General features: G+C 36.7%; 3 protein-coding genes across 14 annotated transcripts in view; all 3 read left to right on the top strand.

Moving 5' to 3' along the window:
* The window catches only part of LOC128854732 (hatching enzyme 1.2-like), an 11,913-nt gene extending 1,403 nt beyond the window's left edge, over positions 1-10,510 (top strand). The window contains exons 1-3 of one of the 2 annotated variants that reach the window (XM_054089055.1): positions 1-104; positions 5,857-6,639; positions 9,088-10,510. The exon at positions 1-104 is cut by the window's left edge and continues 1,403 nt beyond it. In XM_054089055.1, coding sequence (XP_053945030.1) covers positions 1-104; positions 5,857-6,639; positions 9,088-9,101 — 901 coding nt within the window. In that variant the 3' untranslated portion in view covers positions 9,102-10,510. Of the gene's footprint in view, positions 105-5,856; positions 7,013-9,087 lie in introns of those variants that run through there. The other variant, XM_054089054.1, reaches the window with a different exon arrangement.
* A 3,423-nt stretch (positions 10,511-13,933) lies between these two features.
* On the top strand, positions 13,934-64,600 carry LOC128854730 (ATP-dependent RNA helicase p62). 8 transcript variants are annotated; one of them, XM_054089051.1, is made up of 6 exons: positions 13,934-14,028; positions 14,315-14,572; positions 59,104-60,225; positions 60,372-60,610; positions 63,155-63,333; positions 63,461-64,600. In XM_054089051.1, coding segments are annotated over exons 2-6 (1,848 nt in total). In that variant the 5' UTR covers positions 13,934-14,028; positions 14,315-14,570; the 3' UTR covers positions 63,767-64,600. The 8 variants fall into 8 exon arrangements, 6 of the variants coding, with proteins under 6 accessions (XP_053945026.1, XP_053945023.1, XP_053945027.1 ...); XM_054089050.1 differs by lacking the exons at positions 13,934-14,028; positions 14,315-14,572 and adding exons at positions 55,248-55,353; positions 55,640-55,897; XM_054089048.1 differs by lacking the exon at positions 13,934-14,028 and having other exon boundaries at positions 14,093-14,572.
* LOC128854733 (hatching enzyme 1.2) lies at positions 14,483-46,987 on the top strand. 4 transcript variants are annotated; one of them, XM_054089057.1, is made up of 3 exons: positions 14,483-14,572; positions 31,794-31,939; positions 45,659-46,985. In XM_054089057.1, the coding sequence occupies exons 2-3, from the start codon at positions 31,858-31,860 to the stop codon at positions 46,465-46,467; spliced, it is 891 nt and encodes a 296-aa protein (XP_053945032.1). In that variant the 5' UTR covers positions 14,483-14,572; positions 31,794-31,857; the 3' UTR covers positions 46,468-46,985. The 4 variants fall into 4 exon arrangements, 3 of the variants coding, with proteins under 3 accessions (XP_053945032.1, XP_053945033.1, XP_053945031.1); XM_054089058.1 differs by lacking the exons at positions 14,483-14,572; positions 45,659-46,985 and adding exons at positions 34,403-34,616; positions 34,720-35,297 and having other exon boundaries at positions 31,855-31,939; XR_008453642.1 differs by lacking the exons at positions 14,483-14,572; positions 45,659-46,985 and adding an exon at positions 32,679-34,396 and having other exon boundaries at positions 31,851-31,939.
* Positions 64,601-72,089: the final 7,489 nt, after the last annotated feature.

The following is a 72,089-nucleotide window of genomic DNA, read 5'->3' as shown; positions in this document are numbered from 1 at the left end:
AGTCGCCTACAGTGTCATGTGTCAAGGCTTAAGTGCACAAATCAAGTCCAGATACAAGCCTATGGGAGTGGATTTGTTCGACCATGAATTCATGAGTGCTCCAGGTAAATTTTTTAATTTCAATTATACGAATGTTAACCTCAGACTCCAAAAATAACTTTTATTATGTTTATGAAGTGCGACAATTACTATAAGAAAATTACACAGTAAAATACAAGCAAATTATTTTAAGAGCAAAATTTGTTTATCGATGTTCAAAATAATCTCACTTTAACCCGGAATGAAACTTCCAAAGCTGCCCTCATGATTGGTAATCTTCTTAACCCGTTCAACACCGCGTACCCAAATTTCTTAACCCTCTAACGCATGAAATTTTGTTTGGACTCAAAAAATTCTACCAAACCAATTTCACGTTTCTGAACTCGAATCTGCTGGTATTTTTTAATATTCTATTCATTTGCCTAATGCAGGTAAAATGTGTAAAGTCCGCCTAAAGGCGGATCCTTGCACTTGTGCTTCGACAATACTAGACTATTATTTATTTATTATTATTGCAATAAATTACTATTTAGGATTTATTTTAAAAGTTTATTTCTTCTTTGAAAAAGTGTATCTCTTGCTTGTGAAAATACATAAATTAACTCAAGATTTTAAACAAAAAGTGTGGGTTTCTTATTTACAACCAAAATACTTACACATTTTTCCCATTAATTTTTCGATTTTCAATTCGCGGGAATGGCTCATTTTTACAGCTTTTATAGCTGAATCGAAACATATCTAAATAATAAGAAGATTAAATATTAAATCATTCTAGCGTTGAAATGTGAAAATATTCCAATAAAGGTTCTAACATACCTACACATACTTACCTACATGGGTCTGCTTTAGTACCGGTCTGATTAAATCTCACTTATTAACGGTCGATTATTACTTTAAGTAACGCAATTTGAAATGGCTTGACATGTTTTTTCAAGTAACTTTTTTAATAAGAAATTGGTTTGATTTTTGAGCAACTTCAAACTTACTAAAATTGATTGGCATACTCATAGTCTCTGCATAAAATTAAAATTTTGATGATCTTTTTTTGAAAGGTACTCAATTTTTCTGAATTTTGTACAAAGTTTGGAACGATTTTGATATGCAATTAACTATATTTTTATTAAAGTTTACCAAAAACGAATTTGATGAGAAATATTGTGAATATTGCAAAGCGATGAAGTGATTTAATTTTGTGAGTACAAGAATATTTAAATTTACTGCCTTTCGTTCATGTCTTATTTTTCAAAAATGTTAAACGCTTTAAAGATATTTACAAAGCTTACAAACACTTTATTCAAGTTCAAATTTTTTGTTTTATATAGTAAGAAATATAATGTAAATAATATATAAACATATGAAAATGGTTTTTCCCCGAAACATCGACAAAAGTTTTAAGAATGGATGAAAAAGATTCTGCAATAGACATAAAAGTTCGTATTGAGAATAAACATATTCTTTTTCGCATTGACCATATTTAAGCAAAGTAAAAAAAAGGGGCAAATAAACTCCAATTTTTTTTATATCATTAGATACATTGTGGATTTTCGAACTCAGCAACTTATTTTACTTAAGAATTGGATGATCTCAATAAAAATCTTTAAGTCATTTTAACCGGTGTAATTGACAGCATTACTGAGGCATTTCTATGGAATTCGACTGCTTCTACTGAATGATTTAAATGAAGTACACAAAAGCTTTAAATAACAAGCATTTTTGACAATACCAAGGTTGGCTTTGAGGGTAACCGATTTTCGGGGTAAAAGTGATACCGTTGGAAAGCTGCAGTCCCCCGTTTACTTGCACAACCACAAAGACTTTATGTTATTCAAAACTCTTAGCGTCAAATAAGAAAATATGTTTATAAAATAGCTTTAATTTGTATTCCGCTAACTAGCGAAAATTGTTTACAGCAGTACCACATTTATCCCCAAAATCGGTCACCTACATTTCAAAATTTCCCTAAATTTTATTTGGGATAGACGGACGGATTCTTGAGTTACCGTAACATGGGAAGTGGACGTGGTTGTTCACCGATTTTGCCCATTTTCAATGCCAACCTATTCCCCTTGGACAAAGAATAAGGCAGTTAGTAGTTTGTACAAACCTGTTTGCCGATCCAATGTGACTTAAGCACATCTCGCAATCATACGCACTGTACACTAATATAACACTTTGCACCATAATTGCACATTTCCACTTATTTTCACTAATAACTGCTAACTTTTTTTTACTAAGAGTTAATTGCATACAACTTTTTAACAAATAGCACTGGTTTACAGCCAAAATGCACCAGAGACGCCGTTATGTAATTCCTATGTAAAATCACCGTCTGATTCCGAAAATCAAGGTTATTTTTTATTCTAGGGTAACGTTTTTGAGATATTTACGAATTACCGTTATTTAAAAAAAAATAATTCGGCCCACTTAATCATATATATCTCGAAAACGAATTGAGCGATTCCAAAACCGTTTAAAGCTTTTAAAAGGTAATAAAATTTGCTATAAACTGTGTGTGAAACACTTTTTGCTAGGCCCTGCAGATTCAGAGATAACGAACTATCATAACGGATTTTTTAAATTTTTTTTGTAAAAATATAAAAAAAATTGTACGTTGAGAGAAAGGATCTCGAAAACTTTTTATTTTTTCGTATATTTTTTGTTTTCACTCTAAGCTCTGTTTTAAAACAAAAAAAATAAACTTTGATTAAACAAAATCGATGAACTGATACAAAAGTTACAAGCATTCAAGTAAATATACCAATTTAATACTTAAGTACCCTACTGGTAATATGTGTTAGTATTCGCATATCAGTTTGTTACAGGTAGATTTAGGGTTATTAGATACAAAAAATTGTTAGTGTCGTTATCTCATACACAGATACATTTCAAGCAAGATCATATGTTTAAGGCAGGTAGTGTTTTCTATGTATAATATAACTAGGGAACCTTTTTGTATAGGTAGGCTTGCATTTTTAGTTGATCTATGTAAGTATAAATAATAGTACATGTGCCTCGTTCCTTCATAATTTCTGCAAGGATCGCCGGATACTGTTCACTTTATAATTGCAGTTTATAATCCGTCATTTACTTAAAAATATAATATGAATAAAAAGGCGCGAGAGTTTGAGTGTAAAAATGATCCAGATATGTTCTGTTTCATCTGCGGGGAATTTATCGTTAAAAGGATGCGACGTGTGCTTTCAAATCCTTTGAAATTTGCATACCATAAGTGTTATGGAATTGAGCCTAGAAACAATGAAAAACCATGGACACCGAATACTGTGTGCACCACATGTCGAGTCGAATTGATATTTTCGGAAACCGGAACCAAAAGGTACATCGTAAAAATTAGGAGTTTGCTCTCTTTTAATGCATATCTGACTAATTTCTTAAACTATCTATTTAGGCGACATATGAAATTTATTACACCAATGAAGTGGAGGGAACCAACTTGCCATTCAACGGACTGCTATATTTGTACTACAAAAGTATTTGGGGTTGGAAAGTCAAGAAAAGTAACCTGTGCCAGCGTATCTACAGTGTCATTACCAGAACTAAATTCAACGGAAGCTACATTGCCAGAATCAAATTTAACTTTAGTTCCGGCTCCAGTTTCATTGTCAACAGCAGTATCTGATTACGCGGCATCATGTTGTACTGAATTGCAAACGGAAAACGAAAGAAACCCTTTGTCACACGCACAACTCAATGATTGGATAAGGGATTTGGAATTATCAAAAGAAAAGGCCGAACTACACGCCTCTCGTATGCAACAATTTAAATTTGTTTCATCCGATGTTAAGGTAACATATTATAGGACTCGTCACGAACAATTCTCCCAGTACTATACGAAGAAGGACAGTGTTTGTTATTGCAAAAACATTGCTGGTCTATTTAAACAGTTTGGTGAACCATATGATTCAAAAGAGTGGCGATTGTTCATAGACGGCAATCTTTCCACAGATTTCAGAAGCAAAAATAAAGGAAGGGATTTTTGTGGGGCCGCAAATAAGGAAAATAATGGCCAATACCCATTTCAAAGAACTATTGTCACCAGTGGAGGCAGCGGCGTGGGACTCTTTTGAAAAGGTCGTTACTTCTTTTTTTGGCAAACACAAAAGTCCTAACTTCGAGCTGATAGTGAACGATTTAATCAAAAACTATGAGGAAATGGGTAAATAAAAAACACATTTAAGACCATTTTCCCAGTTAACTTTAAAACTAAAAAAAAAATTTGAAAAAAAAATTTTAAATTTACATGAGAATATATAGCCCTTAATCTGAATTTATTGCCCTGCTCCGAACCAACAAGAACGACCAAAATTTGTTCTGATTTGGAAGATTAATCCAGCCTAAGAAAATTATATGCTAATGTGTAACTTATGTATTTATCTAATTCCCCTTTTAATTTTCTTTCAGGAGTAAATATGTCTTTAAAAATTCATTTTCTGCACTCCCATTTAAATTTTTTCCCGCAAAATCTTGGCGACGAAAGTGACGAGCATGGCGAAAGGTTTCACCAGCAAATGAAAATGATTGAAAGTCGGTATCAAGGATTGTGGGATGTCGCTATGATGGGTGACTACTGTTGGTTTCTCATAAGAGAAACCGATTCTTATATAAATAAGCGTCAAAACAAGACACATAACTTTTTCAATTATAAAATAAGATCATAGAGTTAAGACAAAATCATATGTACATACATATGCTATTATTTGTAGGGTACTTAAGTTTTTTTATATGGATATATTTACTTGAATGCTTGTAACTTTTGTATTAGTTCATCGATTTTGTTTAATCAAAGTTTATTTTCTTGTAATAAAACAGAGCTTAGAGTGAAAACAAAAAATATACGAAAAAATAAAAAGTTTTCGAGATCCTTTCTCTCAAAGTACAAATTTTTTTATATTTTTACAAAAAAAATTTAAAAAATCCGATATGATAGTTCGTTATCTTTGAATCTGCAGGGCCTAGTAAAAAGGGTTTTACACACAGTTTATAGCAAATTGTATTACCTTTTAAAAGCTTTAAACGGTTTTGGAATCGCTCAATTCGTTTTCGAGATATATATGATTAAGTAGGCCCAATTTTTTTTTTTTTTTTGAAATAACGGTAATTCGTAAATATCTCAAAAACGTTGCCATAGAATAAAAAACATAGGAATTTCATAACGGCGTCTCTGGTGCAGAAAAAAAGTTGAAATTTGTGATCCAGTGTAGTCAATTGATTCTGCAGAGTAAAGTGTAAAACTAACTGTCAAAGCGTTTAAATGAGCGCGGAACTGTGAATTGGTCGTTTTAGTGTGCCATTCACACCGTACCAACGAACTATCGCGTATTAGCAAAGTACTTCCGTTCGTGGTAGCAATTGAGAGTAGCCAAAAATTTGTTCGCGAACATTCTTTCCGTTTTTCGTTGGTTTAGGAGTGAAACACGTTGACTTGTGTCAAATGCTGAGAATTTGATCAAAATAAATTAAAAATATTCTTTATGTACATTATTTTTACTGAAATGATTCATTCATAAATGATTACAAATAAATGGTTATAAGGTCTTTATTTTTAAATGTATGTACATACATATATAAATATGTTTATAACGTGAATCGGATAGAGCATTATTTTGTTTATGTGGGTAATTTATCTAAATATATGTATTCAAATAAATTGTATATGCATTTCCCTTTAGGTTTTTAATCGCTTACTCGCTTATTTTTTGCTATTTTCTACGCAGTTTTGACTTTATCTCTTTCCGAGCGCATTTATTTTCGAATATTTTTAATAAAAACCCCTTAAATCTATTTTTATAATTTCTACAGACTCATTGAGCTCGAACATAGAGGACTGGAACAATAGTGAAACTGAGATTGATGATCCTGAAACAGTGCCACGCCTCTATCAAGGCGACATTGCCATTGATCCTTATACTTACATATCACTTAGGCTTGGCGTTAATCCCATGAAACATCCGAAACGTGTGTGGCCTAACGCCACTATTCCTTTCGAAATTAGCCACTTATACACAAACAATGAACGTATGGCCATACAACGCGCCCTAAACACATTCAATTCCTTAACTTGTATTAATTTTATACCCTTTGACGGCGAGGAGGAAGATTACGTATTAATTACACCGCCAGTAGATGATGCACCGCCCGGTTGCTGGTCGTTTGTAGGAAAGCGCGGTGGAGAACAAATAGTATCATTGCAGCAACCTGATGAGAATAGCGCACACTGTTTCAGCAGCGAGGGACGCATTATGCATGAACTTATGCATGCGATTGGCATCTATCACGAACAGTCACGAGCGGATAGAGATAATTTTGTTAAAATTCATTGGGAAAATATTGTTCCAAAATATCGGAAAAATTTTAAACTGATTTCTAAAAAGAAAGGCAAACAGACGTTCGATTACGATTACAATTCTGTAATGCATTACGGCGAATTCTACTTTAGCAAAAAGAAAGGGGAGAAGCCGACTATGACACCATTGCAACCGGGTGTACGTATAGGTCAACGGAAAACCATTAGCAAAACAGACTGTCTAAAAATCAACGATTTATATGGTTGTTTAAATGGTAGGCATGCCCGAATGTACAAAAGTTTCTGCAATCTATTGGGACTTTAAATATACGCTTATGGTTATTTAACTACTTTTTAATATTTATGTACACAGTAAAAATAAAATATTGTTATTCACTAATTTTAAGAACTTAAATCATATTGATTTACCAGATGCTAATATAAATAGATGAATAATTGGAATAAAACGATAAACGAAAACAATTTTCCAATTATTTAGTTTAAAAAGTGATTTATCACTGGTTAGTAATTATTTCCCAGTTAACTGCTAACCAACACACAGCTGAAAGTTTTAGCAATGAAAATATTAAGAAATAAAATTTTGTTTACATCATTCAAATCATTTAGATCGAATTTATTGAAAAAGTAGATAGCATAACACTGCAAAGGCAACCCTAATATTTAATTTCTTTGAATTTGCTTATTTTCCTTTTGAATATGTACTTAGAGTTAGTCGTTGAGTCGTTTATAAAAAAGCTTTGCAGTAACACGTTGATTTTTTTCGGCTCTGTTACCCTTCTATATATGCCTGTAAAATAAGTTTGACTACTTCAACCAGCATGATTAATAAAGTATTGCAGGACATGCATGATTAATAAGTACTCCCGCGAAACTGCATCCGTAGCATAACATGATGTGTAAATGGTCTTTCAACAAGTATGATAGGTTATAATATTTGGCCGCCTGAAAGAAAATTGTGAACTAGCCTGCGGTGGGTATGATCATAAAAAAGTCTGAACTACTGTAGAATATGTCTTCATTTGTAAAACTTATAATACGTTGACATATGATCTACTTTTTGAAGTGAAACTTCTTTAGGCGCGTCGGGGGCCCCAAGGCAGATTGAAAATAGGCGAGTGAAACGGTAAGTTCGGAGCGTTACCGAAATCCGTCAAATGGGCGGGGCCAAGGAGCAGCTGCTCCTTCCCACTCTCGCCCATTCGCTCTCTCGCATCGCAAGCGCTGAACGATGTGAGGGAGCCACCGAGACACGCCGTCTCTCCCCTTCTCTCTCGAATGCCTTTCTTTCTCTCCCGTTTGCTCTATAGCAAACTACCGACGCCGTGCTTCAGCCGTTCAGTAAGTGTGAAGCGAGGTTAGGATATTGCGTTGACCTGTGATTCGCACTGAACGAAGCGACAACGGGTATTATAGATAGCCATAGCCCGTGCAAATGAGTGCTGTGTGTGAGTATCAGATAAAGCGCCGATTGAATGTGTGTAAGCGGGAAAGCAATAAGAAACTGCTGTGAAGTAAATAGATGGTAGGTATGGAGGAGACGAAGCGATACAATGAGTGCGTTTTCCAAACGAGTGACGATAGTTGAAGTAGAAGGTTGTAAAATGACATTTCAACCGTTTCGGTGATCAAAGCAAATTGATTAACGCGCCAAAAGTAGGCAAAAAATACCATTGGAAGTGCAAAGAAATGTCAGCGTCAAGTGCAACACTGCACCCAAGTGTCAAATTTGAAGCTAATAAGGACAAAAATAAATAATACAAATTTATGTGGAGTGATATAGAAAAAAAAATATGAAAACCTGAATTTAACACGAGAGAGGGGGGAGAGATCTAAACCGGCGCTCCCATGCATGGAACAACCAACTTAGAAGTTTCACTTCTACCGTGCGTGAGTCTGACAGACCCTAGTTTTTTTGTGCTTAACTCCCAATCCGTAATTAAAAAGCGAGATTTCCCATACAAAATCTCTCTCCCAAAATCTGAGATTATAAAATAATACTAAATAAAACCATACTGTTTAACATACAACCCTGTGTTTTCTGTGTAATAGATCATTGTTTTTACGTGTGTAAAGCTAGCTACACACTCAAGTCTGCAGAAAATTGAATCGATTAAATTTTTCTGCTCGTTGTTGCTACATGTGGGCATGTGTATAGGGCTTAATGCATACCAAAGCTCATGCTTGAGTGAACTTCAACGCAAAAGGTTGTGTGCGCAATGGCTATAATTGATAATCAAGCTTGGCGCGATTTCATTGAAGTCTTTAGGGGCGAAAAAATATTATGGGAAGTAAAAAACGAGAATTACAAAAACAAAGTGAAGCGTGATCAAAGTTGGCAGAAGCTGTTGGAAAATTATTCACAAGCCACAGTCGACATCGTCAAAAAACGAATTAATGGCATGCGGAATTGCTACAGGAGAGAACTATCTTCGAGACCAGGAACTTCAAGCAAGTGGACGCAGTACGTTAGACTAAAACGAAAATAAAAGCGATTTGAGTAATACTTAGCACCATATGTATTTTATTAACGGTATTCATATTTTATTAACGGTATGTACATATACTATATATGTATGCGTGTATGTAGAATATTGTATTAATTTTTATACAATCTCATTTTGCCACGGAACTGATCCAACTGTGTTAAAATACTCTTTGTATTTATTGCGAACGGATTTCGCTGCGTTTTTAGAATTTCCTCCTTGAAGCGGTCTTAGGTTTGAAAGCCCACAATTATTAAGTGTTTCACTTGACCTCCCGTTTTCTGCGTTGACGCTATCATTTGTATATTGTGCTCCATTCTTCCATGTTAAGAAGTTATGAATATAACATCAGGCCAAAACTATTGTAGACACCTTATTAGGGCTCAAGTTTATTCTGTTTGCTAGAACACGGAAGCGCCTGCATAAAATCCCAAACGCATTTTCAACCACGCGTCTAGCTCTCGATAACCTGTAATTAAAAATAATCTCATAGCGGCTTAGTTGGGTACGGGAAAGGGGTCTTATTAAATTCTCCATAAGGGGAAAAGCATCATCTCCAATAAAGACAAATGGTAGCTTCTCCTGACACATTGGAACGCTTGCAGCTTGGGGAATATGTAGTTCATTGTCATCATATTTTTGCTTAAACTTGCTTTGACCGAAGATTCCAGCGTCAGATGCTCTTGCGTTTGCACCAACTTCAACGGCAATGAACTCATACTTCGCATTAACAATTGCCATCATTACAATAGAGTACGATTTCCTATAGTTATAATAATATGAGCCCGTCCCAGGTGGTTTCATTATTTCCACATGTTTGCCATCGATCGCCCCAATGCAGTTGGGAAAGTTCCATAGTGTATTGAAATCATTGGCAATGTATTTCCAGTCGTTTTCAGTTTTTGGAAGCTGAAAAAAGAATACAGCTAATTTTAGTTTCATGTTTATTTACAGGCTGATTCTCAAAGTAATAGGAAGCGAAAGGGGTCTGAAAAAATCTCGGAGTTTCTTCAAAAGGCCATACAGCATCTGGATGAAACTAAAAATAGACGAACGGCACGAGATGATGCTGATGTATTTGCTGAATCTTGGGCAATTTGATTCAGAAAATTATCGCCAGAGCAACAAATATACGCAAAAAGAGGTATTGACGAGATCTTAGTACATGGACAGTTGGAAAATATCAATGTTAACTCCGTTAAGATAAATATTACGCAAAGACTTCCAAGGCCCTACACAATATCTCGCGCGTCGACTCAGTATACGTCATCATCGTCTATTTCAGATCCTTTTACCACAGTTCTGACACAACTACCACATGTATTTCTATCAAAAAACACTATGCCACGAAATGAATGTTCACAGCCAGTGTTCGTGGGATCGCAATAGTACATTGAACCAAACAGCTCCGAAAATTCTGTTTCAGCACAGTCTTTTACCGAATTGTTTACAGACACCCAATATCAGTGAGCTCAGAGCTGGGCCGTAATAATAATTTCACTTCAAAAAAGTGAAATTACGATTATGGTAATCGTAATCGCAGGTGTAATCGCTTGCACGCATTAAGGAGCTCTGAGTGAACTCAAGTTTAACTTTTTGAATTAAATTTTTCTTTTTTTTATGAATTATAATATTGAACTTTTTTTAATAAATTACCTGAATATAATCTTTCAATGTCTTAATTATAGCTTCATAAGTTTCAATTACAATCCGACTTTGGCTATGTGGGGATATTGCAGTCAAAAATTTTAAGTCCTCGAAGCTTTCACCTGATGACAGAAATCTTAGAGTAGCTGAAAGCCGTTCATGGGGCGTAATCGCGTCTCTCATGAAGGTGTCCTTCTTTTTTATTAAAGGCTCTACCATTTTTAGAAGTTCTTGATAATTTTCATTATTCATCCGTACAAAATTTTTAAATTTTTTTTCAGATTTTGTTTCAAGTTCTTTAAGGAGTGGAACGTGTGAATATTTTGCTCGCTCTATATAAAAATGTTCACTCCAAAAAGCGTTGTTTACGTTTTTTCGCTCTTATTGTATTTTCATTTTCAACGCAAACAGAAATTGCCATTAGCGCGATTATTTCTTCGTTTTCCGATGACATGATGTTCACTCGGTCAGCGATCACTGCAACTGATGTCTGTACAACGTGTTGTAATAGTGTATAGATCTCAATATGCGACGGGGTGTGCAGACCAAGTGTGCTCGTGTATAGCTAGCTGAAAGAAAAACGTCAAAGTAAAAACGAAATAAAATGTATGCCGGCAAAGAAAACAGGTTTGTAGACATAATTCTAATAAAATTGTATTAGGTATTATTAATTTGCATTCATATAAGAAAAAAGGGTATTTCCATAAACGCTTTGCTCACCTATTAATTATGAAATGTAATATCGAAATTCGCATGTGTATTGCTGCCACAATTTTTTGAGACATCAGTAAACGTCATTTACGGATTTCCTCCAACTGTTTATTATTAGCAGCCAATTGCGAAATTAAATTTACTAATCCTTCTCCTGCTAAATTAGCTATTGTTAATTATAATTAAACAAACCCAAAGCACCAAATTATTTCATATTGTTTATGCTGCTACAACAACCAAAATATGCCACCAAAATAATTTCTACGAAGAAAAACTTTCATAACAGTATTGACAGCTGATTGTCAATTTTGCTGATAATCTGCCATATGTGAACGGGTTGATTAATTTTGTGGGTTTATTGGTAATTAATGCATATGTGAACGTGCTTTTAATCTGTTTGAATGAGATTGATAGGAAACACTTAATCAAGAATTTTTCTAAAAACCTAAAAATTAAGGCAGAAATTTAATGACTTAAATTTTGATGATTTCTATGATTTTACGATATAGTTTTTGGTCTAATTGAAAAGTCCGTTAGAAACATAATAAATTTTGCTTTAGTAATTATTTTAATATTTTTACAATTTTTCCTGTATTCGTGATAAATGAAAATTGAGTTGTCAAACTTTGAAATGACAGTTGATGTCAGACAGTGGTAGAAAGAAATTCGGCCTCCACTTAACATTTCTGTTTTTGGCGAAACTTGTTTAACATAATCTATAGAAGGTATAATATGGGGTTTTTAGGCGCCTATGCGTCTGCGCTTGAAATTTGTATAAAGCAATTTTATATGCGGATAAAATCAACTTTTTTGTCGACTATAGGCAGTTGCCAATAAACGGGTTTTTCAGTTTAAGCACAAATATATATGAGCGTGAGAAAATCATGATTGGTTAATATTATATAATACTAGCCGGACCACATGCATATCTTACGAAAAAAAAACCTAATTAGGGCTTAAACAAAATGAACAACAGTTTGATGGCAATTGTGTATATGCGCTTGCGCGCCACCTAATTGTCAGCAATGTAATTCACAATAGCTGCATTGTAGAAATTTGCTTTTTCGTGAACTCATGATTGTTATATGCAGATGTATGATGTACATATGTAGAATATAGTACAGAAAGAGATTTCCCTCGCAAACCGTTATTGTATTTTTAGTGAATTTGACAGTTGAATGATCTCAGTAAAGGAAACAAACAATCCTTGGCATGCACATATGTGTATGTGTGAACAAGTTTTATATACGGCTGTCCACTCACTGTCATTAATTCGTCATCTTATTTTTGTTTGTTTATTTTCTGTACAGACGTCACGGCCAATTCAGCGTCATTGGGCAATATAAATCCTACAGCCCTTTAGGTTTTCCAGAAACATGTGCATGTAAAATTTCAGTTACCTCGCAGATTTTAAAAATTTTGTGTTTTCAAAAAATAAGAAAGCTGTGAAAATTACAGAAACCTCCTGCTAGCACGAAAATCTACGGGCCTTATTCTCTATCTCTATTTTTAAAAAATCTTACTTTTAATTAGAAAGTAAGATGTTTGAGTTCACTTGTCATGACTCATATTTGGTGCAATAGCCACGAAAGCAAAAGTTATAAAATGACTAGTGCTGGCAATAAATTAACTGTTGTTTAATTGTTACCGAATTACCATTGTCTTTACTTTTTCATATGGACCTCACTTCAAGACATAACTCTGTACCAAAATTGAAAATACGGTTTGCTTAGCGTTAACGTCACACTATTGGGATATGAAAATGTGACATATGACATATCTTTGACGTTTGACATGTCAATTAAGAATGGCTGTTAGTTTGAAATAATAATAAATGCTTAAACAATTTTATTTTAGTTCTGACAAGAAGTTATATATTACAAAGAACTTATTTATCGCATAAGCAGCATCGACCATATAACCCCACACCTTGTGGGTATTTCATGGCATAATTTTTCATTCGAAACGAAAGAACAAATTATATTAAATGAACAATTAAGAAAAGGTCGATAGATCAATCTATTCGCGGCCTTTGTGAGCTAAACATGTTCGATTTGCTAATGGAATTAGAAAAAAATACTTATTTTTTAAATGTCTCTCCCAAAATGCATCATATCGTATCATATTATTTCATTCTCCATTTGCATTCTATTGCCACTTGCCGATTGTCGCGACAGGAGTTAACATAACTGGCCGTCTTCACCTGCTTGAAAGTCTCGAAGTAAGCTAGAGAAATCGCACTTCCTTCTTTTAGTCGTCCTCACTTGCAACATCTGACATCTCGTTTAGTTAATAAAGTAATCAAGTGTTTGAGGCCAGCAAACGCAATAAATGCGATCATTTGATCTAACATCGGCACCTTGTATAAAGCATGGAAAAAATCTATGTTAAAACAGAAATTACAAGTGGAGACCGGGCATTTTCAATTCTAAAACATATCCGTCTAATCGAATTTCTCGCCGTCACTATTTTAAATTCAACTATCATTTCGTAGTTTAACAACTCAATTTTCATTTTAGTAGAATATAGTACAAATTCATGGAGTAATTGAAACATATTCGATTACCCACTTTTTAGAACTCCATTTACTTATATTTTTTTTATTAAAGTATTCAATAAAAGCACAACCTTATGTTACATGTAAAATTAATATTTCACATATTATATTTTATGTCTAGTTCTTCTTCGTTTCAAAAATAGTTTTCATTAACAATAGTGTATTCTTTTTGCCTGGTGCAACCCTGTGTTAGTGCAACTCTGCAAGGCACAAGTAAAATTTTCCATTGTAATCTTCATATGCGTCATTCCACTTTGGGACGAGGTTAGGTAAGAACCCATTTTATAATTGATTCATTTGCACGAGTTTTGCTGCTTTGTAACCAATAAATGTGATAGTGAAAAATTTATTAAAAGTGCTACCTGTTACTATACAAGTAAAAATGTTTAAAATATTGGTTCAAAGTTTAGCGAAAATCTCGTGTGAAAACCGAGCACCGTCACATGTGGCTGCAGTGGCGTGTGTAAAAAATTTATTGATTTTTCCATCGGCCGTTATAAACACAGCCACGAGTACTATATCACGACGCCATTTTCTTTTTTCTTCAACCAACAGAGGACCGGTGAATTTTGCTTTTTCCAAGTACCAACTATTTACAGGCAGAAAAACTATCGCTCAAGCAGAGTTTAAGAAATCAAGTAATCTCGGTGGAATAACAAGTAGCTCTGATAACTTCTATAGGCATTTTCACAAAACAAGCGAAAATTTGTTGGAAGCAGAAGCGACGCCTGTGGAAAAGCAAAAATTTACGTCAACAAAAAGAGATCAGGACTCATTTACAAAAACATCAATATATATAGATCCAGACGAAATGTAAGTAAAATTTAATTTTAACATCTCATTACTTTCTAAAATGTTGGCATAGGAACAGTACATGATTCAATTATACAAGGTTAAGTAAAGTTTGACAACTGATTTCGAATGCTACTTAATCCATTGATGCAATTTGGAAGCAAGGGGAAAAAAGGGCATAAGTTTATCCCCTTTCTGAAAATGTATATTAGTAAAAAATTCAAAAAGGTCGTTATAAACCATAGAATAATTTTATGCTATTTTATAAGTGGTACTTAATTATTTATATTTTTAACTTAACTATTCCCATGGATTTGTGTCATATATATATGTATTTTGACCATGCATCGGATTGGAGTCTATATGTGCCACTTGTAAACCTACACTGAAGTAATAAATAAAACTTGAGAATAGTGGAAACTCTTAACAATTATCTTATTGAATGCTCATTGTTCTCTTCTTTTGTTTATTGCACCGGTTAAGATTCTTTATTCGAAAGTGCATCCGGCATTTAAAAAAAAATTGTTCAACATCATCGCGTAAACTCACGTTTTCACTTAATGTGAACAATTTTTGTAAAAATGATATCCCACCGTAAAGCTCCCTGCCGTTGAACTGGTTAAACGCTGATTCCAACATTTTAATTTTGTCCAAAAACTCGGTGCTCGGTAAATGTAGGCTCATTGCAGGAACAATCGGTCAACTTTAATTCGCGTATTATGTAACTGGCAATATATTCAATGGCATCTTCGTGTAAGCTATCAAAGTCAGCGTCCTCATTTAATGAATCGTTGGCGAAGAGAGAGTCGTCTGAAACTATCTCATCTTCTGTTAGCAAACTTTGTAAAGTTTCTAAAGAAGTATCATTGAGACGGAGCCAGTTAGTTTCGTCGGCCTCAGCATTGCCACGATCAACTAATATTGTCATACAACCCGCCTTTAGCACGCATCGCCCCGAAAAAATGCTCCAGTATATCCTTATTTAATCGATAAGTCAGAATACACTGAAAGCAGTACTTTTCCTGAACATAACGATATAAGTCCTTGAGGGACTTGTTGCTTAGTTTTCACAGTTTCCACAGAACTTTCAATAGAATTGACAGAGAACGTTAAATATAGAGAAGTCTTAATGACAGGAAAGTGTTCATTTTTGAGGGGTACTCGTCTCGCGAAGACAATTTCACCACAGACACATTTTTCAACAAAAATTAACAGTAAGGGGCTGAATTATGTAAATTTAGCAGCAGTCGATAAGAATTTGTTGGTGATTAGAAGCAAAGAATGCTAGGTAGCTTTTTAATATGACCTATATATTTGAATTTCTCCAAATCATCCAAATTATGTACATATGTTATGTCTGTCTGTCTGGTGTCTGTAAAACTTTGTTGAATCCCTTCCAACTGAATCAAAATCCTCTATAGAAAACGCTTCATTACTAGGCGCACAGGAAGATGGCATATGCAAATGTAAATTTGTGAATTTATATACATTTGCGCATATGTATATGCTGTGTGTATGTATGCTCACCAGCCACAGCACAAGATAAAACGGTAAAACTTCTCAAGAAATCCAGCGCGCATTCATAGGCGCAGCGCACATTCATTGGCACAGCATTGTATGTACAGTAAGCTTGAAATGTTACAGGCATCTTCAAATGCTCTGATTTCAGAGTAAGTTTCTAACTGCAGATATATGTATGCATATGTTTTGTGCACTTTTTATCAATTGAAAAACTACATACGTAAAGTAATCTACTAATTAACTATTTGCCTACTATCAGTTAACATAAAATAATTGTTTCCAAATTTTATCTTAGTATTAAGGTACTTGACCACCTTATAAGTTTCAAAAAATTAAATTTTTTTTTTTTTACATTTTTTCAATCCTTATACTTTTAAAAATCATCACCTGAAACTGTTTTTTTAAATTCGAATTCTAACAAAGTGAAATCAGTGAAAATGTGCAGGCACATCCTGCACTCATTACTTGCTGACTCAGCTGAAAGAAAATAGCAAGTTTTAACTTTAAACGCGTTTTTCCAGAAATTACTTTTTTTTCGAATGGCGGACACTTTATCTCCGAAACTGCTTAGCCGATTTTAATGATTTTGGTCTTGTTTTATTTGTTAAGATGTTTTGTATGCCAATTTACCACATTTTGCAAAAAAGAAAGTTAATAAAGTATTGCTTTTTAAGCATAACATTGTGAAAAACAGGGGTGTTTTCTTAACTTTTTTTCAAACATCCGCCATTTTTTTATTATTTTTTTTTTTTTGTCAGTTTGTGGTAAATTCTCACGCAAGGAACCTTCCTTTTGAAAATTTTGTTTCTCTCTTTTGTTTTAGAATTACCATTTCTAAGATTAACTGTCCGCCGCAAGACATGATTTTCTTCAGGCCTCGACTTTGGCGCCTCCTGGATATATGTTAAAAAAAGAAATTTTAATAAATCAATTTTTTTTTGTATTATATAAGCTCTAAATAAAAATTTAAAAAAAAATTTATTTTAATATATTATACAGAACATGAAAAAAAAAAATTATTGAATATGTTGTACTTTTTAGCTTTCCAAGGTGGTCAAGTACCTTAAAATGTCCGAATCAGACCTTTTTTTTAAGCTACTTGTTTTCTTCTGCAACTTACTGTATGCTCATGCGCGCACTTGACGCACAGCAGCTGCGGCTGTCGAGCATTTAGAAAGACATATTTACATACATATATTTTTGCATACATATGTACGATGCCGCGGGCACTCGACTTGACAAAAATTGAAGATTTATCAAATATTGGCAAATAATTCTACGCGAAATATTCCAATATTGACTATTTTCGAATTGTCGAGAAAATTGGCATATGGGCGGCTCGTTTTATGAATGAAAGTTCTTGCTCTTAGAACTAACTATGAGCTCGAATTTATCAATGAATTTTTTGAAGATGAGTTTTTGTTGCACAGTACAATAGTTGAAACTGTTCGGCGCCGCCGCGACTGTTCAGCGCTATGGCAACTAGAATGATGGCCGCTACGCCTGCGTCTATGACTGCATTTTGTTCTTGTAGTCGCTAGGCATAGAATTTTAGCTTTGAACGACATACGCATTTTGAGGAATAAAGCGAATGCCCTGTGTGTGCGGTTGCATGTACATGCATATGTGTATATTAATAAGCATTGTTTTGCTTGAATTCAATATTTATATTTGCATATGCCATCTTCCTGTGTGCCTGGTAATGAAGCGTTTTGTATACAGAATTTTTTGATTTGTTTGAAGGGATATGGGCACCAAGTGTACATACGCACATATAAATATGTACATGAGTATTCAAAAGAAATTTGTTTTAGCATTTGTGAGGCAGGAATTTGATCATTAGGTTATTTACATGAAATATAAGGCGATGCTCGTGAGGTAGGTCATGTTGCTTCAGTGCACACATATGCGTGCAACATATACATATTTAATAAAGATGCAATTGAATTTAGTTGTCCCATATATGCAAATACGTTTCTTTGAAGTTTTCCTTTATTTATTTTAAAGTTTTATACTATCTAGAAAATGCATACATACAAATGTATGTATATTATTATTCCCTGTAATAAAATGTAAATTGAAAAAGATTTGGTTTGCCAAAGGAACAAATAAATGCATGTTCAAATGCAAATACATATGTATGTCGATATACCAAAACACTTGTATGCTATGAATTAATTTCGACTCAAAAAATTAGTAAAAATTTTCATCAAATTTGTTTAGTTTTAAATTTACGAAAACGCACATACCAAAATGTGAGAGGTCGTTTTATAATGTATTTTTTTAAATTAAATCAAAATATTAAAGTTACTTTGATTTGGCGCATATAATAAATTCAATCATTTTTTCTTCATCACCTTTGTTTGAAAACACAAATTGAATAAATTTTCGTTTACCAAGGGAACATAAAAATGCACAAGCAAATGCCTTGCAAAATGCCGTCGGCATTCGTCAATTTGATTTCATACAGAAACCAAAAACTGAGCAGAGCCAATGTACTTGTACATAATTCACTGTAAGCAGCCCTGTTAAGAACTTCCCCGCTGTCGAGTTAAGCGAGGTGAAATAGTGTTCGCGGTTTCACTTCATTTTTGACAATTCACACTATTCGTAGCTCGTGAGAATTCTCTATATTTAACGTTCTCTGGAATTAAAAGATGCGAAAGTCTAAGCAAAATGGAATAGGCAAAACAGTATTACCTGCTAACTTTTTCAGCAAAAGTTTTAATTTCTACGCTTTTGAGTACTTTTTCTTTAGAATTTGCTCTGAAATAAAAAGTAGCTTTTCCAAGAGGACAACACGGATTTATTAAGTAGCTTCAAGATGGCTAACACAGGGTGAAAACTAGGCTACTTACATCACCTTTAATTATTGCTTCATGGGAACAGTATGAATCATGTAGTCAAATCGTGTCAGATCATGATTCAATTATTAAGGGGAGATATACACCTAGAAGGTCGTGAAAAATCGATTTTTTTTTTGCATTTTTCTTAAAGTTTGAGGGCTCTAGAATATCTAGTGAAAAGGACAAGGTAATATTTCGATAAATAAGCTAGTTACAGCCGAGAACGTGAAACTTGATTTTATGGGCCGGAGCTGACAGGCAGGTAGAGGCGGTTAGCGACCCTTGTACGAAGCTTCTAAACTTACTCCGGCATTCTATTGTGTTGGGTTTTTGGGCATGCTTGGCTCCAGGTATGAGGGTAATAGACACGTTTTGTCAGTACCTTGCCGTTCGTTCAACTAAGCAGTTCAGTGAATTTTCGTTTCCAAATAAATATTGAGAGAAAAATGGATATAAGAAGTAAAGGTTCTCGAAAAGATCATCGAACCGGATTTTTTCGCAAAGATCGAAGCAAAAAGAAAATGCCGCCCAAAAATCGATATTCTGCCGAAAAAATTTCCAACGAAAATATTAGTTCTAGTGCCAAAAAATTAAAGACTGATCGTGAGACATCCGCACCAGAAGATCCAAACATCGGGTATCGAATTTTGAATTTTCTGACTGTGTTTGCTGCCTTGTTGGAATGTGTAAAGTGTAAAAAGTGTAATAGTGATGTTCGATTCTCTATAGAAAGTACTCGAGGACTTGGTTTTAAGATTGTAGTTTCTTGTTTGTCGTGCAAACCGACTTTCATCCCTTCGTGCCCGTACATCAACACAGCTTACGAAATAAATACACGATTTTTTTTTGTCTTGCGTTTATTGGGGATTGGTTTGCGTGGAGCTATGAAATTTTGTGGACTCATGGATTTACCGCCTCCGCTTCAACAATCGACGTATGATATGATTATTAATAACATTCATTCTGCTGCTTCTAATATTGCTCAATTGGTGTTAAAACAAGCTGTAAAAGAAGAACAACAGGAAATAAAAAAAGAAGATTCCAGTGCTGATTTAAGAAAACTGTTCGTTTCAGGAGATGGTACGTGGCGAAAACGTGGTTTTACCTCATTATATGGAGTTGCGGTTCTTATTGGTCAGTTTACAGGAAAAGTCGTTGATTTTCTTGTTAAATCTTCTTATTGTGCTGAATGTAATTATTGGAATAAACACAAAAATACCGAGCAATATGAGGCATGGAAATCCAATCACGATCAAAATTGTCAGATCAATCATGAAGGATCAGCAGGTAAAATGGAAGTAGACGCCATGATAGAATTATTTTCAAGATCTGTTGAAAAGCATGGAGTGATGTACACTAATTACGTGGGGGATGGCGACTCCAAGACGTACACGGGAATAGTAAATGGAAAACCTTATGGTAATCGGGCTGAAATTGTAAAAAAAGAATGCGTAGGACATGTGCAAAAGCGAATGGGCACCCGTCTTCGCGCATGTAAAAAAGACAATCCTGGAATTGGCGGAAGAAATAAATTGACACTAAAACTGATAGATAAACTAAGCGTTTATTATGGTTTAGCTATTCGCAGAAATTGTCACTCCAAAGACGATATGAAAAAAGCGATATGGGCAACATTTTATCATTACAGCTCAACAGATAGAAAGCCGAAACATCACTTCTGTCCCGAGGGCCGCGAATCCTGGTGCAAGTGGCAACAAGCGAAAGCTAAAAATGAATTGAAAAATTTCCTCCACGATTATACTGAATTGCCAAAAATAGTGTTAGATGCCATCAAACCGATCTACAATGATCTCAGCAATGACAAATTGTTGGAACGCTGTGTTGGCGGATTTACGCAAAATTCAAATGAGAGCTTCAACCAATTGATTTGGAAGATAGCTCCAAAAACGATGAACAGCGGGGCCAAAATCGTCAATATTGCTGTATTTCTGGCATCAGCACATTCAATAATGATGTCACCTCATTATTAGAAATTATGAACGTGTTGGGAATATCTGTTGGACCAGGAGCGCACTTGTTCGCTGCGCAAGAAGACGAAACTCGCATAGCGAAAGCCGAGCTGCGATCGCAGGAGACTACAAAAGAAGGTCGTATACGGCGAAGACAAGAAAATTTGGAAGCCCTGGACATTCCGTCCACTGTAGAGGACCTGCACTATGGGCCTGGTATCGATGATTGCATGTAAGTTGACAAATTTTATGATTCATTCATTCCCAAATTTTCAAACGAGTTTTTCTCAAAACCACGTTTTTCAAGTTGGTACCCAAAATTTCTCGAAAAGTAATAAACCGATTGCCTTGAGGCTTTTTGTGGTTATTCTATACAACATTATCTAGTAGATGTCATAGGATTTTTTTTTTCCGTTACATAGTTTTTGTTCTATAGGCAAAATAAGAACTCATTTTTAGCCCAATAATCAATACTTATGTTCAAACGTCCGCCATTTTGTTAAAAATCGATATTTTCAAAATCGGCTACGACAAAGACTAGATTTTAGTATCTGGTTTAATAATCTTTTTGGTTTTCTTATTTCAGATGATTTTTGGAGAAACGCCATTGGGTACCGCGGAGGCTGATTTTTTCAAGGACTTCCAAGGATTCTACATTATCCTTTACAATTCTTATTATTTTAAGCTAAAACAAATTTAACACATTTTTGAATATATGTACTTTTAGATAAATAAAACCCCAATCATACATTTTAAATAGTTTCCTTTGAAAAAAATTCATAAAAATGACCTTTTTTCCGGCTTTTAGGTGTATATCTCCCCTTAAAGGTTTGCTCACTAGTGACATTCGATTTTTGACACTCCCTTACAAAAGGTTGTATTTAAGAAGGAAAAAATTAAATCCTTTTTGGGAGAAATGGTAGCAAAATAGTATTTTGTTACTTAAATGGAAACAAACTGCGAACGGTTTAAAAAATAAATTTTAATTAATATTTGAATGTAAATAATGGTATAGATAGAAGTGATTAGCGGAAATTGCCAAGTCTAATATTAAAACAAGAAATTATTTCACATAATCCAAGATTTTCTTTTGTGAATTAATTTTTAAAATTTAAAACCAATCGCAACGTTTCGCCAATATGAAACTATTTTGTTAAAAATAAATAAATAATTGGCACGTACAATTTCGTACAATTTGTTTCGCCGAGATCCTCCTCTTATTTGTAGCGCGCGTTTCACAATTGGAAGCCGATTCCGGTAGATGGTTTTTTATGAGAAGCTCTTTCATACTGGTACTGTGCTTTTCTAAGCCTCCTGTGGACACTTCATCCATCCATAGGAAGGTGGGCTCATTGGAAACAAGTTCTGCCAACTTTTTTATAATGAGTTCTGCAATGTAATCGATTGCGTCGGGACTATTCAATAATTCTCCCTGCTGTAACTCTTTAGCAAATGCTAGCTCTTTGCAAAACATGAGTTCTGTTTAAATCACCACATCATAAGAAATAAAGCTTTGTAAATTCTCCATCTCGATCTAGGATTGTGTCAAATACTCTATTATGTCCTGACTTAAGCGGTATCTATTTCATGTCATACTACCATAGTCCTGAACATACCGATAAAAACTCTTGAGCGAGTTGTTGCTCGTAAGCAGTCCATTTTGAAAATGAAATGTTTTTTCTACAAATTTTACTTTTCCTCCACTTTTAGTCAAAATTTCTAGAGCTAGCAACCCAGTGTCTTGCTAAGGGAGCCGATTTGTCAAGAGGGAATGAGAAAGCTGCTTACTGAGCAAACCTTTTTATTATTGAATGGTGTCAGATGATGTGTTGTGTGTGTGTTGTTGTTGGATTGACCTCCATTTTGATTTTCACCTACCCGTTTCTGTATCTATACTACACACATTTGTATAGCTACATAACACATCGGTCAATAAGTCCCCGGTCTGACATATAGAGGGCGCCACTAACATAAAATTAGCTTTATGGTTCGAAAGAACATACCCTTTTAGGTATACTGTCAAATTTGTATGTCATTCGGATCATTATTGTGTGAGTTATTGAAGCTTTAGTGACGCTACTTTTGTTATTTTCAGAACAATGGAAAAAAGGGAATTTCGTGTGCTCATTAAACACTGCTTTTTGATGGGAAAAAATACCGTCGAAGCAAAACAGTGGTTGGACGATCATTATGGCACCTCTGCACCAGGCAAATCAACAGTGATCGACTGGTATGCTGATTTTAAACGCGGTCGTACGGACACCAACGATGCACACCGCTCTGGTCGCCCAAATGAGGCAGTTGTTCCCGAAAAAATCAAGCAGGTCCATAAATTGGTTTTGGCCGACCGTAAATTGAAGGTGGATGATATTGCTGACATCGTAAAGATATCAAAGGGAAGTGTTTTCACCATTTTACACGACCATTTGTCGATGCGGAAGCTATGTTCGAAGTGGGTGCCACGTTTGCTGATTGTGGACCAAAAACAGCAACGTCTCGATGATTCCGAGAGCTGTTTGGCCATGTTTCAGAAGAATCGGAAGGATTTTTTGCGTCGGTATGTAACCATGGACGAAACATGGATCCACCACTTCACACCCGAGTCGAATCGGCAGTCAGTTGAGTGGACTGCAGACGGTGAAAGCCGCCCAAAGTGACCAAAAACTCAAACGTCGGCCGACAAGGTTATGGCGTCGGTCTTTTGGGATGCCCATGGTATTCTTTTCGATGACTACCTTCAAAAGGGTGGGCGCATCAATAGCGAATATTACATGGCACTACTGACGCGTTTGAAGGCCGAAATCGTCGCAAAACGACCGCATATGGCGAAGAAAAAAATCATTTTTCACCAGGATAATGCACCGTGTCACAAGTCGATGGCAACGATGGTTAAATTGAACGAGTTGGGCTTCGAGCTGCTCCCCCACCCACCGTATTCGCCAGATTTGGCCCCCAGCGACTATTTCTTATTCGCTGAGCTCAAAAAAATCCTCGCAGGCAAGAAATTTCGATCGGATGAGGAGGTCATCGCCGAAACTAATGCGTATTTTGAGGGTCAGCCAAAATCGTTCTACAAAACTGGCATCGAACGTTTGGAAAGGCGTTGGACTGACTGTATAGCCTTAGAAGGAAACTATATTGATGAATAAACTCGAATTTTGATGTAACTCTTGTGTTTTCTTTGTTAGACCGGGGACTTATTGACCGATGTGTTATTTAAGTATAGAGAAAAAATTTAGATGGAAGTGCACGGGTAATTACTAGTTAGTGGAAGTTTTGCGTGCTCACGTTTAGAATAAGTAATATTGGTTTAAGTCGCCATTGAGAGTGAATAGTGTTTTAGCGGGCTGGAAAAATTAACATGAATATATCACACAGGTTAGTTAAAAAATTAATGTATGAATCTATATATAACCCAATAGAAATAAAATTGAAAATATTCAACTAATGTGTGGTACACATTATCGATCAAGTTAAACGAGAACATATAAAATAGTGAGGAGTCGCACTTTAAAAAATTGTCGTTGAAAGGGTAGCTCATATCTGAACTCTCCACCAACCAGTCGTTTAAACAAATATTTTATTAATCAATTAGTTAAAGTTAAAGAGCTGACCAAATCTCGAATGTCGATTCTGAGTGAAGATAATCACGGCGAACAAACGTGTTGCCAGATAGGAGCAAAATTAACAATTATCTGTTCATGTGTTACAGTGCGATATTTATGTATCGCATAATGTATTGGCATAAACAATATTTTTTGTATTTCTATTTGTTTTTGAATAAATATAAAATATAAATTGAAAATCAGGAAAAAAGAAGATTGTTTTTAAATTTCAAGTCAACGCATATGAATAAACAATCGTCTTTTTTCCTGATCATCCACGGATTTTTCGTTTCAACTTATATGTTTTATTAAGCATTGGAGCTTTTTTAACCATTATCCATTTATATTTTTCAAAAAAAAAAAACGAAAAAAATTTTTTTTTCCACGAACACATAATTTCATTCGGATTTCACATTAAATTCTCAAATTTCGTAAGAAAGTATTCACTGTTCCAAAATCCACTCCAAAAAAATTCACAAACAATTTTTACATGTTGCACTTACGTTTTTTCCTTATGGCATCCAAATCAGAAAGAAATATTGACACATTGTGATTCACACTGTCAATTTGACAGTTCAGTTCCGTCCCAAGCGTTAAAAAAGTAAGCGACATTATGGCTGGTTCAAAAGAACGCTGTACCCGTTGCCAGTGCTCCGAATTACAGCCAAACTTTGCGAAACCCATTTTCAATACTTACTTAACAATGTGCGTAAGTTTGGTTTAATTCGGTGCAAAGACACGGCGGGTCCACGTTTTGGCATATATTTCGAGACCTTAGTCATCAATAGGTATGAAAATTACCCCGTATTAAAGTACTTATCAACAGCTTTCATTTGATACCCATATTGTACATACACAACCAAAAGTTACCCGGGTCCACGTTTTGACCTATATCTCGAGACCCCAGTCACGGAGCGGCAGGAAAAATACTCTGTACTAAAGCATTCACCAACAGCTTTCATTTGATACCCATATTGTACATACCCGTCCGAAGGTTAGCCGAGTCGACGTTTTGACCTATATCTCGAGACCCTATCTACCAATAGGTATTCAAACTATACGGAAATCATCTTCAATATATTGTACATACACACCCAAAGGTTACCCGGGTCCTCGTTTTGACCTATATCTCGAGACCCCACTCACGGAGCGGCATGAAAAATACTCTGGACTAAAGCATTCACCAACAGCTTCCATTTGATACCCATATTGTACATACACATCCGAAGGTTACCCGGGTCCACGTCTTGACCTATATCTCGAGCCCTATTTCCAAAATAAAATTTAATCCATGTTACTCGTGGATGATGTAGCTTTCGAATGGTGAAAGAATTTTTAAAATCGGTCCAGTAGTTTTTGAGCCTATTCATTACAAACAAACAAACAAAGTTTTCCTCTTTATAATATTAGTATACAGGGTTGGCCATATTAAACTGACCCATTGAGTAACCCTATAACTTTTTACTGTAATTTCAGATCAGCTAATGACATACCGTGTTGGAAGCGTCAGTCGAAGGAGATTTATACCATGAAACAGTACACCCCAATAGAACGCGCTGAAATTGTTCAGCTGTACATTCAAAATTCCTTCTCGATTGTAAAAACGCAACGTGCGTGGAGAAAAAAAAATAAAGTGAAAAGTGCGCCGTCAAAGAACGCAATCAAGCAAATGCACAAAAGATTTTTGTCTTCCGGCACTGTGGCTAATACCCGACGTCCAAATAAAAAGCGGCCAAGACGATCTAACGAAAATATCGCGGCCGTACGAGCCAGTATCGAGTCATCGCCGCTAACGTCACGTAATCGTCGTTCTGCTCAGTTGGACATCCCTCGGTCCACTCTACGACGTATCATTCGTTTGGATTTGGGGATATTCCCGTACAAAATACAACTAAATCAACAACTGTTGCCGGCCGATAAGCCTCGTCGCTTGGAATATGCCAATTTTGTCGTCCGAATGGCCCAAACTGATGAGGATTTTTGGCATCAAATCATTATGAGTGATGAGGCCCATTTCTCCTTGAACGGAACCGTAAATAAGCAAAATTGCCGTTTCTACGCCACTGAAAACCCTCAAATTATTGAAGAGGTACCTCTCCACGACCAAAAAGTTACAGTCTGGTGTGGCATTTGCGCTGATATGGTCATTGGGCCGTTCTTCTTTGAAAATGGTCAACACCAACCATTGACCGTCAATCAAGAGCGTTATCGGGCCATGATAACCGATTTTGTGATGCCGATTGTTCGTGAAAATGGTATGGAGCACTTCTGGTTTCAGCAAGATGGCGCACCACCACACACAGCACGAGCCACCGTCAACTTATTGAAGACTTTGTTCCCTGGCCGTTTGATATCAAAAAGCGGCGATTTTGACTGGCCGCCACGATCACCGGATTTGACGCCACCGGACTTTTTTCTTTGGGGCTATTTGAAATCTAAGGTTTACGTCAACAAGCCAAAGACACTAGGCGCACTTAAGGCCAATATCCGACGGGAAATAGCCGCCATATCGGCCGAGACGCTGGCCAAAACTATGGAAAACGCCGAAAAACGGGCACATTACGCTATACGAGCTAAGGGCGACCACTTGCGCGATATCATATTCAAAAAGTGATGTAAACGAATCTCCTTGAACTAAATTAAATGTTTTTCACAATGAAACACAAAAAAATGTTTCTTTTTCCATATTTTTTTAATAATCACATGGGTCAGTTTAATATGGCCAACCCTGTAGATATGTTAATATATATTACCTATGTTTTCTACGGGTGGGGGTTCTCACTTCTAGAATGTGGAAATGCCTATATCCATATCAATACAGTGGCTCAGCTTATTATTTCGTGTGTTAATTTTTTCTTACACCTTATTTCATTAAAGTAAAGATGTCAAATTAATAAAAAATTTATGAAGATTTGAACGAGTTTAGGGTTTTTTTTCCGAGTGTTATTCACTCCACTCTTGTAAGGCCCTTCTAATGCTGAAAGCACTGAACACCGTAAACGCAATCCCGGCTCAGCTGTTCCGATCAAACTAATGAGAACCCCATGTAAATGAAAAGTTCCTTCCTTCCGTATCCTAGTACCGTAGATTTTATTTCACGATTTTTAAAAATATCCCGTAATACCCACTCGGCTGATTGCTCTCTCACCACACAGTGTTGCCAAGCAGTACATTTCGAAATTATTTACAAAATAAACTTAGAAAAATGATAATTTTTGTTAAAATAGCTTAACAATACTGTTGAATAATGTTAATTATGCATAAATGAACTACAGGGTGGCGCACGAATACGAATCGTGCTACAAAAACAAAACGTAATAACTTTTTTTCTGTGTGAGTAATCGGCTTTTTTATTTTTTTTATTTTGCAGATTAGTATTTAGATTTACAAAAAATGGAGGCTTGGGATACCGAAAAGAGGATTTGGATAGTGCAGCGGTACCATGCTTTGCAGTCCACCATTTCCGTCCAAAGGGAATTTAGGTGGGAGTTTGGCGGCACTCCCCCGAGCAGATATACCATTATGAGGCTGGTGAACATGTTTGCTGAATCTGGAAGCATCGCACGCAGAACGTACCATCGAGATCCCCATGTTCGGGTCGAAGCCACAATCGCGGCTGTAGCATCGTCAATTCAGGCAAATCCAAGAGTTTCGACTCGTAACTTGTTGGCGCAAATTGGAGTTAGCAGACGGTCATTGCAGCGGATAGTTCATGATGACTTAAACTTGTTTCCGTACAAAGTTCAAATCACAAGCAAATTAAACCCTCTGGATTTGCCTATTCGCCTGGAATTTTGCCAAAAAATTATTGAAATGGCCGAAGAAGACAACAACTTCGTAAATTGCTTGTTTATGTCTGATGAGGCCCATTTTGATCTAAACGGCAATGTAAACAAGCAAGATTGCCGTATATGGAGTCAATCAAATCCGCAAATACTCCATGAGATGGAACTGCACCCAGAACGAGTCACAGTGTGGTGCGCAGTTTCATCAAGGTGCATTGTCGGGTCATACTTCTTCGAAGAAAACGGTGTAACAGCGACTGTAAATGGGGACCGTTATTTAAACATGTTGAAGGAGTTTTTTTTATCCAGAATTGCGGCGAAGACGTATCGCTTTTATCAGCATTTGGTTCCAGCAAGATGGAGCAACTGCACATATAGCCAGACCGGTTATGGAGGAGCTCCAACGAAAATTTAGAAATAAATTGATATCCAGAAATTCCACTTTCCGCTGGCCCCCAAGGTCACCTGACCTCACTGCACCAGATTTTTTTTTATGGGGTTATCTCAAACAAGACGTGTATAAAACAAAACCAAGTAATTTGACTGAATTGAAGCAGTCCATCACAACAATAATTGAGGCGATCCCGACTTTAACCCTTCTGTGCGCAATGAACAATTTTCTCATCAGGTGTCGCATATGCGTGAATGAGCATGGAGGTCATTTACGTTCTCTTATTTTCAAAACTAATTAGTTACATAAAATAAAATTGAATTATCTATACAATAAAAAAACAAAAAGTTAAATACATTGATTAGAAAAAAAGTTATTAAGTTTTGTTTTTGTAGCACGATTCGTGCGCCACCCTGTATTTGCATTTGTTGGTTTTGGGCTTTGGTTTATTAAACAATGAAAAATTGTAACTGAAAACGCGGACGTGTGAAAAAGTGTGGGAGCAAAAATATCAATGGCAACATTGTGTAGATACAACCAAACACATACACACACAAACCGGTATATTGTGTAATTATGTATGTAATTAAAAGAACTCGGTGGTGAGTTTTTGTGCACGGTAAGGGACTGCGTGCTGTGTTTACTGTTTTCAGTATAAGTCCTGTCGGTTGCTATGTGATGCTGATGATATACAACCCCAAACTATGGGACTTCCACCCTGTTTTACAGTTCCTCGCAGGTTCTTCGACTGCAGCTCCGAAATAAATTGACGCCAGATAAATGTCGCCATCGGAACTAATATGATTGAATTTGTTTTCATCAGCGAAAATAACGTCATTCCGTCGTTTCCTTGACGCTATTTTCGTCCTTTTTGACATGACTTATCAAAATGCATTCTGGACCTTATATTTCTAGTGGAGTTCTTTCGCTGACAATCTTGGTTCTATGTACCTACTGAATTGTTCAGGTGTTAAAGTTAATATTTTGCCGTACACCAAATAAGCTGCAAGGTCATTTTCCGTAGAATATTTTTGTTGTAAATATTTTTATTTTAATTAAAGTTATTTCGAATTTATTTATTGGCGTTAGCAATTTAAGGGGTTATACGCAGTTATGACTTTCAAAAAAATCGATTTTTTTTTATTGCATTTTTGTAATGTACATATATTCAAAAGTATACGCACGAAATTTGAAGTAGATCTAAGCAATACTTTCGGAGTTGTACCTAAATATGTAGAGATGCCTCGGCACGTTTTAAGGTAGGTATTGAAACTTTAAACGTGTTTTTTTCAAAACGGCATTTTTCAAGTCGGTGTACACGACATCTCGAAAACGGCTTGTTTGATCGGTATACCGTTTTAACTCAATCTTTAAAGATACATTTTCTAGTAATTAATCGTTCCTTTTGTAAATCTGATACTTATTTTATATTTATTTTATAATCAATTTACGGCCAAATTTTAACGTAAAAATCGAAATCATTTCTTTTAAAAGCTGCCATTTTGTGAAAATTCACTATTTTGATTAGCCGAACGATTACTAGATAATCTAATATATTAACAAAATTTGTTTGGTTTTTTGATTTCAGATAATCCAATCCTAGTTACGATGTACACCGTAAATCGTCTTTTCCAGAAATCGCCTGCAGCGCGCTCTATAATCAACAAACACTCAACAACGTCAGCAGAAAAAATGTAGGAAATCAACGTAATTTTTGAGCCACTTGAACTCGCCCTTCAAAATTCAAAATTGCACTTACAAAATTCAATGGATTACAAAACTGCATACACGAAAATTTTTGAAAAAAAAATAAATACATTGCCAAAACTTGTCAATATGTGGTGTACAGTTTATTATTTTGGCACTAATTGTATGTGTCATAGAATTTACATTTAAATTTTTTGAAAATGTAATTTAAATAAAAAAATTCACACATAACAAATATTATTAAGATGGATAAAGAGTTTTAAGTGCATTTGGTGTTGGTGGGCATTGCTCCTTAAAAATTCTGAAAATCGCTCTTATTTGCGACTGCGCAATTCCTTTCAACTTTCGTAACTTTATACATTTCTTAGAGCTACACAGCAGCAGCGACATTTTTTTCATTCGTTCTATTCGTGCTTTTATTTTTATTTCATTCACCTTGAATTTTTTTCCTTTTTTTTTACCAAACCGGTTTTTCTTTATTTGCGTGCTCGTTTTCAGCAAAATGGCACGGGTTAATATTTATTGTTTTCTGTGTAAACTAAACCAAGCAATTTTCTTGCGTGTTTTGGTTTTTAGCGAACAGTTGTCCTTTAGTTGTTTGACGATTGGCACCAAAGTAAATTTTTTTTAAGATTTTAGTTGTGCTATTATTAATACAATCAAATTACAATTTGTATTGATTATGAATGTTGTATTTAAGATTGTTATTTGATTGTGCTTTTAGTGCCAATTTACCAAAAACGGGGCGTCTTGCACGATATGTAATATTCGGCACGAAATTACTGGTCACGATACAAGGCGGTCCAATTACACTGTGGAACAAATTCAGGTTAGCAAAAATTAGGTCCATTCTGAGAGTGGCGGGTGAAAATAGAGGCGAAATTAGAAGACCCGTATCGCGCCGTTTGTTTATGTTAGCTCGAATTTTTTTTTAATCGGCCTTCGAAGTTTGCAGTCAAATGCCGATTTTCAGTATATTGTTTATATGGTTGTTTGGCTATAACACGTGGACTAATTGATATTTTTTCAATCTGTAAAAGCCAAATTATTGCTAGAGACCTGTGCAACAATTACAATTTTTGAAAAAATTTATTTCGAAAATTTGTGTGGTACTTATGAAGCAAAATGTTGGAAAAATTATTTTTTTTTTACGTTTTTTGAAAATATTTTCAACAAAACTAAGTCTTTTTTGCATTTTGTGTGGTATTGATTTCTCTTCTATGTGAACTAAAAAAAACATCCAAAAACTTTTTTAAGTGACTTTTTTACCCAGTTGAGTTTTTTTTCCTTGAAAAACCACTTTTTTTTTTTCTACCTTCCCCAAAAATTCGAATTTTACGTGTTTCTCCCAATTTTCTTAGTTCACATCGAAGATAATTACATCAAAATTAATAATCTTTTTGTTTTTTGTTTTCAGATGAAAATTGCAAGTTGTATCTTGTATAGATACTTGGATACTTCAGTGGATTTATGGTGCTAAAATGGAAATATATACACATACGAGGCTTCATACATATGCTTGTTGGCTCAGATTTGCGTATGTGCCTGCGAATTTTGTGTATGGTATGTTGGAATATATATGGAGCCGCGTATATAACAGTACCAATAAAGATAATCAAATCAATTTAGGTTGAATGCATAAATTAGCGCAAAGTTATGGTTATGTTGAGGTGCAAATAAATAGTATATATACAAGGTGAAGTCCAAAATAAACAAGGCTGAGCTAAAATAGAAACGACAGGAGTTTTGTTCTGATAACTTCGAGTTTATTTATTCAAAATAGTTCCCTCTGGCCTCGAATCATTGTTTTGAGGGGTATTCTAGTCTAGAAATTTGAAAAAATCGAAAACTTTTTTTTCAAAATTCGATAGTTTAGGTATTCAAAAATATCTCCCTAAAAGGATTTTTCAAAATTCGAATTATTTTCGAAATTACAACTATTTTAGTGACGCGACAGCTAGACTGGTTTGAGCGGACGGCGAAATTCAAAAGTGTTTTTCTCGAAACTTCTTCGTTCGATACGGTCGGCACGATATCTCAAGTTCTAATCAACCGATTTGCTTGAAATTTGTCATGAATATTCCTTAAATATATCTCTATCGTATGAAGCTCGAAAAACTGGAAATTTCTATTTTTTAATATGTGTAAACAATTCGAGAAAGCTTAAAAATAAGAGAAAAATCGACCTCAATTTTTTGAGTAGCCGCCATTTTATGGAAAATTTTTTTTTTCCGTTTTTTCTGGTTCATGCGATAATGACATTCATATTAATTAAGAAATTGTATTTTTTTTTTTTTTTCAGATGACCACAAGGGTAGAAATCGTGACGACGGGGACACTGCCTTTTTTTTCCCCCCTTGTGCGCGACTTTTTGGCCAAAAACAACACACTAATGATGCCACAGCCACCATATTCCGCAGATCAGGCCCCCTGTGACTTTTTTTTGTTCCCGAAACTGAAGAGGCCCATGAAAGGACGACGCTACGCTATTATTGACGAGATAAAGACGACATCGAAGGAGGAGCTGAACAAGATAAAAAAATGATTTTTTGAAGTGCTTCAAAGATGGGAAAAAATGTTGGCACAAGTGCATAATATCTCATGGGAATTACTTTGAAATAATGTAAATAAATAGTTTTTGAAAAAACACAAATTTCGCGATACTTTTTGAACACATCTCGTATATGTATTGCTTCGTATGGAGCCATTTTGAAGGTGACAAAATAAATTGTGATGATTAAACAAATTATTTTGCGGTTTATTGAACAATTCCCGGTACTTTTTTGACAGAATGTACTTACTAATGTTTTTTTTTTTTGTTTAAATTTTGTGCATTTAAGCGTTGTACCTTCCTTTATGGTGGAAAATACACCCAAAATGATATAAACGCAAATCACGAGGCGTTCGTTAAGCCAATAAGTTTTTACTATAACTTTTACTGTTTCAAAAAGTTAGTACTAAACCAGCAAGTGGAGTAGTTGACTGTGAAACCAATAAGCATTCTCATACCACCATTCCTTTTCTTAAGGCTGCAATTAATGCCGTTATGGTCAATATGAATAAGACGCATTTGATTCGATCATGCATTCGTTTCAGAACTCGGATTGAAGAGGTTATTAGAGCTAATGGTGATTATATTGAATGATTTTATAGATAAATACATAATAAATTAATGTTGTGTAAAAAATTTGAGAAGTTTCATTAAATTTTATTCAAAATAAAAGCTAAGTAATTCTACTCTCAAGTTATCCTTAAACACCGTACGCACGCTATAATGAACGAAATGCTACCCGACTAATTCATAACGGATTAAATCGAAAAAGAGTCAGAGAGAAACTTACAAGAGAGCTGATAATATTAAACAAATTAAGCCAATTTGCGAAATGAATTTCATTTCAAATGGGTTTAAGCACCAAAAAGTAACAGAAGCAACAACACATACCGAGTATGTCAACTTAGACGTTGTACGCTCGAAACAATTTGAGTAGTGATCAAGCGAGCGTCGGCGGTGTATCGCCCGTCAGCTATTACCATTGGCAAAGCGACTAGTTTACCAAAATGCGTAAACATACATAGGTATGTTTGTATGTACCTGCGGGTGAATTCAAAAATATTTATAATAGAGTGCGCTTGGCTGTAGTGTGTTTCTTTTTTTGTTGACTTTGATGTTGGCGTGCATTCAGACTGCCGCAGAGGCGCGCGGCGATTACACCAGTAAGTAACACTATGTAACAAGATTTTTGTTCATGGGTTGTAATTGTTATTTCCTAGTCAGTTAGGTCCCAAAAGTATAGAAAACAGCTATTGTCCCTAGATAACTTTGCTTTTGTGACCATGGCAGCGCTTTTTTGAAAAATACGTTATCGCCTATACTTATATATTGTATGTACTTGTTCAATAAAGCATACCAATTAAAGAATGCATTTGAAAACTATTTTACAAACATTGGTTAAACCCTAGATGCAGTACACACTACATTAGAGATTTGTTGTGGTTTATTGAGAGTTGTTTCTTATTTTATTACAGATAATTTCGTTCAAACGAGGCTGCAAGTATCCTGCAGATGCATTTTGTTATGTCTGCAGATATTTTATCAAAACAAGAGCGAAAAAGTACTCCTGGGAAACATGTTTTGAAATGTGCGAAGCTTACAATGCTTATTTCGGCATGCCTGTGGGTGATCAAGACAAATCCTGGGCACCTCATTTCGCCTGTGAAAACTGCAAAAGGACTTTGGAAGGTAAGACATTTTAAAACTATATTGCTTTGTTATGGGTAAAATAAATGTTTCTATTCACTTTTTTATTAGACGGTACTTTTCTTTTCTAATTTTTTTTTTGCAGGATGGTACAGAGGGGAAAAGAGAGTTATGAAGTTTGTTGTGCCAAGAGTTTGGAGAGAACCCACTGACCATTCAAGCAACTGCTTTTTCTGCATAGTGGACCCTTCCAAACGTCGGACTGGCAAAAAAGCAAGTCCAATCATGTATCCTGACATTCCTTCATCCATGGCTCCAGTTCCACACAGCTCTGGCCTCTCCGTTCCTACTCCTCCAGAGAAAGAGCAGGTGTCTTCCTGTGAGAGCCCTGATTCCAAGAGTGAGGAAGACAATGAAGGTGAAGGATTCAATTTACTAGCTGATAACAGAAACGCATGCTATCCCAACCAAAAGGACATGAATGATTTGATCAGAGATCTTGGTCTCACCAAGTCCAATGCTGAACTTTTGACGTCCAGACTGATGCAGTGGAATTTGCTGGATCCTAGTGTTAAAGTCTCATGTCAGAGGAAGCGTCACGAACTATTTTCCAACTTCTTCATCAGCGAAGATGGGCTCTGCTTCTGCCAAACCACCCACTTCTGATTTACTTTTATGTTTTTGGTTTTCTGAAGTTTTAATAAAATCTAGTTTTGATTTATATGTGCTGTTCTGTATGATTTTCTCTGTAGTAAAATACTCAAACACGTTTTTCTCATAATTTTAGCATATTTTAATGAATCTCATTGTCCTGGTGACAAAAGCAAAGTTTCCGAGGAATATTAGGTGGTTTCCATACTTTTAAGACATAACAGACGAGGAAATAACAATTACACCCCAAGGACTGAGAAATTTTCTATTTTTGTTACATAGTGTAATCAGTACACCATATATGGCTCACACAGTCATTGGTATTATGATTTGTTTACGTTTTCGATACAATTTTTTTATTTCTTCATGCACATTTACCTTTTAAGTTTTCCTTTTCGGTAAGGGGTTTTAAGGTTTGGCACACGATTGTAGGCTTAAGCAAAAACTACATTCACTCAAGAGAGTCAAAGCTAAAGCAATCCCATAAAGCTATTTTTACTCGTAAACTAATTTCGGGCCAACCAAATACAAATGTACACTTATATTATGTATCTAAGTATAAATCCATGTGGGTATGTAAACGTGTGTGCGTGTAGTGCATGTAGTATACGAGGTGTGATTGTTAAATAACTATACTAAGTGATGCGGTAAACGTCAGCGCCAGCTGTTAAGCGAGAAACCTTGTCCTTGCAATGCAGTATCTATCGCTCGTTTACAGAATATTCGATCGCATTGAAGTTTCTAGTTTTTAAGTGCAAGTGTGAATCAAAATTAAAAGCAATGGATTTTTTTTATTTTTTTTTTTTTATTTATCCATATATTTCTCTTTCTCCTCTTTCTGGTTTTCTGAAGATCCAACTATTAGTAAATACCAGGTGGCGCAAAGGCAACCTTGCGATGTTTTTTGGCTGTAATTTAAAAAAAAAAAAAGAAAAACTTTGATTCTTCTTGTGGGTTATTTTTATTTGGTCTTTTAATTTTTTCTACATCAAGTCCAGAATATGATGTCATGTAAATGGCCGCCGCCACAGTTGATTGCCATTTGAGCCCTTTTTATGGCATTTTCCATCACTTTGGCTAAAACTTCCGGCGATAGGTCCTCACATTCTTGACGGATATTGTCTTTAAGAGCTGCAAGAGTCTTAGGCTTGTTGACATAAGCCCGCCACTTCAAAAAGCCCCACAAAAAGAAGTCTGGAGCGGTCAAATCATGCGATCTTGCTGGCCAGTGCAAATCGCCAAAACGGGAGATTAGGCGCCCGGGAAATACATCCTTCAGCATATCGGTTATGGCACGTGCAGTGTGTGCCGTTACACCGTCCTGTTGGAACCACATGTTTTCCAATCCCAATTCATAAAGTTGCGGCAAAAAGAACTCGCTGATCATTGCTCTGTAGCGCTCACCATTCACAGTAACCGTTTGACCCGCGACGTCTTCGAAGAAAAAAGGTCCGAAGACTCCTCCAGCGAAAACAGCACACCATACAGTGACTTTGAGCGGGTGCAATGGCTCGTCGTGGGTTACACGCGGATTTTCAGGAAATGGAATTTTCAGGAAATGGGCCTCATCACTCATGATTATTTTTGATGAAAAATCATCTTCCTCTTGGTGGTGATTAAGGATGGCTTGAGCGTATGTTAGACGCGATTGGCGGTCAGCAGCTAACAGCTGATGTACCGTCTGGACTTTGTACGGAAACATCTTCAAATCTTGTACCAAAATTCGCTGTAAAGAATTTGCGTGGCACGTCGTTTGGTCGATGTCGACGGCGCTTCCATGACATCCTCAGCTACAGCAGCAATATTCTCTGCGGAACGGCTACTCCGGGGTCTGCCACGCCTGGCAGCATCTCGTGTTGTGCCAGTCTCTTCGAGGCGAGCGGCTAAACGTCGCAGTGTTTCACCAGTAGGCGTTGGACGGCGAGGAAATCTGCGACGAAATTCACGTTGTGCCAAAGTCACCGACCGAGGTTTCTAGCCAAGTATCACATCTCAGTGTGAGACCCTCGCCATTTCTTGCGTCGTGCAATTTTTATCTATATATGTATTTCTGAGATCCAAATCTGCTTTGACAGAAAAAAAATCACCTTTGAAATTATGAATGAGAGGAGAGGGTTTGTATAATATATTGTAGTTTATAATGCATGAAATCAAAATACAATGTTTTACTGCGTCAGCTCTGTTAGTTAATAGTCACACCTCGTATGTAAAATGAATATTTGGAACTTTAATAAAGTCGCGCCCGCAGATTTATTTGGCCGAATGTTTTGCATTTTATGCGATAGTGATTTTAGCTTAATCGCTCACTAGTAACAGTCGCAGTTGTAAATCGTTGGTGATCCAGTACGGTGTAACGTCGCGACGTTCATGTTTTCTCATATTTTGCCTTATATTTTTTACGCAATTTTATTTGTTGCTTTCCCGCTTGTTTGTTGGATTCGACGTTAATTTGCAACTGTAGTCATCTCACATTTATTTATGTTGATAGCACGCTTGCGCTAAATCGCCGCATTTCGTCGCTGAACGTCAACGTCATTCGCTAGCATTACTGAAATCGCATATCGTTTATTAAAAAAAATGTAAATAAATAAATGGCACAACGTCCTCTTTGCATGCCGATTTTATGAAAACCACTACTGTAGAATATAAGTCTACATTGATGCGCATAAAGTGCAAATTGATTGCCAAAACTAATATTTTCAGTATTTCCAAACGAATATACCTATTCAATATAGAAAATTCAAGTTGTGTGATATAATGCCAATAATGTTAACTGAAAGTGAGAATTTTTATAAATTTTGGCGTTTATGCTGCTTGTTAGTCGCCTACAGTGTCATGTGTCAAGGCTTAAGTGCACAAATCAAGTCCAGATACAAGCCTATGGGAGTGGATTTGTTCGACCATGAATTCATGAGTGCTCCAGGTAAATTTTTTAATTTCAATTATACGAATGTTAACCTCAGACTCCAAAAATAACTTTTATTATGTTTATGAAGTGCGACCATTACTATAAGAAAATTACACAGTAAAATACAAGCAAATTATTTTAAGAGCCAAATTTGTTTATCGACCTTCAAAATAATCTCACTTTAACCCGGAATGAAACTTCCAAAGCTGCCCTCATGATTGGTAATCTTCTTAACCCGTTCAACACCGCGTACCCAAATTTCTTAACCCTCTAACGCATGCAATTTTGTTTGGACTCACAAAACTCTACCAAACCAATTTCACGTTTCTGAACTCGAATCTGCTGGTATTTTTTAATATTCTATTCATTTGCCTAATGCAGGTAAAATGTGTAAAGTCCGCCTAAAGGCGGATCCTTGCACTTGTGCTTCGACAATACTAGACTATTATTTATTTATTATTATTGCAATAAATTACTATTTAGGATTTATTTTAAAAGTTTATTTCTTCTTTGAAAAAGTGTATCTCTTGCTTGTGAAAATACATAAATTAACTCAAGATTTTAAACAAAAAGTGTGGGTTTCTTATTTACAACCAAAATACTTACACATTTTTCCCATTAATTTTTCGATTTTCAATTCGCGGGAATGGCTCATTTTTACAGCTTTTATAGCTGAATCGAAACATATCTAAATAATAAGAAGATTAAATATTAAATCATTCTAGCGTTGAAATGTGAAAATATTCCAATAAAGGTTCTAACATACCTACACATACTTACCTGCATGGGTCTGCTTTAGTACCGGTCTGATTAAATCTCACTTATTAACGGTCGATTATTACTTTAAGTAACGCAATTTGAAATGGCTTGACATGTTTTTTCAAGTAACTTTTTTAATAAGAAATTGGGTTGATTTTTGAGCAACTTCAAACTTACTAAAATTGATTGGCATACTCATAGTCTCTGCATAAAATTAAAATTTTGATGATCTTTTTTTGAAAGGTACTCAATTTTTCTGAATTTTGTACAAAGTTTGGAACGATTTTGATATGCAATTAACTATATTTTTATTAAAGTTTACCAAAAACGAATTTGATGAGAAATATTGTGAATATTGCAAAGCGATGAAGTGATTTAATTTTGTGAGTACAAGAATATTTAAATTTACTGCCTTTCGTTCATGTCTTATTTTTCAAAAATGTTAAACGCTTTAAAGATATTTACAAAGCTTACAAACACTTTATTCAAGTTCAAATTTTTTGTTTTATATAGTAAGAAATCTATATATATAAAAAGAAGTTACATTTCCTTGGTAATCTTATAACTCAAGAACGGGCTCACCTATCCAAACCAAATTTTTAGGCTTTGTTTGGACTATTCAGTAGATGGTTTGTGTTTTGAAATTTTAAGAATCGGATACCAGGGTCTCGAGAAATAGGCCAAAACGTGAACCCGGGTAACCCTAGGATGTGTTTGTACAATATGGGTAGCAAATGGAAGCTGCTGATGATTCTATGGTATAGAGTATTTTTGATGTCGCTCCGTGACTGAGGTCTCGAGATATCGGCCAAAATGTGGACCCCGATAACTTAAGGATGTGTTCGTACAATATGGGTAGCAAATGGGAGCTGTTGATGATTGCTATAGTATAGAGTATTTTTAATGCCCCTCCGTAACTAGGGTCTCGAGATATAGACCAAAACGTGGACCTGGATAACCCTAGGATGTGTTTGAACCACATGAGTATCCATTGTAAGTTGTTGATAAATGCTAATGAAAGAGGACTTTTCTTTTCTCTGGGTAACTAAGGACTCCAGATATAGACCAATTGGGAACTCGCCTTTAGGTTAAGAGATTGCATTCTTATGTACTACAACCAGTTAAAATGTTTTTAAAAATTCAGATCCGTTATCTACATATATTTCTCGAACTTTACGGATTCAAGGTCAAATATACCATAGAGCTGGGTCTTTGCTACCATTCCCAGATGGTGACCATCAATTTTTGCAAATATATTTTATTGGTGATGAGAATCGTGAATTAGATCAGCGCTGTGCAATTTCGACGAATACGAAAAGATCAATCGTGAATGAATTGCAAACAATGTTCCATCAACACAATGAATTGGTGAAATTGTTCAAAGTGGCACTCGATCTGATGCCCACCGTTGGCCACAAAATCATAATAAAAGCCGATAAAACACAAATTGGGAGCACGCCAGACGATTCAATGTACCAACGATTGATGAAGTAGCTATTGTTGTGGTTGGTGAACAGTTTCAGCCACGAGATATTGTTTTGTATCGTAGAAATGAGCAACAACGTATTTCAGAACTCAATCGCTGTTATGATGCATTGCAATACCCCATTTTGTTTTAGAGAGGGGACGATGGCTATCATATCAACATACCAATGAGAAATCCAACAACTGGTACATACACATTTTATTTTTGTTTAAATATGATTTTTAAATAATTTTCATACGCTAATTAATTTTTGCATCGCAGGTCAAAAATCAACGAAAACCGTCAGTGCGATGAATTTTTATTCGTATCGATTAATGATTCGCCCTCAAGAAAACAATTTTATTTTGCGATGCAATCAACTTTCGCATAAATTTTTTATCGAATTGCAAGTGATTTTGGACGCAAATATAATAAAAAATTGAATGCTCCAGGAGGAACTGGAAAAGCATTTTTAACTTTATTTATTTTAGCATAATTTATTTAGCGTAAAAAATTGAAATGGAAATTAAAGAATCAAAGTTTAATTACAAGTTTTTATCGGCTCTTTCACCTTACCTGTATATATGTAGGTGACCACCACAATCAAATTTTAAAAAAGTACAGAAAAGGTTATTGTGACATCTTTAGAAACTATGTTGAATGAAAAAAATCAACTAATTCAACTGTTTAAACATTTTACGAGTTCTATAAAGAAAACTTAATATGAAAAATTTCTTGCGATATAAAAAAACATTTTATGTATGGTGGTGCGAAGCCCACTGGGAAATGCTAGTATAATATAAATAATATATAAACATATGAAAATGATTTTTCCCCGGAACATCGACAAAAGTTTTAAGAATGGATGAAAAAGATTCTGCAGTAGACATAAAAGTTCGTATTGAGAATAAACATATTCTTTTTCGCATTGACCATATTTAAGCAAAGTAAAAAAAAGGGGCAAGTAAACTCCAATTCTGTTTATATCATTAGATACAATGTGGATTTTCGAACTCAGCAACTTATTTTACTTAAGAATTGGATGATCTCAATAAAAATCTTTAAGTCATTTTAACCGGTGTAATTGACAGCATTACTGAGGCATTTCTATGGAATTCGACTGCTTCTACTGAATGATTTAAATGAAGTACACAAAAGCTTTAAATAACAAGCATTTTTGACAATACCAAGGTTGGCTTTGAGGGTAACCGATTTTCGGGGTAAAAGTGATACCGTTGGAAAGCTGCAGTCCCCCGTTTACTTGCACAACCACAAAGACTTTATGTTATTCAAAACTCTTAGCGTCAAATAAGAAAATATGTTTATAAAATAGCTTTAATTTGTATTCCGCTAACTAGCGAAAATTGTTTACAGCAGTACCACATTTATCCCCAAAATCGGTCACCTACATTTCAAAATTTCCCTAAATTTTATTTGGGATAGACGGACGGATTCTTGAGTTACCGTAACATGGGAAGTGGACGTGGTTGTTCACCGATTTCGCCCATTTTTAATGCCAACCTATTCCCCTTGGGAAAGGATAAGGCAGTTAGTAGTTTGTACAAACCTGTTTGCCGATCCAATGTGACTTAAGCACATCTCGCAATCATACGCACTGTACACTAATATAACACTTTGCACCATAATTGCACATTTCCACTTATTTTCACTAATAACTGCTAACTATTTTTTACTAAGAGTTAATTGCATACAACTTTTTAACAAATAGCACTGGTTTACAGCCAAAATGCACCAGAGACGCCGTTATGAAATTCCTAAAATCACCGTCTGATTCCGAAAATCAGGGTTATTTTTTATTCTATGGTAACGTTTTAGAGATATTTACGAATTACCGTTATTTCAAAAAAAAAAATTGGGCCCACTTAATCATATATATCTCGAAAACGAATTGAGCGATTCCAAAACCGTTTAAAGCTTTTGAAAAATAATAATATTTGCTATAAACTGTGTGTAAAACACTTTTTGCTAGGCCCTGCAGATTCAAAGATAACGAACGATTTTTTAAATTTTTTTTGTAAAGATATAAAAAAATTTGTACGTTGAGAGAAAGGGTCTCGAAAACTTTTTATTTTTTCGTATATTTTTTGTTTTCACTCTAAGCTCTGTTTTATTACAAAAAAAATAAACTTTGATTAAACAAAATCGATGAACTAATACAAAAGTTACAAGCATTCAAGTAAATATACCCATTTAATACTTAAGTACCCTACTGGTAATATGTGTTAGTGTTCGCATATCAGTTTGTTGCAGGTAGATTTTGGAAGGGTTATTAGATACAAAAAATTGTTAGTGTCGTTATCTCAAACACAGATACATTTCAAGCAAGATCATATGTTTAAGGCAGGTAGTGTTTTCTATGTATAATATAACTAGGGAACCTTTTTGTATAGGTAGGCTTGCATTTTTAGTTGATCTATGTAAGTATAAATAATAGTACATGTGCCTCGTTCCTTCATAATTTCTGCAAGGATCGCCGGATACTGTTCACTTTATAATTGCAGTTTATAATCCGTCATTTACTTAAAAATATAATATGAATAAAAAGGCGCGAGAGTTTAAGTGTAAAAATGATCCAGATATGTTCTGTTTCATCTGCGGGAAATTTATCGTTAAAAGGATGTGACGTGTGTTTTCAAATCCTTTTAAATTTGCATACCATAAGTGTTATGGAATTGAGCCTAGAAACAATGAAAAACCATGGACACCGAATACTGTGTGCACCACATGTCGAGTCAAATTGATATTTTCGGAAACCGGAACCAAAAGGTACATCGTAAAAATTAGGAGTTTGCTCTCTTTTAATGCATATCTGACTAATTTCTTAAACTATCTATTTAGGCGACATATGAAATTTATTACACCAATGAAGTGGAGGGAACCAACTTGCCATTCAACGGACTGCTATATTTGTACTACAAAAGTATTTGGGGTTGGAAAGTCAAGAAAAGTAACCTGTGCCAGCGTATCTACAGTGTCATTACCAGAACTAAATTCAACGGAAGCTACATTGCCAGAATCAAATTTAACTTTAGTTCCGGCTCCAGTTTCATTGTCAACAGCAGTATCTGATTACGCGGCATCATGTTGTACTGAATTGCAAACGGAAAACGAAAGAAACCCTTTGTCACACGCACAACTCAATGATTGGATAAGGGATTTGGAATTATCAAAAGAAAAGGCCGAACTACACGCCTCTCGTATGCAACAATTTAAATTTGTTTCATCCGATGTTAAGGTAACATATTATAGGACTCGTCACGAACAATTCTCCCAGTACTATACGAAGAAGGACAGTGTTTGTTATTGCAAAAACATTGCTGGTCTATTTAAACAGTTTGGTGAACCATATGATTCAAAAGAGTGGCGATTGTTCATAGACGGCAATCTTTCCACAGATTTCAGAAGCAAAAATAAAGGAAGGGATTTTTGTGGGGCCGCAAATAAGGAAAATAATGGCCAATACCCATTTCAAAGAACTATTGTCACCAGTGGAGGCAGCGGCGTGGGACTCTTTTGAAAAGGTCGTTACTTCTTTTTTAGGCAAATACAAAAGTCCTAACTTCGAGCTGATAGTGAACGATTTAATCAAAAACTATGAGGAAATGGGTAAAAAACACATATAAGACCATTTTCCCAGTTAACTTTAAAACTAAAAAAAAAAATTTCAAAACAAATTTTTAAATTTACATGAGAATATATAGCCCTTAATCTGAATTTATTGCCCTGCTCCGAACAAACAAGAACGACCAAAATTTGTTCTGATTTGGAAGATTAATCCAGCCTAAGAAAATTATATGCTAATGTGTCACTTATGTACTTATCTAATTCCCTTTTTAATTTTCTTTCAGGAGTAAATATGTCTTTAAAAATTCATTTTCTGCACTCCCATTTAAATTTTTTCCCGCAAAATCTTGGCGACTAAAGTGACGAGCATGGCGAAAGGTTTCACCAGCAAATGAAAATGATTGAAAGCCGGTATCAAGGATTGGGGGATGTCGCTATGATGGGTGACTACTGTTGGTTTCTCATAAGAGAAACCGATTCTTATATAAATAAGCGTCAAAACAAGACACATAACTTTTTCAATTATAAAATAAGATCATAGAGTTAAGACAAAATCATATGTACATACATATGCTATTATTTGTAGGGTACTTAAGTTTTTTTATATGGATATATTTACTTGAATGCTTGTAACTTTTGTATTAGTTCATCGATTTTGTTTAATCAAAGTTTATTTTCTTGTAATAAAACAGAGCTTAGAGTGAAAACAAAAAATATACGAAAAAATAAAAAGTTTTCGAGATCCTTTCTCTCAAAGTACAAATTTTTTTATATTTTTACAAAAAAAATTTAAAAAATCCGATATGATAGTTCGTTATCTTTGAATCTGCAGGGCCTAGTAAAAAGGGTTTTACACACAGTTTATAGCAAATTGTATTACCTTTTAAAAGCTTTAAACGGTTTTGGAATCGCTCAATTCGTTTTCGAGATATATATGATTAAGTAGGCCCAATTTTTTTTTTTTTTTTGAAATAACGGTAATTCGTAAATATCTCAAAAACGTTGCCATAGAATAAAAAATAACCTTGATTTTCGAAATCAGACGGTGATTTTACATAGGAATTTCATAACGGCGTCTCTGGTGCAGAAAAAAAGTTGAAATTTGTGATCCAGTGTAGTCAATTGATTCTGCAGAGTAAAGTGTAAAACTAACTGTCAAAGCGTTTAAATGAGCGCGGAACTGTGAATTGGTCGTTTTCCTGTGCCATTCACACCGTACCAACGAACTATCGCGTATTAGCAAAGTACTTCCGTTCGTGGTAGCAATTGAGAGTAGCCAAAAATTTGTTCGCGAACATTCTTTCCGTTTTTCGTTGGTTTAGGAGTGAAACACGTTGACTTGTGTCAAATACTGAGAATTTGATCAAAATAAATTAAAAATATTCTTTATGTACATTATTTTTACTGAAATGATTTTTTCATAAATGATTACAAATAAATGGTTATAAGGTCTTTATTTTTAAATGTATCTACATACATATATAAATATGTTTATAACGTGAATCGGATAGAGCATTATTTTGTTTATGTGGGTAATTTATCTAAATATATGTATTCAAATAAATTGTATATGCATTTCCCTTTAGGTTTTTAATCGCTTACTCGCTTATTTTTTGCTATTTTCTACGCAGTTTTGACTTTATCTCTTTCCGAGCGCATTTATTTTCGAATATTATTAATAAAAACCCCTTAAATCTATTTTTATAATGTCTACAGACTCATTGAGCTCTAACATAGAGGACTGGGACGATAGTGAAACTGAGATTGATGATCCTGAAACAGTGCCACGCCTCTATCAAGGCGACATTGCCATTGATCCTTATACTTACATATCACTTAGGCTTGGCGTTAATCCCATGAAACATCCGAAACGTGTGTGGCCTAACGCCACTATTCCTTTCGAAATTAGCCACTTATACACAAACAATGAACGTATGGCCATACAACGCGCCCTAAACACATTCAATTCCTTAACTTGTATTAATTTTATACCCTTTGACGGCGAGGAGGAAGATTACGTATTAATTACACCGCCAGTAGATGATGCACCGCCCGGTTGCTGGTCGTTTGTAGGAAAGCGCGGTGGAGAACAAATAGTATCATTGCAGCAACCTGATGAGAATAGCGCACACTGTTTCAGCAGCGAGGGACGCATTATGCATGAACTTATGCATGCGATTGGCATCTATCACGAACAGTCACGAGCGGATAGAGATAATTTTGTTAAAATTCATTGGGAAAATATTGTTCCAAAATATCGGAAAAATTTTAAACTGATTTCTAAAAAGAAAGGCAAACAGACGTTCGATTACGATTACAATTCTGTAATGCATTACGGCGAATTCTACTTTAGCAAAAAGAAAGGGGAGAAGCCGACTATGACACCATTGCAACCGGGTGTACGTATAGGTCAACGGAAAACCATTAGCAAAACGGACTGTCTAAAAATAAACGATTTATATGGTTGTTTAAATGGTAGGCATGCCCGAATGTACAAAAGTTTCTGCAATCTATTGGGACTTTAAATATAAGCTTATGGTTATTTAATTACTTTTTAATATTTATGTACACAGTAAAAATAAAATATTGTTATTCACTAATTTTAAGAACTTAAATCATATTGATTTACCAGATGCTAATATAAATAGATGAATAATTGGAATAAAACGATAAACGAAAACAATTTTCCAATTATTTAGTTTAAAAAGTGATTTATCACTGGTTAGTAATTATTTCCCAGTTAACTGCTAACCAACACACAGCTGAAAGTTTTAGCAATGAAAATATTAAGAAATAAAATTTTGTTTACATCATTCAAATCATTTAGATCGAATTTATTGAAAAAGTAGATAGCATAACACTGCAAAGGCAACCCTAATATTTCATTTCTTTGAATTTGCTTATTTTCCTTTTGAATATGTACTTAGAGTTAGTCGTTGAGTCGTTTATAAAAAAGCTTTGCAGTAACACGTTGATTTTTTTCGGCTCTGTTACCCTTCTTTATATGCCTGTAAAATAAGTTTGACTACTTCAACCAGCATGATTAATAAAGTATTGCAGGACATGCGAAACTGCATCCGTAGCATAACATGATGTGTAAATAGTCTTTCAACAAGTATGATAGGTTACAATATTTGGCCGCCTGAAAGAAAATTGTGAGCTAGCCTGCGGTGGGTATGATCATAAAAAACTCTGAACTACTGTAGAATATGTCTTCATTTGTAAAACTTATAATACGTTGACATATAAGTAGATGATCTACTTTTTGAAGTGAAACTTCTTTAGGCGCGTCGGGGGCCCCAAGGCAGATTGAAAATAGGCGAGTGAAACGGTAAGTTCGGAGCGTTACCGAAATCCGTCAAATGGGCGGGGCCAAGGAGCAGCTGCTCCTTCTCACTCTCGCCTATTCGCTCTCTGTGTCGCTCTCTCGCATCGCAAGCGCTGAACGATGTGAGGGAGCCACCGAGACACGCCGTCTCTCCCCTTCTCTCTCGAATGCCTTTCTTTCTCTCCCGTTTGCTCTATAGCAAACTACCCACGCGTTGCTTCAGCCGTTCAGTAAGTGTGAAGCGAGGTTAGGATATTGCGTTGACCTGACAGACCCTAGTTTTTTTGTGCTTAACTCCCAATCCGTAATTAAAAAGCGAGATTTCCCATACAAAATCTCTCTCCCAAAATCTGAGATTATAAAATAATACTAAATAAAACCATACTGTTTAAAATACAACCCTGTGTTTTCTGTGTAATAAATCATTGTTTTTACGTGTGTAAAGTTAGCTATACACGAGCAGACGGTCTGTAGTACCTGCCAAAGTTGTACAGACCATCGTACTGTGGATAGGTGAGTGTGCAGACCAAAATGTTGGTCTGCACTCAAGTCTGCAGAAAATTGAATCGATTAAATTTTTCTGCTCGTTGTTGCTACATGTGGGCATGTGTATAGGGCTTAATGCATACCAAAGCTCATGCTTGAGTGAACTTCAACGCAAAAGGTTGTGTGCGCAATGGCTATAATTGATAATCAAGCTTGGCGCGATTTCATTGAAGCCTTTAGGGGCGAAAAAATATTATGGGAAGTAAAAAACGAGAATTACAAAAACAAAGTGAAGCGTGATCAAAGTTGGCAGAAGCTGTTGGAAAATTATTCACAAGCCACAGTCGACATCGTCAAAAAACGAATTAATGGCATGCGGAATTGCTACAGGAGAGAACTATCTTCGAGACCAGGAACTTCAAGCAAGTGGACGCAGCACGTTAGACGAAAACGAAAATAAAAGCGATTTGAGTAATATTTAGCACCATATGTCTTTTATTAACGGTATTCATATTTTATTAACGGTATGTACATATACTATATATGTATGCGTGTATGTAGAATATTGTATTAATTTTTATATTGTACAATCTCATTTTGCCACGGAACTGATCCAACTGTGTTAAAATACTCTTTGTATTTATTGCGAACGGATTTCGCTGCGTTTTTAGAATTTCCTCCTTGAAGCGGTCTTAGGTTTGAAAGCCCACAATTATTAAGTGTTTCACTTGACCTCCCGTTTTCTGCGTTGACGCTATCATTTGTATATTGTGCTCCATTCTTCCATGTTAAGAAATTATGAATATAACATCAGGCCAAAACTATTGTAGACACCTTATTAGAGCTCAAGTTTATTCTGTTTGCTAGAACACGGAAGCGCCTGCATAAAATCCCAAACGGATTTTCAACTACGCGTCTAGCTCTCGATAACCTGTAATTAAAAATAATCTCATAGCGGCTTAGTTGGGTACGGGAAAGGGGTCTTATTCAATTCTCCATAAGGGGAAAAGCATCATCTCCAATAAAGACAAATGGTAGCTTCTCCTGACACATTGGAACGCTTGCAGCTTGGGGAATATGTAGTTCATTGTCATCATATTTTTGCTTAAACTTGCTTTGACCGAAGATTCCAGCGTCAGATCCTCTTCCGTTTGCACCAACTTCAACGGCAATGAACTCATACTTCGCATTAACAATTGCCATCATTACAATAGAGTACTAATATGAGCCCGTCCTAGGTGGTTTCATTATTTCTACATGTTTGCCATCGATCGCCCCAATGCAGTTGGGAAAGTTCCATAGTGTATTGAAATCATTGGCAATGCATTTCCAGTCGTTTTCAGTTTTTGGAAGCTGAAAAAAGAATACAGCTAATTTTAGTTTCATGTTTATTTACAGGCTGATTCTCAAAGTAATAGGAAGCGAAAGGGGTCTGAAAAAAACTCGGAGTTTTTTTCAAACGGCCATACAGCATCTGGATGAAACTAAAAATAGACGAACGGCACGAGATGATGCTGATGTATTTGCTGAATCTTGGGCAATTTGATTCAGGAAATTATCGCCAGAGCAACAAATATACCCAAAAAGAGGTATTGACGAGATCTTAGTACATGGACAGTTGGAAAATATCAATGTTAACTCTGTTAAAATAAATATTACGCAAAGACTTCCAAGGCCCTACACAATATCTCGCGCGTCGACTCAGTATATGTCATCATCGTCTGTTTCAGATCCTTTTACCACAGTTCTGACACAAGTACCACAAGTATTTCTATCAAAAAACACTATGCCACGAAATGAATGTTCACAGCCAGTGTTCGTGGAATCGCAACAGTACATTGAACCAAACAGCTCCGAAAATTCTGTTTCAGCACAGTCTTTTACCGAATTGTTTACAGACACCCAATATCAGTGAGCTCAGAGCTGGGCCGTAATAATAATTTCACTTCAAAAAAGTGAAGCTGCGCATGTCATAGAGAATGTGAAGATCCCGATACCCCAATCGTTGACGACGGAATTGTCGTTCCGTTACCCGACCATGACGAGGTGAGAATAGCAGTATCACGGCTAAAAAACAACAAAGCCGCGGGCGCCGACGGACTGCCGGCTGAGCTATTCAAACATGGCGGCGAGGAGCTGGTAAGGTGCATGCATCAGCTCCTATGCAAAATATGGTCGGATGAAAGCATGCCTGCCGATTGGAATTTAAGTGTGCTCTGCCCAATCCATAAGAAGGGCGATCCTGCAATTTGTGCCAATTACCGCGGGATTAGTCTTCTAAATATCGCCTATAAGGTTCTAGCGAGCGTATTGTGTGAAAGGCTGAAGCCCACCGTCAACCAACTGATTGGACCTTATCAGTGTGGCTTCAGACCTGGAAAGTCCACCATTGACCAAATATTCTCAATACGCCAAATCCTGGAAAAGACCCATGAAAGGAGAATCGACACACACCATCTTTTCGTCGACTTCAAAGCTGCATTCGACAGTACGGAAAGGAGTTACCTGTATGCCGCGATGTCTGAATTTGGTATCCCCGCAAAACTAATACGGCTATGTAAGATGACGTTGCTCAACACCAGCAGCGCCGTCAGAATTGGGAAGGACCTCTCCGAGCCGTTTGATACCAAACGAGGTTTCAGACAGGGTGACTCGCTGTCGTGTGACTTCTTTAACCTGATGTTGGAGAGCATCGTACGAGCCGCAGAACTTAATCGCTCAGGCACAATTTTTTATAAGAGCGTACAATTGCTGGCGTATGCCGATGATATTGACATCATCGGCCTTAACAACCGCGCTGTTAGTTCTGCCTTCTCCAAACTGGATAAAGAGGCAAAGCGAATGGGTTTGGTGGTGAACGAGGACAAAACGAAGTACCTCCTGTCTTCAAACAAACAGTCGGCGCACTCGCGTATCGGCACCCACGTCACTGTTGACAGTTATAATTTTGAGGTTGTAAAAGACTTCGTGTATTTAGGAACCAGCATTAACACCGATAACAATGTCAGCCTTGAAATCCAACGTAGAATCTCTCTTGCCAACAAGTGCTACTTTGGACTAAGTAGGCAATTGAGCAGTAAAGTCCTCTCTCGACGAACAAAACTAACACTCTACAAGACTCTCATCATGCCCGTCCTAACGTATGGCGCAGAAGCTTGGACGATGACAACATCCGATGAAGCGACGCTTGGAGTGTTCGAGAGAAAGATTCTGCGTAAGATTTTTGGACCTTTGCACGTTGGCAATGGCGAATATCGCAGACGATGGAACGATGAGCTGTATGAGCTTTACGACGACATAGACATAGCGCAGCGAATAAAGATCCAGCGGCTTCGTTGGCTGGGTCATGTCGTCCGAATGGATACAAACGCTCCGGCTTTGAAAGTATTCGATGCGGTACCAGCTGGTGGTAGCAGAGGAAGAGGAAGGCCTCCTCTGCGTTGGAAAGATCAGGTGGAGAAGGACTTGGCTTCACTTGGTGTGTCCAATTGGCGCCGGTTAGCACGAGAGAGAAACGACTGGCGCGCTTTGTTAATCTCGGCCAAAATCGCGTAAGCGGTTATCGCGCCAATTAAGAAGAAGAAGAAGAATCGTAATCGCAGGTGTAATCGCTTACACGCATTAAGGAGCTCTGAGTGAGCTCAAGTTTAACTTTTTGAATTAAATTTTTCTTTTTTTTATGAATTATAATATTGAACTTTTTTTAATAAATTACCTGAATATAATCTTTCAATGTCTTAATTATAGCTTCATAAGTTTCAATTACAATCCGACTTTGGCTATGTGGGGATATTGCTGTCAAAAATTTTAAGTCCTCGAAGCTTTCACCTGATGACAGAAATCTTAGAGTAGCTGAAAGCCGTTCATGGGGCGTAATCGCGTCTCTCATGAAGGTGTCCTTCTTTTTTATTAAAGGCTCTACCATTTTTAGAAGTTCTTGATAATTTTCATTATTCATCCGTACAAAATTTTTAAATTTTTTTTCAGATTTTGTTTCAAGTTTTTTAAGGAGTGGAACGTGTGAATATTTTGCTCGCTCTATATAAAAATGTTCACTCCAAAAAGCGTTGTTTACGTTTTTTCGCTCTTATTGTATTTTCATTTTCAACGCAAACAGAAATTGCCATTAGCGCGATTATTTCTTCGTTTTCCGATGACATGATGTTCACTCGGTCAGCGATCACTGCAACTGATGTCTGTACAACGTGTTGTAATAGTGTACAGATCTCAATAGGCGACGGGGTGTGCAGACCAAGTGTGCTCGTGTATAGCTAGCTTAAAGAAAAACGTCAAAGTAAAAACTAAATAAAATGTATGCCGGCAAAGAAAACAGGTTTGTAGACATAATTGTAATAAAATTGTGTTAGGTATTATTAATTTGCATTCATATAACAGAAAAAAGGGTATTTCCATAAACGCTTTGCTCCCCTATTAATTATGAAATGTAAAATCGAAATTCGAATGTGTATTGCTGCCACAATTTTTTGAGACATCAGTAAACGTCATTTACGGATTTCCTCCAACTGTTTATTATTAGCAGCCAATTGCGAAATTAAATTTACTAATCCTTCTCCTGCTAAATTAGCTATTGTTAATTATAATTATAGGCGGCCGCCGTAGCCGAATGGGTTGGTGCGTGATTACCATTCGGAATTCACCGAGAGGTCGTTAGTTCGAATCTCGGTGAAGGCAAAATTAATAAAAACATTTTTCTAATAGCGGTCGCCCCTCGGCAGGCAATGGCAAACCTCCGAGTGTATTTCTGCCATGAAAAAGCTCCTCATAAAAATATCTGCCGTTCGGAGTCGGCTTGAAACTGTAGATCCCTCCATTTGTGGAACAACATCAATACGCACACCACAAATAGGAGGAGGAGCTCGGCCAAACACCTAACAGAAGTGTACGCGCCAATTATTTATTTATTTTTTTTTAATTATAATTAAACAAACCAAAAGCACCAAATTATTTCATATTGTTTATGCTGCTACAACAACCAAAATATGCCACCAAAATAGTTTCTACGAAGAAAAACTTTCATAACAGTATTGGCAGCTGATTGTCAATTTTGCTGATAATCTGCCATATGTGAACGGGTAGATTAATTTTGTGGGTTTATTGGTAATTAATGCATATGTGAACGTGCTTTTAATCTGTTTGAATGAGATTGATAGGAAACACTTAATCAAGAATTTTTCTAAAAACCTAAAAATGAAGGCAGAAATTTTATGACTTAAATTTTGATGATTTCTATGATTTTACGATATAGTTTTTGGTCTGATTGAAAAGTCCGTTAGAAACATAATAAATTTTGCTTTAGTAATTATTTTAATATTTTTACAATTTTCCCTGTGTTCGTGATAAATGAAAATTGAGTTGTCAAACTTTGAAATGACAGTTGATGTCAGACAGTGGTAGAAAGAAATTCTGCCTCCACTTAACATTTCTGTTTTTGGCGAAACTTGTTTAACATAATCTATAGAAGGTATAATATGGGGTTTTTAGGCGCCTATGCGTCTGCGCTTGAAATTTGTATAAAGCAATTTTATATGCGCTAACAAATTGGTTGCGGATAAAATCAACTTTTTTGTCGACTATAGGCAGTTGCCAATGAACGGGTTTTTCAGTTTAAGCACAAATATATATGAGCGTGAGAAAATCATGATTGGTTATTATTATATAATACTAGCCGGACCACATGCATATCCTACGAAAAAACAAACCTAATTAGGGTTTAAACAAAATGAACAACAGTTTGATGGCAATTGTGTATATGCGCATGCGCGCCCCCTAATTGTCAGCAATGTAATCCGCCATTCACAATAGCATTGTAGAAATTTGCTTTTTCGTAAACTCATGATTGTTATATGCAGATGTATGATGTACATATGTAGAATATAGAACAGAAAGAGATTTCCCTCGCAAACCGTTATTGTATTTTTAGTGAATTTGACAGTTGAATTATGTCAGTAAAGGAAATAAACAATCCTTGGCATGCACATATGTGTATGTGTGAACAATTTTTATATACGGCTGTCCACTTACTGTCATTAATTCGTCATCTTATTTTTGTTTGTTTATTTTCTGTACAGACGTCACGGCCAATTCAGCGTCATTGGGCAATATAAAACCTACAGCCCTTTAGGTTTTCCAGAAACATGTGCATGTAAAATTTCATTTACCTCGCAGATTTTAAGAATTTTGTGTTTGCAAAAAATAAGAAAGCTGTGAAAATTACAGAAACCTCCTGCTAGCACGAAAATCTACGGGCCTTATTCTATATCTCTATTTTTTAAAAATCTTACTTTTAATTAGAAAGTAAGATGTTTGAGTTCACTTGTCATGACTCATATTTGGTGCAATAGCCACGAAAGCAAAAATTATAAAATGACTAGTGCTAGCAATAAATTAACTGTTGTTTAATTGTTACCGAATTACCATTGTCTTTACTTTTTCATATGGACCTCACTTCAAGACATAACTCTGTACCAAAATTGAAAATACGGTTTGCTTAGCGTTAACATCACACTATTGGGATATGAAAATGTGACAAATGACATATCTTTGACGTTTGACATGTCAATTAAGAATGGCTGTTAGTTTGAAATAATAATAAATGCTTAAACAATTTTATTTTAGTTCTGACAAGAAGTTATATATTACAAAGAACTTATTTCTCGCATCGACTACATAACCCCACACCTTGTGGGTATTTCATGGCATAATTTTTCATTCGAAACGAAAGAACACATTTTATGAAATGAACAATTAAGAAAAGGCCAATAGAACAATCTATTCGCGGCCTTTTTGAGCGAACCATATTAAATGTGTTAATGGAATAAGAAAAAAAATACTTATTTTTTTTAAATTTCGCCCCAAAGTGCATTATATTGTACCATATTATTTCATTCTCCATTTGCATTATATTGCCACTTGCCGATTGTCGCGACAGGAGTTAACATAACTGGCTGTCTTCACCTGCTTGAAAATCTCGAAGTAAGCTAGAGAAATCGCACTTCCTTCTTTTAGTCGTCCGCACTTGCGACATCTGACATCTCGTTTAGTTAATAAAGTAATCAAGTGCTTGAGGCCAGCAAACGCAATAAATGCGATCATTTGATCTAACATCGGCACCTTGTATAAAGCATGGAAAAAATCTATGTTAAAATAGAAATTACAAGTGGAGACCGGGCATTTTCAATTCTAAAACATATTCGTCTAATCGAATTTCTCGCCGTCACTATTTTAAATTCAACTATCATATCGTAATTTAACTCAATTTTCATTTTAGTAGAATATAGTACAAATTCATGGAGTAATTGAAACATATTCGATTACCCACTTTTTAGAACTCCATTTACTTATATTTTTTTTATTAAAGCATTCAATAAAAGCACAACCTTATGTTACATGTAAAATTAATATTTCACATATTATATTTTATGTCTAGTTCTTCTTCGTTTCAAAAGTAGTTTTCATTAACAATAGTGTATTCTTTTTGCCTGGTGCAACCCTGTGTTAGTGCAACTCTGCAAGGCGCACAAGTAAAATTTTCCATTGTAATCTTCATATGCGTCATTCCACTTTGGGACGAGGTTAGGTAAGAATGCATTTTATAAGTGGTTCATTTGCACGAGTTTTGCTGCTTTGTAACCAATAAATGTGATAGTGAAAAATTTATTAAAAGTGCTAATTGTTACTATACAAGTAAAAATGTTTAAAATATTGGTTCAAAGTTTAGCGAAAATCTCGTGTGAAAACCGAACACCGTCACATGTGGCTGCAGTGGCGTGTGTAAAAAATTTATTGATTTTTCCATCGGCCGTTATTAACCCAGCCACGAGTACTATATCACGACGCCATTTTCTTTTTTCTTCAACCAACAGAGGACCGGTGAATTTTGCTTTTTCCAAGTACCAGCTATTTACAGGCAGAGAAACTATCGCTCAAGCAGAGTTTAAGAAATCAAGTAATCTCGGTGGAATAACAAGTAGCTCTGATAACTTCTATAGGTATTTTCACAAAACAAGCGAAAATTTGTTGGAAGAAGAAGCGACGCCTGTGGAAAAGCAAAAATTTACGTCAACAAAAAGAGATCAGGACTCATTTACAAAAACGTCAATATATATAGATCCAGACGAAATGTAAGTAAAATTTAATTTTAACATCTCATTACTTTCTAAAATTTTGGCATAGGAACAGTATGAATCATGTAGTCAAATCGTGTCAGATGATGTGTTGTGTGTGTTGTTGTTGGATTGACCTCCATTTTGATTTGCACCTACTCGTTTCTGTATCTATACTGTGTGTATACACATTTGTATAGCTACATATTTAAGTATAGAGAAAAATGTAGACGGAAGTGAACGGGTAATTACTAGTTAGTGGAAGTTTTGCGTGCTCACTTTTAGAATAAGTAATATTGGTTTAAGTCGCCATTGAGAGTGAATAGTGTTTTAGCGGGCTGGAAAAATTAACATGAATATATCACGCAGGTTAGTTAAAAAATTAATGTATGAATCTATATATAATATAACCCAATAGAAATAAAATTGAAAATATTCAACTAATGTGTGGTACACATTATCGATCAAGTTAAACGAGAACATATAAAATAGTGAGGAGTCGCACTTTAAAAAATTGTCGTTGAAAGGGTAGATCATATCTGAACTCTCCACCAACCAGTGGTTTAAACAAATATTTTATTAATCAATTAGTTAAAGTTAAAGATATGACCAAATCTCGAATGTCGTTTCTGTGTGAAGATAATCACGGTGAACAAACGTGTAGCCAGATAGGAGCAAAATTAACAATTATCTGTTCATGTGTTACAGAGCGATATTTATGTTATTAAATGTATAGATATAGATCAATATAAGCTTGACTTCCTTTTTTTTTTTTTATAAAATAATATGTTAATATATACCTATTATCTATGTTTTCTACGGGTGGGGGTTCTCACTTCTAGAATGTGGAAATGCCTATATCCATATCAATACAGTGCCTCAGCTTATTATTTCGTGTGTTAATTTTTTCTTACACCTTATTTCATTAAAGTAAAGTTGTCAAATTATTTATTAAGATTTGAACGAGTTTAGGGTTTTTTTTCGAGTGTTATTCACTCCACTCTTGTAACGCCCTTCTAATGCTGAAAACAGTGAACACCGTAAACGCAATCCCGACACAGCTGTTCCGATCAAACTAATGAGAACCCCATGTAAATGAAAAGTTCCTTCCGTATCGTAGTACCGTAGATTTTATTTGACGATTTTTAAAAAAATCGCGTAATACCGACTTAGCTGATTGCTCTCTCACCACACAGTGTTGCCAAGCAGTACATTTCGAAATCATTTACAAAATAAGCTTAGAAAAATGATAATCTTTGTTAAAATAGATTAAAAATACCAAATACCAAACACATACACACACAAACCGATATATTGTGTAAATATGTAATTAAAAGAACGCAGTTGTTCTCGGTGGTGAGTTTTTGTGCACGGTAAGGGACTGCGTGCGGTGTTCACTGTTTTCAGCATAAGACCTGTCGGTTGCTATGTGCTGGTGATGATATACACCCCCAAACTATGGGACTTCCACCCTGTTTTACAGTTCCTCGCAGGTTCTTCGACTGCAGCTCCGAAATAAATTGACGCCAGATAAATGTCGCCATCGGAACTAATATGATTAAATTTGTTTTCATCAGCGAAAATAACGTCATTCCGTCCTTTCCTTAACGCCATTTTCGTCCTTTTTGACATGACTTGTTAAAATGCATTCTGGACTTTATATTTCTAGTGGAGTTCTTTCGCTGACAATCTTGGTTCTATGTACTAAATTGTTCAGGTGTTAAAGTTAATATTTTGTCCTACACCAAATAAGCTGCAAGGTCATTTTCCGTAGAATATTATTTTTGTTGTAAATATTTTTTTTTAATTAAAGTTACTTCGAATTTATTTATTGGCGTTAGCAATTTAAATACACAGTCGGCATCAAAATGAAGTGTACACCAAGAAATTAAATTATAGAAAAAAATTTGAGCATTCGATATATCGAGGAAAACAATCAACCACGTCAGAAGAAAAAATGTAGGAAATCAACGTAATTTCTGAGCCACTTGGAACTCACCCTTCAAAATTCAAAATTGCACTTGCAAAATTCAATGGATTACAAAACTGCATACACGAAAATTTTCGAAAAAAAATATTAAAAAATAAATATATTGCCAAAACTTGTCAATATGTGGTGTACATTTTATTATTTTGACACTAATTGTAATTTAAATAAAAAAATTCACATATTTACATATAAAAAATATTATTAAGATGGATAAAGAGTTTTAAGTGCATTTGGTGTTGGTGGGCATTGCTCCTTAAAAATTCTGAAAATCGGTCTTATTTACGACTGCGCAATTCCTTTCAACTTTCGTAACTTTATACATTTCTTAGAGCTACACAGCAGCAGCGGCATTTTTTTTTCATTCGTTCTATTCGTACCTTTCATCATTTTCCGTTTTTATTTCATTCGCCTTGAATTTTTTTCCTCTTTTTTTTTTTACCAAACCGGTTTTTCTTTATTTGCGTGCTCGTTTTCAGCAAAATGGCAGGGGTAAATATTTATTGTTTTCTGTGTAAACTAAACCAAGCAATTTTCTTGCGTGTTTTTAGAGAACAGTTGTACTTTAGTTGTTTGGCGATTGGCACCAAAGTAACATTTTTTTAAGATTTTGGCTGTTCTATTATTAATACAATCAAATTACAATTTGTATTGATTATGAATGTTGTATTTAAGATTGTTATTTGATTGTGCTTTTAGTGCCAATTTACCAAAAACGGGGCGTCTTGCACGATATGTAATATTCGGCACGAAATTATTAGTCACGATACAAGGCGGTCCAATTATTTCCTATAAAAAGAAGTGGCTTTCGTGAGTTTATTTTAGTAAATTTTTGTGTATTGAGTTGAATTAAATAATATAATATTAGCGATTACAGTTATTATCTAGCTTGACAATCGAAAAAAGAAAGTTCACTGTTTTTTGGTTTTTTCTTTTATTGATGGCAACGGAGGCGTTGAATTGTTTTTATTCATTCAAAATTTAAATAGATTAAAACTGAAAATTATTTGTTGCGTCGAATTAGTATTTACATTTGATGAAAATGCGTCAAAGAAATATAAAATTTTCTCATAAAAGGTTAATGATTCCAAATATTAGTATACATGAAATTTTTTCTTTATTTATTAAAATTTTCTTCTAATTTATTGAAATTTTGCTTTTATTTATTGAAACTTTGCTTTTATTTATTGAAATTTTTTTTTATTATTTATTGAATTTTTTTTTTTGTAATTTTTAGGGCACCTCACGATAGGAATTTTGGTACTCGTGGTGGACGTGGCGGTGATGACCGTCAGGCTAGACATGGTGGTAGTGCTGGTGGCATGCGTCATGGCGGCGGCGGTGGTGGTGTTGGTGGTGGTGACTTCCATGGCGTACGCAATGGACGTATTGATAAGAACCGTGGTGGCGGCCGTGGCGGTAGTTTTGGTGGCGGCAGTGGCTTCGGCGGCGGAGCTGGTGGATACGGTGGTGGCAATAGCCGCGGTGGCACACAGGACATCACACTTGGCTCTGTCGATTTCTCAAATTTGGCACCCTTCAAGAAGAATTTCTATCAGGAACACCCAATTGTTGCCAATCGTTCGCCCTATGAAGTACAGCGCTTCCGTGATGAACATGAGATTACCATTCGTGGAAATGCACCAAACCCAATTCAGGACTTCAGTGAAGCGTATTTTCCGGATTATGTTATGAAGGAGGTACGCCGACAAGGATACAAGGCACCTACAGCTATCCAAGCTCAAGGTTGGCCAATCGCTATGAGCGGTTCTAATTTTGTTGGTATTGCTCAGACTGGATCAGGAAAAACACTCGGTTATATCTTACCAGCAATTGTGCACATTAACAACCAAAAACCATTGGAGCGTGGTGATGGACCAATTGCATTAGTATTGGCACCTACGCGCGAATTGGCACAGCAGATTCAACAAGTTGCGACAGAATTCGGGTCATCTTCTTATGTTCGAAATACTTGTGTATTCGGTGGTGCTCCAAAAGGAGGCCAAATGCGCGACTTGCAGCGTGGATGCGAAATCGTCATTGCCACACCCGGTCGTCTAATTGATTTTCTCTCAATGAATGCTACAAACTTGAAGCGTTGTACATATTTAGTATTAGATGAAGCTGACCGTATGTTAGACATGGGTTTTGAGCCACAGATCCGCAAAATATTGTCACAGATTCGCCCTGATCGCCAAACTCTCATGTGGTCCGCCACTTGGCCGAAAGAGGTTAAGCAATTGGCAGAAGATTTCCTTGGCAACTACATACAAATCAATATTGGCTCTTTGGAGTTGTCGGCGAACCATAACATTCGTCAAGTGATCGATGTTTGTGAAGAACATGACAAGGAAGACAAGTAAGTAATTTAATTTAAAAAATCAAAGAAATTGGACAATTAATTTCAATAATTTGATTTATTTGATTATTTCGTTACCTAGAATTTTTGATTAAATTTATATTATACGTAAATATATTTTGAATTACTTTAAATTTTTTCCATAGGCTGAAATCATTGCTTTCCGAAATTTACGATACCAGCGAAAACCCCGGCAAGATCATAATATTTGTGGAGACTAAACGCCGTGTTGACAATCTGGTGCGGTTCATTCGCAGTTTTGGTGTTCGTTGTGGCGCCATTCACGGTGACAAGTCACAGTCGGAACGTGACTACGTTTTGCGCGAATTCCGTTCGGGCAAGTCAAACATTTTGGTAGCAACCGACGTGGCTGCACGAGGTTTGGGTAAGTTTCACTCTCTACACTCGTTATTGAGAACATTACACCATTATCATTCACATATATTATTGTACTGGTTTGATTATATTTTCAAATGAACTGAGGTATGGTGAATGCAAAGTGTGTTAGCTGACTTCATAACATAAGGATTGATAATATTCACCAGATCTGCAATCATTTTGCAATCACATACTCCCATCATTTGACGATTGTAAACAACTACGCCATGGCACCTTTAAGCCCGTAGGCACATCAAAATACTCTATATGTTAGACCTTAAAACTGCTCGAATCAATTGCCAAAAATTCACTTTAGCTTTAGCGACAAATAAGTCATCATATCTGTTAAAAGACATATTAATCAACTTGGAATTTTACCTTCTTTTCCCCCCAAAACTATTCTCCTGATTCTTTTCGTTTACAGAGGCCGATTATTGTAGTATGGTGGGGATAGTATGAACAACTTCTGAAACTACGCAATTCGATACAATTGCGTTTATAAGTGAACTCTGAAATTTTATCATAAAAAGAAGCCGGTGAAAAGTTCTTTGAAAGGATCTTTTCCAATAAAACCGAATGTGGTGGCAGTACTTTGTCTAAACATTCCAAGGTAAAATGGATGTGGAACCATCTGCTGCCATACGTTTGCTCATAACGTCACTGCACATTGGAGGAGAAGATATATTAATCAACAGCCGATAGATAATCTTGCCTGATACGTGCAACCTTTACGAAAAAGCGTTCCAGCGTACTCTAGCTGATACTCAATTGATAAGCAACAAGAAAACAAAAAGCGGCAACATTCATTTACAAAACGCGAGATATATGTCGCGTCGTGTAAAATATTTGTTCTTCCAAATACAAAAGTAAATTCTACTTCTTCCCAAATTCGCAATGTGCACATAGAGTTCTGCGGTACACAATATCCCTATCATCATGCAGCAAATGTGGCCTCTGCTATCTTTTATTCAAGTGATAGTATTTGTAAAACTAAACAAAATCGGTTCCAAAGAGAGAAAACTATAAAAAAAGAAATAGGATTTCTAACCGTACAGACAGCGTTACTCAAATGACTTACTGTGGAGCACATAAAGGAGAGATTAAGTTAGTTATTTTGTGTATCTCTCTGGCATGTACTCCATAAGGGAACAGCGTTTAAATCACACGCAGGCACTTAGAGAAACTCCATAAAACTAAATGCATGTCCGTCCTAGAATCGCAACAGCGCATGTGTTCTTTGGCTGGATCGTAACGTCATCGTAAAAAAGATAATTTATTTGCAAGGAACAGGGTCACTACGGTTATTGCAATATTTGAATAGTTGTAGTGTTGGAATTGTTAACAATATTATAAGTGAACTTAATTTTTATTTGTTTGCAAACGCTGTGATCCTGTTCATCGCGTATCCGCGGATTTGAAGCTAGGTTGGTTGGTGTAACGTGGCACGGTGTAAAAAATGTTTTGCCTTACTCATTCGATAGACGTAAACGGTTGCATCGAACGTGTTGGTGGCGACCTTCTTTTGGACACTAAACAAATGTTGAGAAGCTGTTGCTGTTGTTCTAACTCTACCATGGACATCACAGAACACCAGTTCACCATTTGCTGCACGTCCAGAAATAAGCGTCGTCGTCTGCGGATACTGGTGCAACACATTCACATTCCATAAAATGCGAAAAGTTCGTGCAAGGCAAAACGTTCTCTTAGAAAAAGTGCCACATATGCATCGCAAAGCCGCCTACAAAGGACACAGTTGCAACATCGATTATTTAATTAATACTATAATTTGGAGGATATGCATATCAAAAGCTTGAAATGTAAAAATAAACACAGTTATTTGGAGAAAAGCGGCGGGCATTTACTGGCCGTTGAACTGAAAAGATGAAAACATGCTTTATCAACTTGCCTGCGGTAGTGGTTTACCTGAACATTGGTAGATGGATGCACGACGTCGGCGGGCGGCGCACAAACTCGAACCACAAAATTAGTTGGATGTGCGCTGAACTCCGATCGAGACGCATTAATTCAAAAGTCGTGCGGAATCGAGCTGCATCGTTCGTCCATCTTCTGTCAAGTCAATGCTGATTAAGTGAGGGAGAGACAGATTAGAGGGGAAAATACCCTACATATATTTAAAGTTTTTCGACATGCTCTTTTCCTCGTTTCGCTGAACGTGACGAGAGAAGAGCGTGGATATAAATCGACTATTTGAAGGTAAAGTACATATTTAACTAAGTCCACTTTATCTCTTTTTGTTTAAATTTACTTTAATGCTCAAAAGTAGTATGAAAAAAAAAAACCAAAGAAAAATGAAAAAAATGAAAGCCAGCATACCAAAAGTGTTCTGAACAGACTTTAAATTTTTACAAGTGAATTAAAAATGTACTAAAAAACAGTGCTCTACGTTGCAAAAGTCGAAAGTCCATTTAATTATATTACCAACGATAAATTATTAGCCACTTACCCTAATTATTGCTGTAAATATATTATTATATTAATTTTTTATTTTCCCCTTTCCCTCTTAAAAATATTTTAACTTCAAATGCTACAGACGTTGATGGCATCAAATATGTGATTAATTTCGATTACCCACAATCGTCGGAGGACTACATTCACAGAATAGGACGCACTGGACGTTCCAATACAAAGGGCACTTCATATGCATTCTTTACCAAAAACAATGCCAAACAGTCGAGAGCGCTGGTTGATGTTTTACGAGAGGCTAATCAGGTAAATATCTATTTATATATTTTTTCTATTCTGACCCTTACAAATCTATTAGAAATTTTATATTCTTACGTAATGCTTAAAATATTTGCTTTGCTAAAAAAAATTAATTTCATTTGCTCTTTCACAGGAAATCAATCCTGTACTAGAGGGTATGGCGCGTAGTAACCGAGGTTTCGATGGTGGCCGTTCCCGCTACGGTGGTGGCGGCGGCAACTCTCGCTTCAATGGCACCTTCAGAAAGGGTGCGATAGGCGGCGGTGGCAATGGTGGACGCGGTTACGGTGGTGGTTATGGCGGTAACAGCGGCGGCGGTTATGGCGGTGGTCGCAGTAACGGCTACAGCAATACCAACAGCGGCGAAAATGGCTATGGCAATCGTAATGCTGCCAACAGTAGTAGTGGAGGAGGCAGACAGCATACGCGTTTTGATTAAATTAAATTATACTAATTCATAGGCTATTATTAATATTATTTTTTCATTTAAATATAATATTACGATTTTACTTAAAAGATAACTAAAATTAAACAAAACAAACTCATTTCAATAATATTTTGAAGTGAATTTGATTTTTAAGTTTCTGGTTTTTAACAGAAACTTCTCTATAAAGCATAGCTAATCCATAATTAAAATGAAGAACCAAACCAATTTAAGTTCAAATATTTAAAGAATTTGCATTTCTTTTCAAACAAAAAAAATATTTAGAGTACTTTGCAAATGAAAGCACATCATCCCAATATCAAAAGCGAATTGTAACAAAGTGTCTAATGATGCCAATCTTTTCGAGATTAAATTAAAACAAATTAGTCAGTTTGCTGTATGTATTTTTGCGAAGGCAAATTTCAATTATTTCTCGCGGGTTATGTGCTTTACACATGTAATTTGTGATATTGAACACATTTGGGAAAAATGATTTATTTATTAACTTTACTTTAAACAAAACGCGTATTTGCATTCATTCGTAGCCGTAATAATATCGTCATACTATACCTATGTCTAGTGTTAAGTTAGCGCACCCCCAGTAAGCAACTGGCACAAAGTTACAGTATATCCCTTTAATACCATAATATCAGCACATTTTGGATAATGTGTACGTCTAGACTTCAAATAACATTTACAATAAACTAAAAATAATTAATGTACAAAATTCCATTATGAAGGAGTTAAGTGAGTTTTAAATGAAATCAAATATAACAATACATATGTATACAATGCATTGAAGAAAAATATCTGATAAATAAAAAAAAAACTATTTGGTGTGGAAACCAATTAATTTGTTATTATTGAAAAATGCGTATGATATTAAAAGATAGGAGCCAAAGGCCGATTTCTCTTTTAATATAATATTTTTGGTGTTAGTACCATCGGTTTTTTGGAACTTCAATAATTGCACAGCATCGCGTTCTAAAAAAAATGTTGATCATCTGTTGCTCGTCACGAATAAAGCAAGCGCAATGCCAAAAAGAAAGGTTAAATTCGGTCTGGACCGGAAAATTCAGTTTGTTTGTAGTTTTTCGTGTCAAAAGTCGGGCTGGGCTTTTGGAATTAAAAAAATACTAAACCGAAAATCATGTCTAAAAAGTTGAATGTATCGACCAGATTCAGACTAGATCAAGACTAATTAGAGATGCCCTCCAAATGAAAGTCTTCCGATACTCAACCGGTCACCTTTTGAAAACGCGCTTGAAGAAATTAGACTTCGAAACTTCTATAGTGACTCACAGCTGATTTGATGCAAATTATTATTACTGTTTTATTTAATAACAAAAAATGCTTCTTCATAAGAAAGATATGGGAAATTAAAATAATTTTGAGGTCACAGCACTAACTTAAAAGTATTCAAAAAACATAAACACCTTAATATTTCGATTTCATGATTACGGCTTATACTTAGTGGGATATCCGTTTTGATTCAGAACAGCTTTTAATCGGGAATTCATACATAGATTCTACAAGTTTTGCTGTATAATCGGAACTAATTTTATCCCATTTTTCCCGTAGTGCCCGTTTCAGATCAGAAGTATTGTGGTTTTTTATTTTATTTTCCAGCACTCACCACAAATTTTCAATAACGTTGAGATCTGGACTCTGTGCGAGTGTCTGTTCTATATGTGGGCAGTTCCAGATAAGCTAAGTTTTTAAAATACCAGTCGTATGCTTGGGATCGTTGCCTTGGTAGAACCTAAACGAATCGCTAATGCCCATTTTATCCGCACTTTGTGCTAAATTATCTTTTAGCAGATCCAGATACATCTCTTTATTCATGTTTCCTTCGATGATGTTAAATTTCTGACGCCTGAATACATGGAACCCCATACCATCACACTGCCCCGCCCCGCAAGACCTCCCATCAGACGTTCCCATGGCAGCCGGTTCTACGTTACCGGAATGACTCGGGTTTTTATTCCCGACCAAGGGCTGCCGCCCCAGTACACTAGCCCTGTCTAGTGTATCGTATATCACCCCACCCCTTACGTCACAGGAGCAAACTCCCGCAGCTAACCTGCTCCAAATACTTCTCCTCAGGGCTGGTGTCGAATCCAACCCTGGGCCAGAGGTATTCTACTGCTGCGTCTGCCACCAACGGCTCCACCCGAACTCCACCTCGGTTAGGTGCAATAAGTGCAACGGGTGGAGCCACCTTAAGACCTGCTCAGGCCTTAAGTCGCACAGGGAGTGGTCCACACGGTATGTGGCCACGTGTTGCTCCCGCCAACAGGCGTCTGATGCCTCCACGGCTACTACACCCCCTGATAGGCCGGCACTACCAACCGCCACCACAACCCACACCTCCACGGTGAGGAGCCTATCGGAGCAACACAACTCCCCTTTAACCCCTCCTATCCCTTCCTGCTCCAACCCCAGTGCGGGGACAAACCAGCAGCTCCTGGTCCCCCGTACAGTCTGTTCCGTGTGTCAGACCGTAATACCTCGGAATCTGGTATCAGTCCAGTGCAATTCCTGCAACGGCTGGTGCCATTTTCGGAGATGTTCCGGCCTGCGCACCACCCGTGAGTGGACAACTGCCTACGTTGCCCCCTGCTGCAGAGCTCTGCACCCACTACCTCCCCCGGAGGAGCGGCCGCCCACCACCATCAGGCCGCAACAACCACAGTGGATTGCACAGCAGGTCCAACGTAGACAACCCCACGCGTCCCTCACCCCCCGGATTACACTGACCTCACCGAGAAGCTTCAAGCTTCTCCAGTTTAACTGCAACGGACTTACGAGTAAGGTCGACGAGATAGTCGACTTTATGAACCGGCACAGTATCAAGATAGTTGCGGTCCAAGAAACAAAGTTGCACGCTAGGTCATCTCTGATCACCAGGGATGGCTATAACGTGCACAGACACGATCGCGAGCGAGACAACGGTGGTGGCCTAGCGTTTATTGTCCACCACACTGTGCAGTATCGTCTTATCGATGAAGGAATCGACCCCAGGGACAGCACCTTAGAATGTCAAGGCATAGCTGTCCGGTCAGGCGATTCCGAGCTCGAAATTTTTAATATATACATACCCCCTGTCACCTGCTGCCCGGCAGGATATCACCCTGATATAGGTGCGCTCATCAGAGGTGAAAACCGATTGGTTGTAGGTGACTTCAATGCGCATCACGATCTTTGGCATTCAAGCCTGCCAAATGATCGTAGGGGACAGCAATTGGCAGAGCAGATAGACGACTCGACATTCAGCACAGTGAACGACGACGCCCCCACCAGGGTAGTGGGAAATTGTAGCAGCTCGCCTGACCTAACAATAGCTAGCGCGGGTCTGATAAATAGCATAACGTGGCGACCTATGCTATCGCTTGCATCAGACCACTTGCCCATTATCGTCTCGATCGAGAGACCTGCCGATTTCGTTTCCGCGAATCACCGGTCCTATTTTAACTTTATAAAAGCTAATTGGGCCGGCTTCACGGAATTCACCGAGGACACCTTCGCCGCTCTTCCCATCCCCACTGATGTGCGCGTCGGCGAACGCGCATTCCGCAAGGTGTCACAGCTGCTGCGGCTCGCTTCATCCCAGCTGGATGTTATAAGGACATCCGTCCCCACTTCCCAGCAGAAGCAGCCAGTTTAGCAAACGAGCGTGACCACCTACGCCAGGCCGATCCCGGGGATCCCCGCATAAGGGATCTCAATTTGGAGATCCGGCAACTGGTAAATCAACACAAGCGGACTAAATGGGTTGAGCACCTGAAGACTTGTAACCTCACCTCCGGAGTGAGTAAGCTCTGGTCCACCGTTAGGTCCTTGTCGAACCCGACGAAATACAACGACAAGGTGGCTATCACCTTCAACGGTTGTACTTCGTCGGACCCGAAGAGATGCGCGAGCTATTTTAGCCGGCTGTTTACACTGCATCCTCCGGGCGACAGAACCAAACGTCGTGTTACCAGAAGGCTGCACAAACTGACGAACGACAGTGCGCCACTTACTTTCTCCGGTGATGAGGTTCAGGGGGCCATCAACAAGTCGAAATCTTCGAAAGCCATTGGCCCTGACGGACTTAACGCGCTGATGCTGAAGCATCTGGGACCCCTGGGAGTAGGATACCTCACAAGGGTCTTCAATTTGTCTCTGGCCACTCTCATCATCCCTGACAAGTGGAAAGCAGGGAGAGTGGTCCCACTATTGAAACCTGGGAAACCCGCCAACCAAGGGGAGTCTTATCGGCCGATAACTCTCCTTTCCCCAGTAGTGAAGACACTTGAAGCCCTCCTACTCCCACTCTTCACGACCCACCTGGCCCCAGCCCCACATCAGCACGGATTCCGACGAGTGCACAGCACCACCACGGCACTCACCGCCATAAACGCCCAGATAAATCGCGGGCTTAACCAAAACCGCCCCTGCGAGAGGACTGTCCTAGTAGCGTTGGACCTAAAGAAGGCTTCGATACAGTCAGCCATTCCACGCTACTAGATGATATTTATCAGTCGACACTCCCGCCAGGGCTGAAGAGGTGGTCCGCGAACTACCTGAGCGGTCGGCACTCGTCAGTGATTTTTCGAGATCAAATGTCAAAGCAGAGGAAGATTAAGCAAGGCGTACCGCAGGGTGGTGTCCTTTCACCCTTGCTTTTTAACTTCTACATCTCGAAGCTCCCCCAACCACCAGCGGGAGTTTCCCTGATCTCATACGCTGACGACTGCACGATAATGGCGTCGGGCAATGACATCGATGGCCTGTGTTCCAAAGTGAACAACTACCTCACCGACCTTTCTCGCTTTTTCACTGCGAGGAATCTCCAACTTTCCCCCACTAAGTCCACGGCGACCCTTTTCACCACCTGGACAAAGGAGGTCAAGCTGTCCCTTAAGGTAAAAGTCGACGACACACCAATTCCGACTGTGAATAACCCCAAAATCTTGGGTGTAACCTTTGACAGCTTGCTCTCCTTCTCTGCGCACACAACCGCAATTGCCACTAAAGTCCAAAATCGCAACAAGGTCCTCAAATCGCTGGCCGGCAGCACTTGGGGCAAGGACAAAGAACTGTTGCTTTCGACATTTAAGGCAATTGGCCGGCCGGTTCTAAACTATGCTGCGCCTGTCTGGTCGCCTGGCACTAGTGATTCGCAGTGGATAAAGCTTCAGACATGTCAGAATACCGCCATTCGGACAGCGACCGGGTGCCTCCTGATGTCACCCATACAACACCTGCACAACGAGGCACAAATGCTCCCAGTCGCGGAGCACAACAAACTGCTCAGCAAGCAGTTCCTGCTGGGGTGTTACCGCAGGTTTCACCCCTGCAGACACCTGCTTGAGCCTGAGCCGCCTCCCAGGCACGTCAGGAGACACCTCCTCGACTACGCTGACGAACTCCAGGACAAAACTGACCGAGACCTACTGGACCGGACAGTATTCAGACAGTCAATAAACGACATTCACCGGGAGTCCGTTACCACCTTCATGAACTCCCGTCCCGTGAATGCCGTAATCGAAGTCCAACCACCACCCATTGCAGAAGAAGAGCTCCAGCTTCCCCGTGAGACTCGTGTAACATTGGCACAATTACGTTCTGGATATTGTAGCAGGTTAAACTCCTACTTATCCAGAATTGACCCTGACATACCAAACACATGTCCGGCATGTGAAGGTACCCCGCACGACACTAACCACCTCTTCACATGCCCCCTTAATCAGACTCATCTAACCCCCCTCTCCCTCTGGACCCAACCCGTCGAAACAGCATGTTTCCTGGGCCTACCCCTAGATGAGCTAGACGAAGACGACAGATGATATACCCACACTGACAGGGCTAACTATGCTGTTAAAACAACAACAACAACAACCTCCCATCAGACCTAAAAGGGTTAAAATTGCTTTTATCCGCAAAAACAACGGACTTCCAGAACGAAATGTCTTGGACCAAATGTTGCCTGCAAAACTATTCTTTGTTTTCTATTACGAGCTATTGCTCGTATGCTTCATGAAAATTTTCTTCGCGCAGAACTCTACGAACAGTTTCAGGGTTACAGATCTTGCCTAAGTATTTTTCGACTTTCTTTGTTAATTTTGGAGCCCTTAAATCGGGTTTTCTTTAGCGTACAATCCACCCCTTATCTGCATCATTAAATATTTTATTTGGCGCAGATCTGCCCTTATCCTGTTTTCGTGGCGAAACCTTTCTAACTATATTGTGCTGGCTTTTGCCCTCTTTATAACGACAAATAACGTCTTCCCTTTTTTCTAGTGAGATCCGTTTTCCCATTTTAAAAAATTTAAATTTTTTCAACTTTTCTTTACAAATCTTTTTTGAGAATGACTTAAGACGCTAAGCTAAACAGAAAAAAAAATACATTTCACCGTTATTGCTTTCTCAGAGAAAATACAGGGTAGGCCATGTAAAACTTGCTTTTTGAATCGGCTATAAAAAAAAACTAATCAATATTTTCTCAAACTTTTTTTTTTTATTTCGAAGGTTGAACCTTGTCATTTATGAATAAAAAATAATATCGTTCAAATGACTGCCACGACTGGTTTTACAGTAGGCCATTCGATCAACCCAATTTTTAAGCACATTTTCGATTGTTTGGGCTCCAATTTCATGAATGGCAACTTCGATTTCGTGTTTTAAAGCATCAATCGTCTCTGGATGGTTCGCATAGCATTTGTCCTTAACGGCTCCCCACAAAAAAAAGTCCAACGGGCTTAAATCACAGCTTAAATCAAGGAGCATTTTCGAAAAAAAAAAAAATGGCCCGATGATGTCGCCAGACCAAAAACCGCACCAAACAGTGACTCGGTGTGGATGCATTTGCTTCTCTACAGTAACGTGTGGATCTTCTGAGCCCCAAATCCGACAATTTTGCTTATTGACGTAGTCACCGATGTGAAAATAGAAAAGAAGAAGAAGACTCACCACTTCGGAGGTTTTCAATATTTCCCAATTTTGTTGAAGCGTATAGCGTCCCATTTTGTAAATGTCAAACCTTTAAGTAAATTGTGAACTCATTTGACATGCCATTTGTGTTACCATTTTCAAAAAAATAGGTGGTTCAAAAAGCAAACGTTACATGGCCCACCCTGTATAAAATACACTGACGAGAAAACTATTTGTTTCTATATTTAACAAGCAGTTTCTGCTTGAACCTGAGCCGCCTCCAAGGCACGACAGGAGACACCTCTTACGCCGACGAGATCCAGGACAAAACAAGTCGACAAATACTGGACCGGATAGTGCTTAGACATACAATAAACGACATTCATCAGGACACCCTTACCACCTTCTTAAGCTCCCGACCCCGAATGCCCTTATCGAAGTCCAACCACCACCAATAGGTGGTGAAGAGCTCCAACTTCTCCGAGAGTCCCCGCGTAACCTTGGCATAACTACGTTCTGGACACTGTAGCAGGTTAACTCCTACTTATCCAGAATCGACCCCGACATACTAATCATATGCCCAGCATGTGAAGACACTAACCACCTTTTCACATACCCATTAAACCCACTCATCTAACACTCCTCTCCCTCTGGACCGAACCTGTCGAAATAATGTATCCTCGGCCTACTTTTAGATAAGTTAGACGAAAACGACCGGTGATTTACGCTACACTGACAGGGTTTAGAATTGCTGCTACAACAATATCAAAATTATACTCGTTAGGTGTAAGCAGCTTCTTCAGTGGCACGCGGCAACGGCCATGAAAATATTATTTTCACAGATGAGAAAATGTTCACTGATACAGAAGTTTTTAATAAGCAAAACGACAAATTCTATACTAAAACTTCTAATGACGCAAAAAATATTGTTCCAAGGGTTCAGCGTGGCCATCATCCAGCCTCCGTAATGGTTTGGTGGGGAGTGTCTTGTCAGTTAGATTTAGAGTTTCAGATTCTTTATGAGGCTTGCACTTCGACCTCATGGTCTTTTGTACCCTCCCAGTTCCCTTTTTAAACTCAGGATAGAGCTGGGTTGGATTGAACGTTGGTGCCTTTCTTCTGGCTGCAGTTGGCCAAGATGTCTAAACCTTCTCCATTCTCCTGAAGAAAATGCTAGAATAATATTAGCTTCAATAATTTAAAAACCACATTTTTTAATAAAGATAAAATAAATCTCGTTTAGTTTTCGTTGTGAGCGCCGCTGGGCATACGCTGACAATTCGTACAAAGCTCTGGATATGAAACGGATAATAACAACGATGAGTTTTCATTGGAATAAGAAACTGAAAAGCAAGCAGTAAAGAGGGGTAATCATTGCCGCAATATCGCCTAGCTTAGCCCCATAATTTGGTGCTAGCCA

The sequence above is a fragment of the Anastrepha ludens genome, chromosome 2 (assembly GCF_028408465.1).
Source record: "Anastrepha ludens isolate Willacy chromosome 2, idAnaLude1.1, whole genome shotgun sequence".
Lineage (NCBI taxonomy): Eukaryota > Metazoa > Arthropoda > Insecta > Diptera > Tephritidae > Anastrepha > Anastrepha ludens.
This window is presented reverse-complemented; position numbering and strand designations above follow the sequence as displayed.

Excerpts from the sequence above, each read along its gene's own strand:
- LOC128854730 (XM_054089048.1), top strand. The coding sequence starts at position 14,142 with ATGTTTAAAATATTGGTTCAAAGTTTAGCGAAAATCTCGTGTGAAAAC. Across the intron at positions 14,573-59,103 it reads TATATAGATCCAGACGAAAT|GGCACCTCACGATAGGAATT; the intron begins GTAAGTAAAATT and ends TGTAATTTTTAG. Across the intron at positions 60,611-63,154 it reads CGTGGCTGCACGAGGTTTGG|ACGTTGATGGCATCAAATAT; the intron begins GTAAGTTTCACT and ends CAAATGCTACAG.
- LOC128854733 (XM_054089056.1), top strand. The coding sequence starts at position 37,983 with ATGCCAATAATGTTAACTGAAAGTGAGAATTTTTATAAATTTTGGCGT. Across the intron at positions 38,149-45,658 it reads TGAATTCATGAGTGCTCCAG|ACTCATTGAGCTCTAACATA; the intron begins GTAAATTTTTTA and ends TAATGTCTACAG.